The 53,640-nt window shown below is 36.3% G+C and overlaps 3 protein-coding genes across 3 annotated transcripts in view; all 3 read left to right on the forward strand.

Moving 5' to 3' along the window:
• The first annotated feature begins 2,843 nt into the window (after positions 1 to 2,843).
• On the forward strand, positions 2,844 to 18,388 carry LOC140165534 (uncharacterized). Its single transcript, XM_072188820.1, has 9 exons — positions 2,844 to 3,072; positions 4,504 to 4,646; positions 7,416 to 7,639; positions 8,430 to 8,603; positions 9,194 to 9,821; positions 10,644 to 10,951; positions 16,427 to 16,562; positions 17,161 to 17,300; positions 17,758 to 18,388. The coding sequence occupies exons 2-9, from the start codon at positions 4,568 to 4,570 to the stop codon at positions 17,947 to 17,949; spliced, it is 1,881 nt and encodes a 626-aa protein (XP_072044921.1). The 5' UTR covers positions 2,844 to 3,072; positions 4,504 to 4,567; the 3' UTR covers positions 17,950 to 18,388.
• A 5,311-nt stretch (positions 18,389 to 23,699) lies between these two features.
• Positions 23,700 to 41,127, forward strand: LOC140165535 (uncharacterized). The gene is given in 10 exon segments (XM_072188821.1): positions 23,700 to 24,128; positions 28,991 to 29,173; positions 29,842 to 30,059; positions 31,268 to 31,441; positions 32,985 to 33,021; positions 33,024 to 33,683; positions 33,778 to 34,085; positions 34,757 to 34,775; positions 38,982 to 39,121; positions 40,483 to 41,127. Coding segments are annotated over 9 exon segments (1,911 nt in total). The 5' UTR covers positions 23,700 to 24,128; positions 28,991 to 29,094; the 3' UTR covers positions 40,759 to 41,127.
• A 4,996-nt stretch (positions 41,128 to 46,123) lies between these two features.
• LOC140166378 (uncharacterized) overlaps positions 46,124 to 53,640 on the forward strand; it is a 12,622-nt gene continuing 5,105 nt past the window's right edge. Inside the window, exons 1-5 of the mRNA XM_072189829.1 lie at positions 46,124 to 46,338; positions 50,471 to 50,644; positions 51,188 to 51,887; positions 51,981 to 52,288; positions 53,275 to 53,410. Coding sequence (XP_072045930.1) covers positions 46,189 to 46,338; positions 50,471 to 50,644; positions 51,188 to 51,887; positions 51,981 to 52,288; positions 53,275 to 53,410 — 1,468 coding nt within the window. The 5' untranslated portion in view covers positions 46,124 to 46,188. The remainder of the gene's footprint in view (positions 46,339 to 50,470; positions 50,645 to 51,187; positions 51,888 to 51,980; positions 52,289 to 53,274; positions 53,411 to 53,640) is intronic.

Consider the following 53,640-nt stretch of genomic DNA (forward strand, 5'->3'; position numbering starts at 1 on the left):
GAACAGTTGAAGGGGTTTTCCGTCCGGGTTTTAACGCTCTTGAAGGTAACAGGGTAATGAACTATTTATTAATATTCACTAGTCGTGTTCTTGTTTGTTTTTTGTTTTTTTGAGTAAATGATGTTGTACATGTACAAAGGTCTGATAATTATTAAATTATTCCACATATCATGCAGTTTCTTTTTACTTTAGGATCAAAGCATATTATATCACTCGTACATAAATTCTAGATAGTTCATTGGTTGATAGCCATTTATCATTTTTACCATCAGCCTCTCCGTGTGATAGTTTTTACCATCATTTTTACCATCAGCCTCTCCGTGTGATAGTTTTTACCATCATAGTGCTACGCCGTAGTGCGCCTGCGCCAAGCCGTGCGCTGACTCTTAGCCTCGCCGATTTAGTTATGGGGTGGACACCAAAATGTGAAGTATATCACGGTAAAACATGGTGCTATGTTGATGAAAAAATGTATTTCCTACCTTAAATAGTATTTTAGTAAATAGAATTTATGTATGAGTGATATAAAACAAATATTAACTGTCTTAAATTCGTGTAATGGTCGAAATATAATCACTCGGTGAAAGATGTATTGTTCCATTCCACTCGCCGTTCCGGCTCGTCACGGCAAAACATGGTCGTTATGTTGATGAAAAAATGTATTCCCTATCTTAAATAGTATTTTTGAGCAACAGAATTTATGTATGAGTGATATAAAAACAAATATTAACTGTCTTCGTGTAATGATCGAAATATAATTACTCGGTGAAAAGTTCCGGCTCGTGGAATGGAACAATCCATCTTTCACCTCGTGATTATATTTCGACCATCACACTCATCGACAGTTAATATTTGTATCACTCATACATAAATTCTAGACAGTTCATTGGTTGATTACCATTTATCATTTTTACCATCAGCCTCTCCGTGTGATAGTCTTTACCGTCATAGTGCTGCACCGTAGTGCGCCTGCGCCAAGCTGTGCGCTTACTCTTAGACTCGCCGATTTAGTTATGGGGTGGACCCCAAAATGTGAAGTATATCACGGTAAAACATGGTGCTATGTTGATGAAAAAATGTATTTCCTACCTTAAATAGTATTTTAGTAAATAGAATTTATGTATGAGTGATATAAAACAAATATTAACTGTCTTAAATTCGTGTAATGGTCGAAATATAATCACTCGGTGAAAGATGTATTGTTCCATTCCACTCGCCGTTCCGGCTCGTGGAATGGAACAATCCATCTTTCACCTCGTGATTATATTTCGACCATCACACTCATAGACAGTTAATATTTGTATACTATACAACACCTTGGGCCGGTGCAATAATGATAAAAATCACTTTAAAAGGGAATGTCTATTAAGGTTATTAATTATTTTAAACTGTTGTGATTTGGTAGTTCACAGCATCTTACGAATGGTAGTGAGCTTTGGCAAAAACTGCATTGCTCAATTCATAGCGAGCGAGTAGAAGAATTAAAATATCACAGATATACTTTAATAGGTACTGCGGTTCTTGAGTTATGTTGTAAAGAGGGCTGAAACAACAACACTTTTGTAAAACGTACATAACTCATTAACAACAATAAATTAAGCAAGTTTGCAAAGTATACGATTTGTAGAATGAACTTTTGCAAAACATCAAGGTATTAATTTTCAATAATATATTGATCTAGATAATGAAAATTGATTTTTAGGTTGCTTCGACCAACAATACCTCGTCTACCCTTAAGGCAATTTCCGAAGCCTAAATTGCGTAAGATGTAGGTCATAACATGATGTTTATTCTTGGAGAATTTCACGAAGACGAATCTATGTATAAAGTATTAGATTTTTTACATGCTACTATTTATTTAAATAGCATTTATTTTATTTAAAGGGGTATTTTGTGATGTTAGCATTCCCTTAATTTCATGCTCAGTAGTATTTTGCAACTTAGCGAAATGTGGTTTGACCAGGAGTAACAACGTATATGATAATTTAATAAAGGTACTAAAATAGTTCATCGGTCTATAAAACTGTGTCAATAAAGACTAAAACGATATGTAAAATTGTCCAATTAAAGCCTTTACATAAATACCCATTCCAATAATCAGGTGACGTATTCTTGTTGTAGGACTAGTAGTATGTCTTGTATAAAACATTGTCATGTCTATATTCATATCATTTTCAGTAGTGAATAAAAAAACAATAACTAGATAAATTACATTTGTTCTAATTCTTTATTGCTGTCTTCTTTTACGACAATAAATCAATGGAAATAAATAATAAATTCTTCTATTTGAAAAACAATCCATAAGAATCAAACATTACATTACATCGACTATTCTACGTCCAATACTTGTCACCTTTATTGTGGCTTTTACACTAGACTGATTATGCATGCAGTGAACTCAAACTGCTCTTTTCCTGTACATGTAGACAGTGTTTTTAGTGCGAGATTTCACAATTGTGATGAACTCATACCATATTGTTATTTAAAAAAAAAAAACACCTTTTGGTGGTGCGCATGAACATGATGAATAAAAGGTGGGAAATCCTCAACTGAACTGAACTGAACTACAGGGTTGCCAAAAGATTTCAGCCCGAATCGCGGGTCAAATAATCGAAAAGTCGCCCAATTTGTCTCTTAACCATTGGCTTCTATGGGACAGGAAATTGTCAAAAGTCGCGGGGAAAATCTTCAAAAGTCGCCCAATTGGGCTACCAAATCGCGGGTTTGGCAACCCTGCAGTGAACTATGGCTCTTACTAGACCTCTTATTTATTGATTGAGATGTCATGATCCTGTCAAGTTCACTGATGAGCCGCTTTGAATATAAAAGGGCTTTGTCACAACTAGTAGTGAAGTTATGTCATCATATTGTCATGCATGAGATACAGAAATAAGTCGATGGGCTTGATTCCATAACCTCATTTGCTTGGTCGTGAGTACTTATGACAAACGCATGAAACGAAAGTCCTAAGTCAGAAAGTCTATGTATGTACTGATGTAAACCTGCAGCGACTGCAAAGATTTTGGTGAGAAAAAGAGCGGTACACCAGCGCCTAAAACGACATTCCAAAAAGTAAGTTTTACAACTAGCTTTGTCTTGAAGAACTATTTGATAAACTTGTTCAATAGTGCACGGTTTATCACCGTACAGAAATGGGCCTACGAGCAGAGTCTCTCAGCATTTGTAGTGGTTCGTGAATTTTCCAGGTTCGTCGTTGCATTTTCAACTTAAACTTGATGGCACTAGTTCAAAAGAATTTAACTGTAAGCTACACAATATAAAACCCCGAGAAGATGAGATATGCATACGTGATTAATTGTTTTATGTTTATTATTTTAAGACTATGTACTAAGATTTAAAATATTAATTAACAACTTGAATTAAATTCACCTTTCGGTCAGCGTCCGTTTCAGGTGACATAATTTACTAATAGGTATGTTATATGATATAACCAATTACATTTGAGTTCGATGAAACTATCATAATGTCTTTAAAGTTAATCTCTAATCTTTTCGATTGATTTCAATGAATATATTGATAATAATCCGTAGTTGGATCAGTTCAATGTAAAAAAGCTCAATAAAAACAATTCTGATATTATATATTCAGTGAAAAGAAAAGTTACACAAGGATATCCTAGCTCTTATCCTATCATGCATGAAGCAATATTATATAGGCTATTTCTTCATAAGACCTCGAATAAATTGCTTCAATGGCATCGTACTATAACTCAAATATCATTAAACCGAACCAGTTTAAGGTTAGACGAGGTATTGTTGGTCGAAGCAACCTAAAAATCGATTTTCATTATCTAGATCAATATATTATTGAAAATTAACACCTTGATGTTTTGCAAAAGTTCATTCTACAAATCGTATACTTTGCAAACTTGCTTAATTTATTGTTGTTAATGAGTTATGTACGTTTTACAAAAGTGTTGTTGTTTCAGCCCTCTTCATGCACAACGTAACTCAAGAACCGAAGCACCTATCAAAGTATATCTGTGATATTTTAATTCTTCTACTCGCTCGCTAATGCAGTTTTTGCTAAAGCTCACTGCCATTCGTAAGATGCTGTGAATTACAAAATCACAACAGTTTAAAAAAATTAATAACCTTAATCCAAAGCGGAACTTATCATTGAAAGGTAGGCCTATTATAGTGGGAGAAACAAGTAAAACACCGTCGGACAGTAGGCCTATGCAGTATGCACTATGCAGGGAGTCAAGAAACAACAAAATGTAGGCACAGAAGTAGGCAAAGTTTGATGGCCGCAAAAATGACCAATTTCAAAGCAGGTAAAAGTATCCGACGTTTTGAACACGGAGATTTTCATCGCTTCCAGTGCATTTGTGCTTTTGAATTCTGTTACCCTTCGCTAGTTAATAACAATTTGTACTATATTCACAATGCTAGTTAATGAAGTGGACATAATTTTGGTGATTGTCAAATCGAACTTTTCATGGTCAATATTTCAATTAAATATTTCGTGGAATGTTTACAGGTTTCAATCTTCTCTGGAAGAAAGAGCAAGCAGTAATCATCCATTTCTTCTGTCACTCGGCAACATGGCGAGACTTGTGTATTCTGCTGCTTTAGGCATAATGATGACATTGCTATTGGCTTCTATCTGCTATACGCAAACAGGTTAGTTGATTTCTTCTTTACAATTTTTGATGTTTTGAAGATTAGTAGGCCTACATTGTGTATTACAATATGGAACGAGGGTATGAGGCCTCCAACAATATGGAGGGCTTACCCAGTAAACTCAAAACGTTTTCGACATCATTCGCAAAAGGTTGACAGAAAACGTTTAAATGTCGGGTTATATAAAGGGTATAAAACGTTTTCATAACATTCAAAAACATTTTATGATAACTTACTGCAAATATTCTAACATATATAGTTAGTAATTTAAGTGCCGACAAAATATTTGGCAAAAAAGGTTTTTTTAAATATTTTACAATAAAATTTCTTAAACAATTTACAAATATGTTTGTAGTGTGTTTTCATACAAAACGTTTTAAAACGTTTTCATGACCTTTATATAACCCGACATTTAATGTTATAAAAGCGTTTTTACCAAAACCAAAAGGCCAAAATATAACTTGTATAAAACGTTTTAAAAACGTTTTGTGTTTGCTGGGTAATCACTGATTGTACGAACATCCTTCGTACTTATCATTCTGCTTTTAAGGGATCTGGAATAAGCGTTTTGAGCGTTTCGACAGTATTTTTTGTGGGACATGAGAGCATATCAGACATATCGAATTACATTCTGAATACGAAGAATATCTTTTTGATATCAAATAATTTTCAGTTTTTGAAATTCACGATATAATAAAATTTTATGACAAATTATTAAAATTTGATATTTTTCACATTTTTGATATATAACAGTCCTCGAAGTAAATTTTATAAATCTAATGATATATTCTTAAAGTGTATGAAGCTAGGAGGAAAAGCCGACGATCAATTGAAAATTTTGACCTTTCATATTGAAGATATTGAAGATTTTTTTCTCAAAAAGACCCATAGTTTTTTTGGTGTTTTGGGAAAAAATCCATAAAGTTTACTTCGAGTACTATTAAATACCAAAAATATCAATTTTTAATCATTTGCCATAAAATGTGTATTACATTGCGAATGTCAAAAAATCAAAATTATTTGATATCAGAAGGACATTCTTCGTATTCAGAATGTAATTCGATATGTCTGATGTGCTCTAATGTCCCACAATAAATACTGTCCAAACGTTCATACCCCATCCCTTAAAGTATTTTGATTTCAAAAAGGCAATTCTCGAGAACATCTAGCGCCAGATTATTTGCGTAATCAGCGCGATTTTTGGACTGTTTTCTCCTATATGATCAAACAAACACAGAATTGATGTTATTTTCGATCGTGGCCTGATGGTTCATTGAACTCCCGAACGAGCCTTCAATATTTAACCGATAAAGCTGATGATTGAAGAGGTATTCCATCCACTAACCGCTTTTCGCCTGCCAAAGGGCTGGCTATATGATTCGGAGGGTTTCTTTGTGGACACAAAAGATTATAGACTATTGGTATTGATGTGAATTATTTGATTGTATTTTTTTTAAGGTGCTGCTATTCGATTTGTAAGAGAAAGAAAGTATGTTTTGCTGTTTCAACGATTGAAAACGAGTGGGTATTGCCAAAGTTATGTTTGAATTAATTATGACTTTTTAAAGTCATAATTAATTCAAAAAAATTAAAATGCCATGTCCATAGCTTTGCAGGAGTTTCGGACTAACAATCAACACATTCAGAAAACTACAGTTTAAAAGTGAAGATTGTAGTGAGTAATTAATCAGTCCTTTTGATTACAATTTGAATACATTTATAATGTGCTTGTCACTATCTACTATAGTAAAAAAGCATGGGGAAAAGGCAAAAAAGACAAAGGCAAAACAATTTGGAGTTATGAATTAAGGAGTTGACATGCGATATAGGAGTAGTGTTTTTTGCTGTTTCAGTGTGCATGTTCTCATCATTGATGGTTCAGTGGATTGTCATAAAACATGATGGATGTAATGTAAGCAAGTGTGATCCTAAAAATGCCTTTCACGGTCTTTCCCTTTTAAAGGGAATATTATTCTCAAGTGAAATTCAGACTGATACCATACTGTTTTTTAGCATTAGTGGAATTCTATTTTCGTTGAATAGATTCATCAGGTTTGTTCAGTAAATAAACATTTTGGATTTTTGTTTGACAAAACCAAGTGAATACTCGCTACAAAATTTCGTCCTACTTGTTTCTGGTACTATTTGTTTTTACAAAGTTGTATTGGTTTTTAAACAGCTACACCTGCATTGATATATACAGTGTAAAATATTACAGTTATTTTACAGCACTTTCTCGTAAACTTTGCGGTAACTTACTGTAAATTTGAATTACTATTTCACTAAAAATAGGCATGTTAGTGCCGTTAGACTGTATTTGTTTTTTTGGTGTTTTTTTTGTGTGTGTTAAGTGTTAGATCGTCCATTTTTTAAAACAGTAAATGGCCGTATTCTCCTAACAGATTGTGTTTTTAATGCTATTTCGTAACAGTGTACATAGTTGCGCCAACAACTATGTTAACGGTAGTTGGCAACCTAGTTGCCAGGTATTTTACCGTAAAACATATACGTGCTTTCTACCGTATTCTATACAGGATTATGGACATTCTACCTTACCTACGGCAAAATACCGTATATTATGCTAATTATATTGTGAAATACCTGTAAAATAGTCGTTTTTACGGTAGAATGCTGGCAACTTAGTTGTCAGGTATTCTCCCGTAAAAATGACGGTCAAATGTTTACAGTAGTGAATTTGAAATTGCAAGGCTTTTAAAAACCATTTACCAATCACCAATTTCCCTTCATTTATTTACTCTGATGATATAGTACCAGCTGACCATGAATGTGTCCGTGAGTGTAAATGGCCACCAGAACCTAAGACCTGTCGTTATGTCTTCACCATGGAATGGCGTCTAGCAATGTGGCCAGCTGCCTGTTTTGATTGTCCCTTCAACATAACCGATTGTGATCGTCCGGGATGTATTCCAGTTAACGGAGTTGAACGTCCGATTTTTGTGGTAAACAGGCAACTTCCTGGTCCTCCGATTCAGGTAATGATTCCAACTTTAGAATCGTCCTTAATGGCATTGCAGATACAGGAAAGATAACATTAGTCTTATACTTGTAATATCATTTGCATACAATAATAATAATAAAGGTCCTAATTTGACCCTTGAGGTACACCACAAGAAAATTTATATATACAGATTTATATGCATCAGTTATAGACGAATCGATTTTCACGCATTCCTACACCTCAATGGCAGCCATAGCTGTTCTATCCTATCTGAAAACTGCAATCAATCACCAGTGTTACACGTAGCTAAAAGAATCATTGATAAAACTTTACAACACAATATAATATAACACCGATTTTTAAGCGGCTTTAATCCACCCTATCGGGCAGTCACAACACCAGTTTGGTGCGCCGGGGACCCGGCAATGGCCGAATGAATTTTGACCATCACATGTCTCGTTGGATTCATCTATAAAATACATTCTGTTTCCTGTCACCATGGTTACACGAATAATCCGTGAACCAATTAAAAACATTACCCTTGAAGCCGCAATATTTTAACTTATATAATAAAATATTATGATCAAAGCAATACTAAAGATGGTGAAATCAATGAAATGAACCATGTACCAAAGTGCAATTACGTGATTACTAGTTCAATGTCTCCTTGGCATTTAAATAATTTTTACATTTTAGAGCATAGTCAGTGCTAAAATCTTCCCAATAATTGCGACATGTGTAAAATCAGGCAATACACCTCCCGACCGTCCCCTTAACCTCACGCATACCCACGCACGTTAACCATTCTTTGACTTCTTTCACAGGTTTGCGAGGATGATACGGTCGAAGTAAAAGTTTGGAATCGTCTTGGTAATTCCGACGGTACTTCTGTCCATTGGCACGCCATACATCAACGGGGCACGCCATACATGGATGGGCCAGCTATGATCACTCAGTGTCCTATTTCACCGCAGTCAAGTTTTACCTACAATTTTAAGGTATTACTAGTAATAAAACTAAAGAATATATATTATATGCATTACCCAATTATTAATTTTACATTTTCATTATGTATACATTATTCTACATGATTATGTTTTGCTGGACCCAAGTGTGTGAAAATATTGGATCCAAAACACAATAATGATAAAATTGGATGCTTTACGCTCAAAATTTATTGGTCTCGCTATGAGTTTTAAAATTTTGGACGAGACGTCCAGTCCAATATTTTAAAACTTATAGCTTGACTAATAAATATGGGCTCAATCTGTCCAATTTTATATCAAAATCGCGTTAAAGCTATGTGTAAGCCTAGTGAACAACTGAATCTATGAACCTGGATTTTTTTCAAGACGAAATTTTTTAAGGGCGGGGTATTTGCATACATAACTATGGCGTATGATAAAGTGGCTTTTAGTCTTACCTTTAACCTTAGCCTAAAAAGGAAGACGCGTACAATATTTGGTCGAAATTTGATCGACTGTTCCAAATCGGTTCCTTACCAAAATCTTTTGAAAAAGTTTGACGCCAATCAAACACTTATTTTACTGTCACATGCATGTCATAATCCTCTTTTAACCCCTCTTAGGCGTATCCTGGTGGCACACATTACTGGCACTCACACTCCAATTTACAGCGAATTGATGGCGGTTTTGGTGCGTTCATCGTCAACCAAGCTCCAGATCGTGACCCCAACAGTGACCTTTACGACTTTGATCTTCCGGAGCATGTGGTCATAGTACAAGCTTGGCCAGATCTACCAGCGACTCCATTTGGAGAAACACCGGGACAAATACCTGCACCAACGATTAACGCTAAAGGACAGTTTAAACAATTTGTAAAGGGCAACGATACGGCGTATACTCCACGAGAAGTATTCCAGGTCAAACAGGGTCAGAGGTATCGCTTCCGGGTCATCGGAAATAACAACTGTCATATGTACGTCAGCGTGGATGGGCACAATCTGACTGCAATCGCTACTGACGGCGCTCCAATAAAACCAGTATCGGTAGATCGTATTGGGGTAGCGTCCGGAGAAAGATACGACTTTGTATTGACAGCCGATCAAGATGTCGGTAACTACTGGTTTCGTGTTCAAGTCCATGAGGGCGTTTTTACTGCCGAAATGGGCCTCAGGAAGAACTTGCAATTCTGCGCTATGAAGATGCACCGGAAGAAGATCCACAGGAAGTATCTGAAGATGGTGACAATGACCTTATCTTGAACCCTGCGACCCTTGACACACCCAATGGGATTAATCTGATAGACGTTGAGTCAGCTGGTAAATATGAATTTGATTGGTTAATTATTACTATTATAAATAATAAAGTTTCTTATCTTATCTCACACCAATTACAATAATTCAGTGAGAGCGAAGTTCAGGCATCAGATCAGACCAAGTGATTTGTATTTTGTTCATTTATTTTGTCGTAAACTGTTGTTTTCTGTTTTGTGCAAGAAAGGTTCAATATCAATTCATTACGTTAAATAATTTGAACGTATTGCAAGCATTTGTCTTAATTTGCTTGCTTGTTTGTTTGTATTATTTGATCCTTTACAATGTGAAACTCCGCAGGTTTAGCGTTTCCAAGCCTTACATTCGACAGACATAAGTGTATGTCTGATCGTACAACTCAATTATGTATCAACTGGTTGATTAGAAACATCGTTATACAGAATTCGCCCGTAATACTGTTCAACTAGAGCTGTTATTATATCACGGAACGTCTTGACTATGTCTAAGAGAGATCTTAATCGTTTGTAGAATTAGCAACCTAAGTGTGTACGTTTAATAGGTTTCAAACCAAAATTTGACAACTTCATTGGCTCCCTGTCAGTGAGCAGTGGCGAGAGGATTGTGTAAAAGATGTTGCTTTATGTGTTTTAAGGGAGCCATTGCCGAATAGGGTGCAAGTCTACTAGTCTTATTACAAGACTGCTCTACGCCAACCATTTACACGAACCCTAAACTCCGCAAACGAGGACTAGCAAGTTGCACCCTATTCGGTAATTGTACCCTTTCTTTTTTATCATTATAGTTCCTGATGATGAGAGATTACTGAATGAGCCAGACAAACGCTTCTATTTAGAGCTCGGGTGGACCGAAGCTTCGCCACAACATTTTAATTCTCAAGATTACCCACATCCACCTGAATCGGAACCAGGCCAGTATACCACCCACATGAACTATGTGAGTTTCAAAATCCCGCCATCTCCGCTGCTTTCACAATATGGCGACATCCCGAAGAAGGACTTTTGCTATATTGATGAATATCCTGCTGGAAGAGAGAAGTGTACCAGAGAATACTGCAGTTGCACACAGATATTGAAGCTGGAACTGGGACAGGTAAAATAGTCTCCTGATTGCAATTATGTCATAGCGATCGTCCTTGTAGTAGAAGTAGTATACCATGCGAGTGTGACTGTGGAATAGTCGAACTATGATAATCACGAAGTAAAAGATGAATTGTTTTATTCCACGAGCCTGAACAGCAAGTGGAATGGAACTCATTTTTCAATGAATGGTATGATTGCACGTCGAATTTAACGAATTGTTTTATTATACATCATACACAGTACTAGTACTCACATTTCATAAATATCTAATTTATTTAATTTACCACAAAAAATAAGACCTGTCGTATTTCATTCCACCCCACCTTACCTTATTAATGGGAATCTACCAAACCACTGTCTAGAATTACCTTACCTTATTAATGGGAATCTACCAAACAACTGTCTAGAATTACCTTACCTTATTAATGGGAATCTACCAAACAACTGTCTAGAATTACCTTACCTTATTAATGGGAATCTACCAATCAACTGTCTAGAATTACCTTACCTTATTAATGGGAATCTACCAAACAACTGTCTAGAATTACCTTACCTTATTAATGGGAATCTACCAAACAACTGTCTAGAATTACCTTACCTTATTAATGGGAATCTACCAATCAACTGTCTAGAATTACCTTACCTTATTAATGTGAATCTACCAATCAACTGTCTAGAATTACCTTACCTTATTAATGGGAATCTACCAAACCACTGTCTAGAATTACCTTACCTTATTAATGGGAATCTACCGAACAACTGTCTAGAATTACCTTACCTTATTAATGGGAATCTACCAATCAACTGTCTAGAATTACCTTACCTTATTAATGTGAATCTACCAATCAACTGTCTAGAATTACCTTACCTTATTAATGGGAATCTACCAAACCACTGTCTAGAATTACCTTACCTTATTAATGGGAATCTACCAAACAACTGTCTAGAATTACCTTACCTTATTAATGGGAATCTACCAAACAACTGTCTAGAATTACCTTACCTTATTAATGGGAATCTACCAATCAACTGTCTAGAATTACCTTACCTTATTAATGTGAATCTACCAATCAACTGTCTATAGAATTACCTTACCTTATTAATGGGAATCTACCAAACCACTGTCTAGAATTACCTTACCTTATTAATGGGAATCTACCAAACAACTGTCTAGAATTACCTTACCTTATTAATGGGAATCTACCAAACAACTGTCTAGAATTACCTTACCTTATTAATGGGAATCTACCAATCAACTGTCTAGAATTACCTTACCTTATTAATGGGCATCTACCAATCAAGTGTCTAGAATTACCTTACCTTATTAATGGGAATCTACCAAACAACTGTCTAGAATTACCTTTTCCTTATTAATGTGAATCTACCAATCATCTGTCTAGAATTACCTTACCTTATTAATGGGAATCTACCAAACAACTGTCTAGAATTACCTTACCTTATTAATGGGAATCTACCAAACAACTGTCTAGAATTACCTTACCTTATTAATGGGAATCTACCAATCAACTGTCTAGAATTACCTTACCTTATTAAAGGGAATCTACCAAACAACTGTCTAGAATTACCTTACCTTATTAATGGGAATCTACCAAACAACTGTCTAGAATTACCTTTTCCTTATTAATGTGAATCTACCAATCAACTGTCTAGAATTACCATACCTTATTAATGGGAATCTACCAATCAACTGTCTAGAATTACCTTACCTTATTAATGGGAATCTACCAAACAACTGTCTAGAATTACCTTACCTTATTAATGGGAATCTACCAAACAACTGTCTAGAATTACCTTACCTTATTAATGGGAATCTACCAAACAACTGTCTAGAATTACCTTACCTTATTAATGGGAATCTACCAATCAACTGTCTAGAATTACCTTACCTTATTAATGGGAATCTACCAATCAACTGTCTAGAATTACCTTACCTTATTAATGGGAATCTACCAAACAACTGTCTAGAATTACCTTACCTTATTAATGGGAATCTACCAATCAACTGTCTAGAATTACCTTACCTTATTAATGGGAATCCACCAAACAACTGTCTAGAATTACCTTACCTTATTAATGGGAATCTACCAAACTGTCTAGAATTACCTTACCTTATTAATGGGAATCCACCAAACAACTGTCTAGAATTACCATACCTTATTAATGGGAATCTACCAAACAACTGTCTAGAATTACCTTTTCCTTATTGGGAATCTACCAAACCACTGTCTAGAATTACCTTACCTTATTAATGGGAATCTACCAATCAACTGTCTAGAATTACCTTACCTTATTAATGGGAATCTACCAATCAACTGTCTAGAATTACCTTACCTTATTAATGGGAATCTACCAATCAACTGTCTAGAATTACCTTACCTTATTAATGTGAATCTACCAATCAACTGTCTAGAATTACCTTACCTTATTAATGGGAATCTACCAAACCACTGTCTAGAATTACCTTACCTTATTAATGGGAATCTACCAAACAACTGTCTAGAATTACCTTACCTTATTAATGGGAATCTACCAAACAACTGTCTAGAATTACCTTACCTTATTAATGGGAATCTACCAATCAACTGTCTAGAATTACCTTACCTTATTAATGGGCATCTACCAATCAACTGTCTAGAATTACCTTACCTTATTAATGGGAATCTACCAAACAACTGTCTAGAATTACCTTTTCCTTATTAATGTGAATCTACCAATCATCTGTCTAGAATTACCTTACCTTATTAATGGGAATCTACCAAACAACTGTCTAGAATTACCTTACCTTATTAATGGGAATCTACCAAACAACTGTCTAGAATTACCTTACCTTATTAATGGGAATCTACCAATCAACTGTCTAGAATTACCTTACCTTATTAAAGGGAATCTACCAAACAACTGTCTAGAATTACCTTACCTTATTAATGGGAATCTACCAAACAACTGTCTAGAATTACCTTTTCCTTATTAATGTGAATTTACCAATCAACTGTCTAGAATTACCATACCTTATTAATGGGAATCTACCAATCAACTGTCTAGAATTACCTTACCTTATTAAAGGGAATCTACCAAACAACTGTCTAGAATTACCTTACCTTATTAATGGGAATCTACCAAACAACTGTCTAGAATTACCTTACCTTATTAATGGGAATCTACCAAACAACTGTCTAGAATTACCTTACCTTATTAATGGGAATCTACCAATCAACTGTCTAGAATTACCTTACCTTATTAATGGGAATCTACCAATCAACTGTCTAGAATTACCTTACCTTATTAATGGGAATCTACCAAACAACTGTCTAGAATTACCTTACCTTATTAATGGGTCTAGAATTACCTTACCTTATTAATGGGAATCCACCAAACAACTGTCTAGAATTACCTTACCTTATTAATGGGAATCTACCAAACTGTCTAGAATTACCTTACCTTATTAATGGGAATCCACCAAACAACTGTCTAGAATTACCATACCTTATTAATGGGAATCTACCAAACAACTGTCTAGAATTACCTTACCTTATTAATGGGAATCTACCAAACCACTGTCTAGAATTACCTTACCTTATTAATGGGAATCTACCAATCAACTGTCTAGAATTACCTTACCTTATTAATGGGAATCTACCAATCAACTGTCTAGAATTACCTTACCTTATTAATGGGAATCTACCAATCAACTGTCTAGAATTACCTTACCTTAAGCGCTATTTACATGGAGACTTTACCCTTGCCTACATAATAACCATAAATTTTATTTTGATGGATGACTTGCCCTGGCGATGCAATTTACATGGGGACATAGACCCTCGTTTCATCTTTTCTGTTTCGGGAGCTCTATTGTTCAGAAACGAAAACGCAAGGGATTTATGTGAATTGATCTGCTCCTTGAATTCATTGAAGTACCAATCAGCTGATTTCAATAGGTAGATACCTGCATGCCTGTTGTTAATAAAGGCTGGATAAGACACGAATAGAACACACACAGTGTGTGGATGACCGGTGTTTTTAGTGGTCTAGCGCCCCTTTCGCTCGCTTTAATGTCCTCTAATACCGATAGGCCTTTGATGTTGGTAAACTGATTCACATGTAATGTGACAAAATGCCAATCCGAATGAAAAGGTCGAATTTTCTGGAAAAACGTTGAAATATAGGCCCAATTGTCAGATTAACAATTGATTGTCATACCATGTCATATTTATTCAACATCATCATCATCATCGTCATTGTCATCAACATCAGCACCATCACTATCATCATCATCATCATCATCATCATCATCATCATCATCCCCTCTCCTCTCCTCTCCTCTCCTCTCCTCGCTCTCCTCTCCTCTCCTCTCCTCTCCTCTCCCTCCCTCCCTCCCTCCCTCTCTCTCCTCTCCTCTACCAGATCATCTCCGCGTCTCATCATCCCACTCTCTCAAATAATATACATTTAAAATAGATTTGAGTCTGGCAAATTTGCCTGAAGCAAGTATCAGATTACCAATTTCAATGAAAGAAATCCTTTTAGTTTCACTTCAACGCACTTCTCTGGTGTTGCATATTACCAAGTTTTAAGGTGTATTTGGGACGAAAATAATTCCCCATTATCGCTACATAAGCATAATATGACCGATTTTTGCGCGATTGCACGTCGAACAAGTATACGTAATTCTTGGCAACACTGATTACTATTGATTAATTTATATTAATCATGTCAATGTATATTTCGACGCTGGGTTATTTTCAGGAGATACTCCCGCTTAGGCTGGAGTACCTATACACCCAACGCAAGTCAATTGAAGCCGTACACTATATCGCGAATTTACCACCGTAAAATTTAGACACTTCTTTTGTCTAGATTAGCATCAACCCTCTCATCTCACGTTTTTCATGTCAGAAATTAACATAACTCCCGAAACCGAAACAGAAGTTCTCTTCGTTCAACTTTTCTGTAGTCAACAAAAGACTAGAATAAAAGGATTGTTCACACGTACCATGCTAACACTTCAAAATAACAATGAGATCCGAAACCGAAACCGGAAACCGAAACCGAAACAGAAAAGATGAAAGGACCCAGAGTCCAGCAATTGTGACCTCAATCAACTATATCTGGGGCCCTCCTATGTGACCTATAAAACCATAACCAGGTAAATACATAACAAAAGTGTGTAAAAGCCATCAACATTCCAGAGAAACTCTCAGGAGAGTGTAGTACTGTCTTGAAAAAATAGCCCCGGTTCTATTTTGAGGAAACTATGAAAGGTCAGAGGTCCAGGGGTATTGCCTGGCAAAATTACCAATATACACGAGGACTTTCCCTTGCTGGAAATAAATTTCCAGCAATAGAGTCTCCATGTAAACTGTGCATTATTAATGGGAATCTACCAATCAACGGTCTAGAATTTGTGTATGAGCGCATCAGCTGGTAGTAAGAAATGTGTGCAGTTTGTTTTGTTTTTCATTTTCAGGTAGTGGAACTAGTGTTGGTGAGTGAGGGGTCCGAACATCCCATGCATATTCATGGCTATTCTTTCCGAGTGGTAGGTTCTGGTGGCCTTCCAGATAGAGTAACTGTTGAAGATGTCATAGAAATGGATAAACAAGGTAAAGCAAAGCAAAACACCTCATTCTGCCGGTGTGAAGTTAATGATGAGTTTTATGTGCAACACATCCCTTTCAAATGGTATCTTTCTTTGGACCATTATATACCTTTGATTGGTAACCATTATAAAGCCGTAATATAGGACCTTCGATTTCAGTCGAATATTATATCGGTTAGGCCTATTCTTTGACAACATTTATAAAATAATATTAGAAACAACTATCAGGAAGATTTTCTGTGCTTTTTGTGTTTGAGGTCTCTTATCCAGTAGGTAGAATAGTTATGAAATGTCCCCTCGCTTCCACTCAGTTTACAGGTGATATCCGTGTCACGTGGTTCAAAGTGGTACTTATAAATTGCGCGTAATCTCGTGTTTAAACTAAGACGAATGAATTCTGAGGACACAATCTTAGTTTATCGAAAAGAAGAACAATCTTGGGTCTGTTACCGCACTCAGCCTTACAGTCCGAGGCAACGTCGGTTATAAAGTGTGAAAAACGCACTTGCCCAGACTGTTAAATCAAAAACTTGAATTAACTAATTAGTAGTAATATGAATTAATTTTGTTTTGTTTTTGTATTCATGAAATGTTTTCATCAGGTGATATTACACGGAAGCTTGAGGGCGCTGTTCTAAAAGACAATGTTCCTATGGAGAACGGCGGGTACTACATCGTGCGATTTGTGGCTGACAATCCTGGAAAATGGCTGTTCCACTGCCATGATATCTTCCACCATGATGTAAGTTATTACTGGGTGTATTTCGGGATGTGGAGGGATTTTTCTAATTTTTTTAATGAACACTCCAACATGTTTATAGTATCAATATAAACATGTTGGTGTGTTATTATTTTGTTATGAAAAATACCCTTGTAGGCTGGTTGTAATGTTAATCGTAGGTAACGCCACCTACGTCTATAGTACGGAAATTAACGCGTTGAAGTATTCAAACAATCTTTAATGCAGAGAGTTTTACAGAGTTTTATTTGATAAATATTCATTTCATTTATTTGTTGTTCGTTCAATTATTCATTCGTGTTCATTCAATCATCGATTCATTCATTCATTAGTTCATTAATTAATTAGTTAATTAGTTAATTCATTCATTCATTCGTGTATGTGGTTATTTATTTATTTATTTATTTATTTATATATTTATTTATTTATTATTTTATTTATTTATTTATTTATCAATCAGTATGGCATGCAAATCGTCATTCAAGTTGGTGAGGAATCAGATCTTCCTCCAATACCAGCTGATTTCCCACGCTGTGGTTCCTGGTCTAAACCAGCTGACGAAAACAAGGAGGCAAGCAAAAAGGAGAGAAAGCCGAACGGCGAACACAACGAACCAGCTAAAAAAGGCAGGAAGCAACCAAGCGCCGAGTAATCGACAAAAAAAACCCAAAATAAACTAATAAACAATTTATTAAAATGATAGCTCTCCATCTGTTGGTGTTTTGAAAAGCCCGTCTCTTCCAAACGCACCTATCCGCCTGAAATGACTACACGTTATACTGAATCCAATCATGGGTTTTTGGAGGCAAGCATTTCAAAAACACCAAACACGGATGGAGAACAACAATACAGGTTGATTTCTTTCAATTGAAAAGTCTGTTTTAAATCGTTGTTGCGGATTCTAAAAGAACATCTTAAGAGTATTTGGAAAAAACAATGACAAATTACAAATTATAAATTACAAATATGGCGCCTGTTTCAAGTCAGAGTGTCAAAATTAAGTTTTGTCCGCACGTAAGCCTATATGGGATGTATCATCAGTGGTGCAATTTCATATTTCGATTTTGGGTGAAACAATTGACGTTCGACTTGCATACCACGGCCCTACACTTCTCATATCGCCTTGATAAGAGTTCGAAGCCCTGTCAACAACAGAGGGCAGTAATCCCGCGGTAAAGATGTCTGATGAACCGCGCTAATGAGCTGGTCAGAAACCATAGAAAAAGCTCGTTTCCGGTAAAAATATACAGGTAACTTTCACAAATTTCTAGATACAGTTACTAGAAGGACGTGCGATGCTAATCCAACCATTTGTTAACCATTTTTTTCTTGAGGAAGCAATAATTACTCCTCATGAATATTACTGACATGTTGATGACATCATAGTTACTCGCATTTTGTTCATTTTGACATTTTGAAACATTTAACGCTCAAATAGCACACAAAATCAATCAGAAATATATTTCTTTATTTCACCTGAATTTCCTTGCCGAAATTTTAGCATCAGAGCAATTTCCTTTTAAAGATACAGCTTTTATAAGTATTATATGTCACTTCTGTTTAATTGTTATAATTTGTATTATGAATACAAATAGTGATGTCCGTTTGTGCTGTATTTTGATAGTTTTCCATATCCGATTTTAATGATAAAACATATTCCCTGCAGAAAAAACAAAATAGCAAAACATGCAACAATTTGTAACATTCTCCATTAACTTGACCATCTATTGTTTGGATTGTGATGTAATTAACGTGTGTAATGAGATTCTCTCTTTCTGAATCTGACAAGTAAAATTTTATTTTTCATCACGATTTCGCATCAAATTCACACATTTCTGGATCAAATAGCATATAAAACATTTTGAAATATTAAAATGTGGTTTATAAATAACGCTAATAAAATCATTGGAGTTCATCAAGCAATCGCTTTTTATGATTTTCAAGGCAATATGCATAAATGATGATTCTGCATGTACAAATTTTTTCACTTCAGTAAGCTCGACTTTTGACCAACGTTCATTATTGATCCAGATTTCTATTGTTTGCAGCTGACATCAAAGAATCCCATGTGTATGAGATTGTGCATTGAATTGGATTACTCGTGTGTTATTTAGCTTATTGATCGCTAGATGGAAGCGAACATGATACATATTACGTAGGATTCCATGCATGTGCGGGGAGTTGAACCCAAGCGACCAGAACTATGAACACTTTGAAGTGTTAGCACCTTGCAGGGCCGTGATACATGTATAAATCATTTTCTTCCAGTGTTTGTGGCGTTTTATAAAATTGGTTAAGTACATTTATGAGTACTGTGTTAGTGGTTTTATTTTACTGTGAATTAATTTTTAAGTACAGAATCCACTGATATCCGATATCATGTCTTATGCCTGTATTTTGCCGCAAAACATGTATTAGTAGAATTGTTTTAGAAAGCAAAAAATAGCGTTATAACGTAACTTACGCCCAAAAGGTCTTGAGAATTATTAATAACTTGCAGTGATGCGACAAGTGAGATCAATGCAGTGTGAGCCAACATGAAATAGAGAGTTAGGAAACGTACAGGGACTATAATAGGAGAACAAAGTCACTGCTAGTTGCCGAATGTAAAGTCTTGGCGATCGACCAGCGGTACTCGCTTGTGTGGGTTGGGTGGGGGTACTGGAGGAGCGGTGTGTCCCCTCGAGCTTCTCCCCCTCCCCAAGCTCACGAGTTTTATGCTTTTGGGCGGGTGCGGCGTGCCGCGCCCGCCCTGTATTCTCTGACTATTGACCTACTTTCTCACATGCCGCAGTGTTGAGAAATATCCGTGCCGGTTATATCCCAAACACCCACAGAGGTGATAGTTTACGGCGAGTTTTGTAATTATTACTTGATTTTGATATGTAAGTAATACGATAAAGTCGTCATAGGCAGTAATGTGTTTGTATTAAAAGAAATAACATAATTATTTAAGTAATAGAAATACTATTTGGAAATTGCAGCAAGATTTGCAGATGTTTTTATTTGAACAGTACCAGTTCACCAGTTTTGCTAGTTTTCCTAATCTTTGGGCTAAATTAATAGCATCGTGAAGGTCATATCATTTTATACTGATAGCTTCGGCATGTACTTAAATACAGCTTGTATGTGCATTGTGTTCAGTGTGTACATAGGCTATTTACTTTTCAAATCTTGTGACAAATAGTGCTTGTATAAGGTATTATAGTATAAGGTATTATAGACAAATTATTAGAATGCATAGTGCACCTGTAGAAATGGCTCAGGTTGAATAAAATAAATAAACATATGAATGAATATTTTATTCCCTGGATTATTTTTGTTGGGACAAAATAATGATATAGTTTGACGCTTTGAAATACAGTTATGTTAATCATAATAAAGTTACAAAGTTAAAAAATAATATCGAAATATTGTAAAATCAAATTTTTCCCCTCATAAGTTGTATCAAAATAACATATTGAGGAAATTGATATGACAGATTCTTAAACTTTGATATGGAAAGATACCCCAGCCCTGTTGTCTCACCAGAGAAGATGAGCAGAAGTCTTTCTATCTGATGATAAAAAAACCCTCTAGGTATGATCTACAAGAGTTTTATAACAATGTTTTATATAAAATGTTAACATAAAATGTCTTCTGTTATGATGTGACGGGTTAATATAAAAACAGGGACAATCTGTTCCAACTGACCAGCAGAGAACAAAGGATAAGCAATAGATAAGATTAAAATCAAGGAAAATATGACACAACCTCCAATGGGGAAATAATAAACGTATAAAGTTAAAAACTCTTTTAACTTTGTTTATACGTTTTGTGTTATTCCCCCATTGGAAATCGATGTTGTGTCATATTTTCCCTGTTTTTAATTGTGAACTTGACTTACTCATTCTTTCATTTCTCTTGACAATTTTTCATTTGCCCGCCCTATTCCTTTTAAAGGAATTTTTATTCAAGGTATTGAGAGAGCTTCCTCAGCACTCACATTTATGATTTACAATCTCTCATTTTCAAGATAAAAGGGGTCACAATTGCAACACGACTGGTGTTTATAGTGATGAGTTTCCAGAAAAGTTGTGACCGCACATAATTATTACCCCAAAGTGCGTACATCTTCTCCTACTGTAAACACAGGACGCTTATTGGACACTCGTCCTGTAGGCCCACTTTCGTGAAAGATTAAAATTTTGTTGATTTATACACACATTGTATTGTTGCGTATCCTTATAATATTAAGTGAACTTGGGTGAGAGGTGTATTTGGCCTAATAGTTTAAATGGAGAAAATAGTGGGGCTACTTAATAATGCAAATCTTTAGCAATAAAACAGAACAAATCGATTCATTACTTACCTTGTTTACATCACTCAAAAATCACTGAAATCACTACGTTTAGTTCAAATAATTACATAACTATGTTGCATAACTTTTAAAATTTACTTTTTGTATTAGTATTAAATTATGTTTTATTATGTGATTAATTGGTGCTTATTATGGTATTTACTCGCTGTAGTGGTTACAATACAATACAATACAATAAACGGAATTTAAATAGCACCTTAGCATAAGTATGAACAAAGCGCTTTACAATGATCTTAAAAGTACAACTGACACTACATCTTAGGCTACAGTAAAATGTACAACTTAATTAAAAATAAAAAACAAATAGGTTTTCAGATTAGATTTAAAAGTGGCCAGACTATGTGAAGTACGAAGTTTTACAGGTAATTTGTTCCAGAGAGCTGGCACAGAATTGCAGAAGGCTAATCCCATATGTTGTGTGAGTTCTTTTACATTCAAGCAGACTGCCATCAGCATGTGATCGTAGGAACATACCATCAGAAAATGTGTGAGAATTTAGGAGATTTTGTATGTACAGTGGTGTTGTTTCATGTCTACTTTTATAAGCGAATGTGAGTAGTTTGTAGGTAATACGCTCATTTACTGGAAGCCAGTGAAGCTCTTTCAGCAGAGGAGTGGTGTGTTCCATACGGTTTGCCTTGAAAACAAGTCTGGCAGCTCTGTTTTCATAATTCCATGTTTCATAACAAAAAAAGAGGATACAGATCACTAGGTTCATTTTAACCTTTGCACTAAAAATTAAACGTAACGAAATCTTTTGTACTGTAGTTCATGGGTATGTGGTCATTGGTGCAGAAAATCTAATCAAGTGGGTACTACACCCCTGGCCAATTTTGTGCTTATTTTTGCATTTTTCTCACAAATTATAGCACATTGGTGACAGGTAAGATATGTATATTATATGGGCAAGGACTACAACTACTGCACTGACAATTCAGCACCTCAAAGCAAGACAGTATTTATTGATTTATTGATCAAATATGGGTTTTCCCTCATTTTTGACTGTAACTCCACAACTGTTGTCTCTGCTAAAATAAAATTTCCAATGCAGTAGTTGTAGTCCTTGCCCTTGTAATATGCATATCTTACTTGTCCCCAATGCGCTATAATTTTTGAGAAAAATGCAAAAATAGGCACAAAATTGCACAGGGGTGTAGTACCCTTAATCACATTGCGCATTAATACGTGCTAGTATGTATTTCGTATAGTGTGTATGACGGCCAAACGAGGATAAAAAAGGAACATTAACTGCTACAAGTTTTACTGTCGTACAGCAGGTAAAATTTTCATAAATTCATATTTGATGATCTCCAAATGAATGCTATTTTAGTCATTTATGAGGCCAATATGAGGCAAATTGTTGTTCTCCGCAACAGTTCAAATGATCTGAGCAATCGCACATTAATAATTATATAAATTAAGATTCAGTGCCATTGTGAAATCCCGTGACTTATGTATTCTGCTATTTTAGGTGTAGTGGTGATATTGCTATTGGCTTCAGACTGCCATACACAACTAGGTAGGTTTGATTCCTCTTTACTATTTTCTTCCCGGAATTTCCTCTTGATATCCATGTGAATGCTCAAAAATTAAAATGATTAAAATTGTTTCCAGTTGAGTGGGTTTCGCTCTTCTTCTTCGAAAATATGAACATCATTAACTATAGATTTGTATTTGAAATGTAGAGTAAAAAGATAGGAAACTGGGAGAAGTCTTTTGAAATTTACATTTATGAATATAAAACTTCAAGCAAAATACAAGAAAGTTGATTACAATTCTGTGCTCAGAGTCATAGACATTAATCCCAAACATTTCAAATAATTTAGTTACTGTGTCGCCTAACTTTTGAAATCTGCTTTTTCATTAGTATTAAATTAAGTTTTATTGTGTGATTAATTGGTGCTTATTATGGTATATACTCGTTATAGTGTCTATTTCATAATTCCATGTTTAATAAAAAAAATAGAAAAAACAACCAAACAAAAAACAACCCTATAAAAATGTTCCAGAGGATACAGGTCAACAGCTTCACTTTGAACTTTGTTATGACTGTCTTTTGTACTGTGGTTCATGTGTATGTGGTCTTTGGTGCAGAAAATCCAATTAACATGATTAATCACATTGCGCTTTAACACGTACGTACGTATGTTCGTATAGTGTGTATGACGGCCAAACGAGGATAAAAAAGGAACATTAACTGCTACAAGTTTTACTGTCGCACAGCAGGTAAAGTTTTCATAAATTCATCTTTGATCTCCAAATGAATGCTATTTCAGTCATTTTATGAGGCCATTATGAGGCAAAATTGATTAGATTTGTTCTCCGCAACAGTTCAAATGATCTGAGCAATCGCACATTAATTATATAAATTAAGATTCAGTGCCATTGTGAAATCCCGTGACTTATGTATTCTGCTATTTTAGGTTTAGTGTTGATATTGCTATTGGCTTCAGACTGCCATACACAACTAGGTAGGTTTGATTCCTCTTTACTATTTTCTTCCCGGAATTTCTTCCTGATTTCTACAGGGGGAGTCAAAAATGCATTATTGAAAGTTTCTATAAATGCCCCTCTCAATAGTCACATTTTGTGAAAAATGAAGTGACTCACTACTACCGTTTAATTTTTATGAGTCCTTTTGCTGCGATACCCAATTTCTTTATTATGTCCACGATGTACCATGTATTTTGAATGAGAGCACACGATGCACGATAAAGGCACCAGCTCTGAAACTGACTTTAACTTAAAGAGGAACAAGCACATCTGGAATAATGAACTACATAATTGAGTTATGTGGCCCAGGGCATGTCAGTCCAGACACCACCTTAGTCCAGCATTGTATACAAGTATACAGGAGTGTGATCTATAAGGACAAGGTCGCCTACCAACTGGCCAGTTGACCAGGCCAACGTTTGTTCCTCTTTAAATAAATTATGGTTGATTTTTGCGTTATTTCAATCTCTTTTTTTTTCTGTTCAAACAAACTTTCTAACATTATTTTAAGTCCTTCATAGCTCACTCGACTCCAACTCCAGTTTTTTTTAATCCCAATATGTCCAACTTACTGGATATTAATTCACTCCACTTGCGCGCATTTCATTTCGACATTTGATAATATATTTCTACTAGATGTTATATGCATGTAACATATTATCGATTTTTCGTCATCAAACATTCGTTAGAACTTAAACATTATTGGAAATAGGATGGCAATAGATTAAATAACGTAGATATGTTACAATATTGTACGTCTAATACTCGGAGTCTGTGGAGCACTATAGCACATAAATTTTAGCACGATTGGGTATCATGTATAGTTTTGTATGATGTGCAGTTAATATTCATTATTCTTTTATACATAGGATGCTTCAAATATTTGAACAAGTTCGTTAGGAATGTAGATTTCAACTGTAAATTTGTTCATTTTGAACAATTCCAGAGTAAAAACGAAGTTTTTGACTCACGTTTTAGTGACGTTTCACCAATACACTAGTGGCTTCATCAGACTGGCAACTCGTCACATCTGACTGTTTCCTTTTATGGGTAACAGTATGCACCGTTGAGAGCATGATGAGTTGGTCAAAGATGTTGTTGAATCCGTAAGGATGCTTCAGTTTTAACACAACAAATATTTCATTGAAAACCCTCCCACTCGGCGATTTCAAAAAGGTAACCACGCTTCCCTTGAATGTGCAATAAATTAGCATTAAAAATGTTCTTATTTTAGCAGCATTCTAGAAACTCTGGCGTACGGCAGGGACTGCTGCAGGTCTAATGATATGACCAATCGCATATTACTTATTACGATTCAGTACCATTGAGAAATCCAAACCAAGAATTCATCAAACATTCTTCTGTCACCCGGCAGTAGGGCAATACGTGTGTATTCTGCTATTTTAGGTGTAGTGGTGACATTGCTATTAGCTTCAGACTGTCAACACAACCATGGTTTGCTTCGTATTTACTATATTCTTTTCGGTTTTTCGTTTTGATTTCTATGTAAATTAACAATAATTCTTGTGAAGAAGAATCTTTAAAGTTGGACTGTATGGGCTTGTCTCTTCTTCTTCGAACAAATGTACATCATGATGTAGAATCAATCTAATTGAGTGGCTTAAGGTGGTTCTACACCCCTTGATAAATTTGTGACTATTTTTGCATTTTTCTCAAAAACTAATAACACACTGTAGAACAATTTTAACCTTATTCACACGAGCAATAGTAAAATTTCACTTACGAGTGGATTTTCGTGTCTCATCCGAGATCACTTCTTCAGCACTGAGTTGGCGTAGTACTGGGACACGTACCGCACTGGTAACAAAAGTTATGTATACTGCGGCAATAAAGTATCCTTACACTTGGAAAAATAATCTAATTCTGCACATTATGACACCATATTGAATCCAATGTGACCTCAAGTAATAAAGTTACAAGCAATTGAATAGACGAAGGTTCAGTTTTAAAAGTGACAAACTGGCCTATACAAGGCGCAAAAAGATTCCAACAAGCGCAACAAAGAGACAACACAGTTTCTTCAATGAAGCGTTATTTAAGGCAGCTGTGTACTCTCAGACACGCATGTAGTAAAAGTGCCATAACTTTGTAATTATTCACGCAAGACATATAAAAGTATACATTTTTATAAAGGCAATACATCAATGAATCTTAATATAAATACAGATTTGGTGTAAAAACAACAATTATGAAGAAAATCATTGGCAATTTTTGTTCGGTACATCACAAAAACACTCTTTCAAAAAATTTTTTGTTTTGTTTTTTTCTTAATCTTGAGACACCATTCCAAAAGCGGTTTTTTTAGTTTTTTGATATTGGCCTTATTTTTGAGATATTGACCATATAAGGCATCAAAATGAACTTTTTAAAACTCACAAACGCCTATTTGCACAAAATGATGCCTAAAATCGGAAATAGACCAAAATATAAAAAAATGAGAAAACCCGTTTCTTAAGTCGATCATGCTTTTTATGATGAGCATAATTGCTTACCTATAGATGCTATATTTATTGAGTTATCGTGTACCTAAATCGTCATTTTACCGAGAAAATGAACATTGAAATAAAGGCCGTTGAAGTTTAAAGTGGTCACATTTTGCACTTTGATCGAAGCTCACAGGAGAATGCGGCAGTTCTCGTTTTTCTACCTTACATTACGTGAACATCGGTAAATCCACAGCCCCTTGAGAAGTTTGGGCGAAATATATTCATATCTTGATGTTTAAATCGGGGGAAAGAACTTGAAAAAAATTCACATTTTATCAGCTAAAACGGAGCCATTTGACCGCTAGGTTTTTATGAAATCAGTGCTTCCGTGGTGCTTCCATAAGATGCGCCGCGCATGTAGATAAGCGTTGCGTATGCGTAGCGTATCTGTGCGTTAACAAATTCCGCGTCTACAAAACGCGATGCGTTGTTGCGCGCGTATATCCCGATGGTACAACAAAGATTTTCTTTCCTTTAAATTGCGGAAACGAGTGAAATAGTGAAATAAAATCCATAAAATAGAGCAGTTGGAGTTAACAAATCCGGATTTTCTTTCCTTGTATTTATAAAAAACATAACAAAGTAAATACATTTCAAAAAAGCTCAATTTCGCGAAAGAAACAATGTCTAGAGTACACAGCCGCGTTAAAGCAGTTTTTATTTCAGTTTTTACTTCTCAGTACTTTTCATGACTTTCATTTTATTTGTCAGTTCTTTTGTTTCAGATTTCTTTTGTTCCTTTTGTTTTAAATTAAAGCCAAACGCATAAATTAACCATTCACCACTCTCAAACCAGATGTCTAGTCTGTGGAGTTTTTAATAGGCCAGTTTGTCACTTTTAAAACGGGACCTTCGTCTAATCAAATGCTTGTAGTTTTGCTCTTGAAGTCACATTGGATTCAATGTGGTGTCATAATGTGCAGGATTAGATAGTGCATCTATTAAATTTACCCCAATATTGTTCAGTTTGTAAATTGTGATTATTTTTCCAAGTGTAAGGATACTTTATTGGCGCAGTATATATTATAGGGCCAAAGAAATCAGTTACCACACTGGAATTCAGTGACTCGAGACAAGCGGTACGTTATTTATGATATAAAAAAAAGAGGTACCGCTAGAATGTACCTCATTTCTTAACATATAGGCCTATAATAAACCACTTGTCTTGAATCACTGAAATTTTAGTGAAGTAATTGGATTCCTTGCTCATTTAATATACATAACTTTTGTTACCAGTGTGTAGTTATTTTTTGAGAAAAATGCTAAATTAGTCACAAAATTGATCAAGGGTGTGTAGTACCACCTTAACCACCCATTTTACCATTGTTGTCAAAATGGTCAAGGAAATGATCATTTAATTTTCGTATCAGTTAATTAATTGAATTTAAAGTTATAATTACCGCCGTATTAAGTGGTGACTTTCTTAGGTGTTTATTTGCCCTCCATATTATTAACCGTTTTACCATTTTAGTTTAAGAAGTAATTTTGTGTACAAGAGTTCAAATGCAAAAAGTGATCACGACTCATTCGACATAAGTGGAATTTTAGGCACAACCTAAACAAGTGCCCTCCTGTAAAATAAGAGCCCTTAGTTCTCGTTGGGATTTCAGAGGAGGGAACTCTCTATTTGCACATGGAATTTACCCCAAGGCAAAGGAGCCCTAGTGCGCCATTAGGCGAATCTTAACCATGTTAACGGTAGGCAAATATAACTTGTCGAATATAAAAAACATCATAAGAAAATATGCCCTGTGTGAAATTCAAAAATATTCGTTGGATTTTTGAAGTAGGGTGTCAATTGTGGTTTGAAAATGGCGTGTTTTGCGTTTTGCATATGAACTCTTTTTTTGATAAAAAAATGATATCCAGGTCAACAATATCAGGACCAAGAACCAGTTGAGTACAATTGGCCAGTGTCAGTCCGTCTCTGTAGCATATTGTGAGGGCTTATGACAAGAAGGACCTATTTGTAAAAGCTGCCAAGTGTCACATTTTTAGATTCTATACAATGTAGACGACTTTACCTCTGACGTCATTGCCTTGCAGTATGCGCACGCATCACCACAATTTCCATTGTTGGTGCCTGGCAGTATGCACGCGCATCATATTTTGTTCAGGGCCGGCGTTTTTAAAACACCCGCCATATCACAATAAGGCTATTGAACAGTGTAGTGGTTGTATGCAGTTCGCTCTAGCATATCGATATACCAGTCCCTTTCTTTTATTTATAAACATTTTGGTCAACTCATATGTAGAATGTACAAATTGTCGAGTGCTAACAGGGCAGCTATTGCAGATAGAGCCTTCTGGTAATAATCTCTCTGTTTTATTAGTATTTTCAACAGATATAAAGGTTTTGCCAAAGGTTTCAAATCGTCATTGGAAGAAACAGTGAGCAATATTACCAGCCATTACCTTTCTTCTGTCACCCGGCAATATGGCCAAACTTGTGTATTCTGCTATTTTAGGTGTAGTGGTGACATTGCTATTGGCTTCAGACTGCCGTGCACAACCAGGTAGGTTTGTTTCCCCCTTTACAATGCAAACTATAATCTATTATAAATTAGACAGTTTGGCGAAATTTTTATGATGTACATTATTACTGGAAACAAATCGTCGCTCGGATGACATAGTGGTACGGTGTATCACGAAAATGGCCATTTTGAGATAATTGCATCTGATTGTCATAACTGTTTGTCATACATTGCCTCGATTAAAATGTCCTCTTTTCTTGAATGGATGTAAAAATGTAAATATTTAAGTTACATTTAATGTATAAAATACATTGTTATCATTCACCAATTAATTGTAATTAGTCATTAAACGTATACGTCAGTCTTAGGCTTATATTAAATTCAGATTGAACTAGTACCCTGTTCTGCTATCCAATTATTACACTATTTTAGCACTAGAGGTACATCAGAAAGCCACAATACAATATACATTTAATATTTTGTAAGTGTTGACAGTTAATATTATATATTAGGTACTTCCATTTATTCACACGTGAAGAAGACTTGGTGACAATTTCTGTTTTTTAAGGTTTTTTGAATTCAGGCCTATCTATTTTCTTGTCAACTAGCCTTTAACATAAACATTAATTTTCTTAATTTTGATAAAAGTGGAATCGTGTTCACACAAATAGTTGACACGTTTACTAACGTCCCTTCCTTTTATATATTAGCCGACCATGAATGTGTCCGTGAGTGTAAGTGGCCACCAGAACCTAAGACCTGTCGATATGTCTTCACCATGGAATGGCGTCTGGCAATGTCGTCAGCTGCCTGTTTTAACTGTCCCTTCAATGTAACAGACTGTGATCGTCCTGGATGTATTCCGGTTAATGGAGTTGAACGCCCCATTTTTGTGGTGAATAGGCAGCTTCCTGGTCCCTCGATTCAGGTAATGATTGCTAAAAAAAACCTTCAGAATAATTATGGCTTTACAGATACACGAAATCTCCTCATTCAGTAATTATATTTTGTTTTTCATAAACGTTACATTTACATACAGCTATAAAAGGCCGCTAACACATGCTCCCAACCTCCTACACTACCACACATCACTCACTACTGCACTCCTCCCATTCCATCTTGGACGGAACACCATACAATGCGCCAGGAAGGTGATATAACATTAACACATACCTAGTGAGGGAGAAACATTACACACAAAGTGAGATATACCAACAATCCGCCTGTGGACATAAACCAACCCAATCTTTGATGGGACTTCTTAGAGAAAAGAAAGAACTGAAATACAGACTGAACATATTGCACAAAATGCTAAATAACGTAGAAAACTCAAGGCCGAATACACCTTTTCTCAGTTCTCACAAGATTGCACCACAAAAACACACTGTTTGATTTAGTTAACAATATCTGAATCTTTAATGAAAAGTAAAGTGATCATGCTTATCCAGCAGTCCTCTTGTTGATTACAAATTCTGCACGACTGATGTATGTCCTGATTCAAACTTGTCTTGCGAAGACTACTTTTCAGTGAAGTCCACCGTTGACTTGAACTTATATATCCTTTGCGTATAGACTCCTCGCACAGGTGATAATTTCCAAAATGGCGCTGCTTTCACCAATCATTCACTTTATCCAGGAAACAGGTTTTTTTCCGCACTGTTCCACTTAATTGAAGTGTGTGTTGTTTCATCAACCCATCCGCATGAAATAGCTTTAAAGTGTAAACAAAGATAAATAATCAAATTTAATTATTCTGAGCACATCACACTATTAGCAAAGACACATACACTTAGCAATCTCCAAATATGCAATAACTGGGACCAAAAATCCAAAAGTAGAGGTTCCATTTGCAATGAACGATGTTTACAAATACTGATATTTCCCAAGAACAATCAAAAGTTGGAATACCATAGCACTGCAGATTCAGCCAGCAACTTAAAAGACACACTGTAAAGTGTAAGCACGCAACCATAATCATACTTTGAGGCCTGCGGTGCTCTGTTCTGATTCAGTACTTCAGAAGGTTCGTGCTTGAACTTTGAAATCAGGCAATGACACCCATACTCCGGCGCGACACCACTTACTTGCCTTCCCCATACACATTAATCGGACTATGTTCTTTGACTTCTTACGCAGGTTTGCGAGGGTGACAATGTTGAAGTAAAAGTTTGGAATCGTCTCGGCAAGTCAGAAGGTACATCTATCCATTGGCATGCCATACATCAACGTGGCACGCCATACATGGATGGCCCGGCTATGATCACTCAGTGTCCTATTACACCGCAGTCCAGTTTTACCTACAAGTTTAAGGTATGAAATAAACAAAAGGTCTAGGCCTAGTTTTTTTACACATACCCAATTATTTTAATTTCGTTATTCACAAATTAAAGCAATTCGCATTAGGATATGAACGTTTAGACAGTATTTGTTGTGGGAAGAATACGAAGAATGTCCTTCTGATGTCTGATATCAAATAATTTTGATTTTTGAAATTTGCAATGTAACACACATTTTATGGCAAATGATTAAAAATTAATATTTTTGATATTTAAGGGATGGGGTATGAACGTTTGGACAGTATTTATTGTGGGACATTAGATTACTTCAGACATATCGAATTGCATTTTGAATACGAAGAATGTCCTTCTGATATCAAATAATTTTGATTTTTTGAAATTTACAATGTAATACACGTTTTATGGCAAATGATTAAAAATTGATATTTTTGATATTTAACAGTACTCGAAGTAAATAAATCTGATGATTTATACTGTATGTAGGTGGGATGAAAAGCCGACGATCAATTGAATTTTGACCTTTCGTATTGAAGATATGGATTTTTTTCCCAAAACACCAAAACAAAAAACTTCAAATGAAAGGTCAAAATTTTCAATTGATCGTCGGCTTTTCCTCCCAGCTACATACACTTTAAGAATATATCATTAGATTTATAAAATTTACTTCGATGACTGTTATATATCAAAAATGTGAAAAATATCAAATTTCAATAATTTGTCATAAAATTTGTATAATATCGTGAATTTCAAACAATTAAAACTATTTGATATCAGAAAGACATTCTTCGTATTCAGAATGTAATTCGATATGTCTGATGTGCTCTCATGTCCCACTACAAATACTGTCGAAACGCTCAAAATGTTCATCGTGTAATGTACAATTAAAATTAAAAGTCAATCAACCTGCAATCTTGTGCGAAAATCGTTGAGACAGTTGATGTTTAAAAGATCAAATTCCTCTGAACTGAACATAAGGCTGAAAGCAAATGATGCGTTTCATAGCTCATGTTATGTACTTGCTTACCCCCTAAATAATGTTGGAGCACACATTGAGAGCAACCACTTTTACTATTTTTCCGCATTCAACATTGAATCAGGTGAGATGGGATGCGTGAAATAAACAAACTGTCCCAACCTTTTGGCGCAGGATTGCGGATCTTTCAAGGCGATCAAGTTTATCAATGGGATATTAATGCTCTGCTTGCTAGTTTTAAGATTTCTCAAATCAAGATCGAGCTATCTCAAGAACCACTGAACCAATACTATGCTTGTTTGTACTCGGTTTAATGTATTTTTCATGCTGATTCCAAATATGGTCATGAAAATGTACAATTCTGAAATTTTTGAATTAACAAAAAAAAAACTGAAATTTGTCGCCTGCAGTCGACACTAGCGCGGAAAGAATTGGTAAGATTTGTATTTTACCTAGACAATGACGCCCCAATAAAGAGACATATATCAAGCATCTTGGTCCAAATCTGCAAGTTGCAAAAATCTTTTCAAAGAGGTTTAACCGCCAATCAAACATCATATTGTGCTGCTACTTTTCCCTTTAGGCGTCTCCTGCTGGCACACATTGGTGGCATTCACACTCCATTACCAGCGAATCGATGGCGGGTTTGGTGCTTTTATCATCAACCAAGCTCCAGGTCGTGACCCCAACAGTGACCTTTACGACTTTGACCTTCCAGAGCATGTGGTCATACTACAAATTTGGCCAGATTTACCAGCTACTCCATATGGCGAAACTCCAGGACAAATACCAGTACCAACGATTAACGCGAAAGGACAATTTAAACAATTCATAAACGGCAACGATACGGTGTATACCCCGCGAGAAGTATTCAAAGTCAAACAGGGTCAACGGTATCGCTTCCGGGTCATTGGAAATAACAACTGCCATATGTACGTCAGCGTGGATGGGCACAATCTGACTGCAATCGCTACTGATGGCGCTCCAATAAAACCAATATCGGTAGATCGTATTGGAGTGGCTACCGGAGAAAGATATGATTTTGTGCTGTCAGCCAATCAAGATGTCGGTAACTACTGGTTTCGTGCTCAAGTTGCAAGTAATCGCATTTTTTACTGTCGAAACGGGCCTCAGGAAGAACTTGCAATTCTACGCTACGAAGGTGCACCGGAAGAGGATCCCGAGGAAGCATCTCTTAACGATGGTGACAATGACGTCATATTGAATCCTAAACGTCTTGACACACCCAATGGGATTAATCTGCTAGACGTTGTGTCAGCTGGTAAATATGAATCTAATGATTGGATTAATTCATGTAATACACCAAAATGCGTCCAAATAATACATAATCTTTCTTTATTTTCTTTTTATTACAGTTCCTGACGATGAAAGATTACTCGCTGAGCCGGACCAACGATTTTATTTAGAGCTTGGTTGGACCAATGCTTCGCCACAAATGTTTGATTACCAGGATTATCCTAATCCACCTGAGATGGAACCAGGCCAGTATACCACACACCTCAACTTTGTGAGTTTCAAAATGCCACCATCTCCGCTGCTTACACAATATGACGACATCCCGAAGAAGGAATTTTGCTACTTTGAGGAAAATCTTGGTAAAAGAGAGCAGTGTGCCAGTGAATACTGCAGTTGCACACAGATATTGAAGGTTGAACTGGGCCAGGTAAACAGTCTCTTGATTGCAATACACATTTTGTGCAAACAGTCAGTCACAATAGAAAGAGAACATTATCTCAGGCTAACTTATTTGCATCTATTTAGAATTCTTAGTTTACACTACATGCCGACATGGGATAACAGGGTTAATCGCCACGTCCTGGTCTAGCCATGGTCTAGCTAAGGGTATCCGAGAGTACACTGAGAGCCCAAATATATAAACGTATTTCCACCAAATGGTTATTCTGGAAATGATTGACAACCCTCAAATGCTGTTGAAATTCCCAACAAAGGCCATCATTTAGCAGTGGGAATGCCTTCGTTAATATGGCGACATCCCGTCTTCTTTCAAGGGGTGGTGCTATTAATATACCCAGAGTTACTTTGATTTCATATCCTTTTCGCGCGCCTCGGTATTTAGTTAAAGAAAGTATAATTTGATATGTGTCTATACGGTATCCTATCAAACCGGACTATTGTATAAAAATGCGTTTTCTTCAACAATAATAATTTAATTTATTTCATTGTGAATTGGCCTTAAAGCTGCAGTCTGTACCCCTCATATAATTGGCGAGCGCGGAGCGTAAATCCCGAAGGGCTGGACCGAGCGCAAAGCGCCTTCTCTGAGACCGAACGTATAGTGCTAAATCTAAGTTTTGTTTTGATTTTCACTTTCAGGTAGTGGAACTAGTTTTTGGTTAGTGAGGCGGACGAACATGCCATGCATATTCATGGCTACTCTTTCCGAGTAGTGGGTTCTGGTGATCTTCCAAGAGGGGCCACTGTTGAAGATGTCATAGAAATGGATAAACAAGGTAAAGCAAATCATAAAGAATTTCATCAGATCAAGACCAGTCTAAACTTACGTTTATGGACGCTTCATCAACCATCGGTTTACTTCATCAGCAGTGTTATTGTTTTGAAGTGCTGTGTGATATTGAACCGGCAACTCCAAAGAAGTTGGAGCAGCAGAAACCCCTGTGTCAATGTTCTGATGCAAAACAGGATCGTAAAGATGTGAGAGTTGGTAGGCCCCTCATCTCTGTTTAGGGGCTTGCCGTTGTTCCACCGGATCCAGATTGCTTCTTTGATCCATCTTATCTTACTGTTTGTTTCCTTGGCCCTCCTCTCAGTTTACATATTACATGATTGCCCCTAGCAACGTGATCAGAAATAGCTGATCTGGTTTGTTAAATTTCAGATTGTTTTCTGTTAGATCTGGTGACTTTTTTTAGATGACTTCTTTATTGCTCCCATGTGTTCAGATAACCTGGTCTTTAATTGTCTACTTTTGTCTTTGGGATAGACTAAGAGTGTGCATAGAGTACAATGGGGTTTTATGGCAGTGATAATATTGTGTTTTCGTTGAACTTGCTCTGAATACACCAGCTACATATGGTATAACTACCATACCCTTGATCTTGCTGGGGTCGTCTTTCTTTTTCGTTTCTTTTTTTGGTTTGTGACCAGTTTGTTGGCGAACTTTGTCTATAGACCACTTAGGATACCCGCAGAGTTACATATTGAAAGGTTTCTATACAAATACGATTCTCTTATAAACCAGCATGCGCACAGTTTCAACCACGATACACCTGAGCACACATTTTCGTCCAAGAGCTCTCAAGCAAGCAGTGAATTGTCTCCACACAGTCTTTGATTACACTAAACGGTTGAGTACATAGCAATGTAAGAGCTGTAGAGCTTCTAGCTGAAAAATGGGCCTCTTTGATTGGTTTTTGTCGATCGAAACCTTAAGTGTTCCCTTCATCCAATCAGATTTTTTTAATATCAAACGAAAGCTATCACTTCCCCCTAAAAATGTTTTTCGTCACTAGGTCAACAGATAACGCATTTCAATGATATAGCAAGGCGAATGTGGAAAATCTGTCTAAACTATCCAAGCACATTTTTTGACCAAAATGTAGGGTTTAAAATTCAAAACCTCAAGTGTTCCTTACAATATGTTTCAAATTTTATGTCATTAAATGAAAACGCACACTTATATTGTCCATATACTAGCGTCACTTGAATGAGCAATGGACAATTCTCTTTAAATTGCATATCTTGTGCAAAAAGTTACTATTTTCGCCTTTTTTGTCATACGGTTGTCAATGAACTATGACTTTGCTAAAGAGCGCTTACAAATTGATATGTAGTGCTTGCCTGATCTTGTCCTCTTCGATCTTTTTGTTCTAATCATCAGTTGCAATAATTTTCCCATGCGGTCAACAAGGATACGTATGACTCCCTTTTTGGTTTGTTTGAAGGGGTGGTGTGAGTTGAATGACATGTATTGATCTGTATGAGTTTTCTTAGGATAAACCAATAACTTTATGGAGCCGTCGGATGTCTTATGATCAACGTGTCCAGGAATGCGACATGACCATCTGATTCCTCATGGGTAAATTTGATATTCTTAGTGGTGTCGATGGTGTTGAGAAGTCAGTTGCTGCTGTGTGGTTCCTTGACCTATAACCTACAAAACGTCATCCGCATAACGCTTTCAAAGTTTGGGTTTGTAAGCAAAAACTTCTGTTGCATAAGAACTTTGACACGGGGGTTGATGCTGCTCTAACTCCTAGAGTAACCAGTTCAATATCACACAGCACTTCAAAACCGCAACACTACTAATGAAGTCAACTGATAGTTGATGAAACGTCGAGAAACGTAAGTTTTGACTGGTCTTGATCAGATGAAATTCTTTACGTTATAGCTAATCTACAGACCTCATGAATTTATTCAAGGTAAAGCAAAGCAGACCACCTCATCCTGCCGGTTAGTGATGCTTTTGGTGTGGCAACACATTGGTCAACTATGCTATTCAAATGGTAGTCTTATAGACCATTCGTATAATTGGCACTTTCCTGTCGTTGATGGGGTAAACTGTGAACATCGATATCACATAACGAAAGCGAGGACATCAAGGGTAACACGTAATAATAAAATAATAAAGGTGAGGACTAGAAGGCCGTGATATCAATGTTCACTCCATTAAGTACAGGAAAGTGTTAAATCTAGGGATAGTCTACTCTAGGTTATATCAACTATAATGCTTGCCAAGAGCAGAAGAAATCTCGGATTACTTTGAACCATAATACAATACGTACGGTTTCCAACCAAATCATTTTGACATATTATGACATGAGATTGGAAACGTAAGCGGAAACTGATGAGTCAACATCACTACTGTCTGTCCAATTAACTTAGACACCCGGTTTTGGTTATTCCTTCATGTAATTTTACACGAAATTAGGGTTAGGGTTAGGGTTAAGGTTAGGGTTAGTTTAGGGTTAGGATTAGGGTTAGGATTAGGGTTAGGGTTAGGATTAGGGTTATGATTAGGATTAGGCTTAGGGTTAGGGTTAGGATTAGGGTTAGAGTTAGGATTCGATTACACGAAATAATTACATGAAGGATCGACCCCGGTTTTTATGATTCATTTCGAAAAGTTTTCACTTTGGCAAAAAGTCATGAAAGAAAAGTTGCTAAACACTGTCAGACCTAACCGAAATTTTTAATAAAGCGATGAAAAAATATTTTTTTTTTTTTTTTTTATTCAATTTTGACCGATTTACAGCAAGATATCTGGGTCCAGGCGAATATTCCTAATGACTTGAAACTTTTGATGGGATAATCTATTTACAGTAAGGGGTGTTTGAACATTGTAATCATGCATATTGATCAGCGATACCACCCTTTTGTTCCTTATCGTCGATGTAATATAATAATAGATGCTTTTACTAATTCACAATAACTCAAAAGATGTCGCAGTTGGTGCATTTTAACAAATGATAGGGCAAGTTACTATGCTTCTGGAGTTTATTGTGGATTATACTCCTCACCAATAACATCAGAGCATTCATAGGGCATACAATTTGTATTTATTATAGAATTGGGCCAAGCCACAAGCATGCACAGAAGAGGATTCAAATACCGCGCCGAATTGTTGTAATTGGCTGAGGGGCAGCTGAGTTAATACACTAAGAATAAATATGCCAATAAGAAACACTGTCTGCATTTTATGACCTGAATATTATTATATTGAACAAATGTTTTTGGTGAGGAGTATAATTAATTTACTATTCATCCATTCACTATCCAAAGTCCCCATGGATACCTACAAATCCGTATAATGAGACCTTCCAAAATAATGGTACCCAACTTCTACCGGATTATTTCTAAAGTGTTGAGAAAACCTTCCAATTTCAATATAATTTCAGGTAAACTCTCACTCAATGCTTTGGAAAACAAAAAAATCCCGTTAGGTCTCAGCAAAATGTTAACACCTTTCTTTCATGACTTTCTTTGAAAGTGGATATTTTTTCAAATAAGTAACAAAAACTGGGTATCTAAGTTAATTGGACAGACAGTATACGTTTATTGATAGTGTTACGATCCGTAATGATTCAAGACCAAATACTTTTCCCAGTTCAACACAGTTAAAGTTAAATTATCTGAATGTTTTATGAAAAGTATAAGGTGATTGACAATGATTCTGCACATAACATAAATGTACATCATACTAGTAATTACTACTTGTCCGGCAATCGTCTGCTTGTTGATTACAATGTTCTGTTGCACTGTTCCGGACGACTGATGTATATCCTGATCCATACTTGTCCTGGGAAGATCAATATTCAGTGCAGTCCACTGAAGACTTGAATTTATAATATCCTTTGTGTATACAATTCTCGCACAGATGACAATTTCCAAAATGGTGCTGCTTTCACCAATCACTCGTTTTCTCCAGGAAACATCCTTTTTTCTGCACTGATCCACTTTATTGATAGATGTTTTGTTTCATAAACCAAACCATGTAAATAGGAATCTATTCTTTGTGTAAATCACACATTATGGCTTTAATTATTAGCTTGTTTTTGTATTTTGTAAATATTTTCATCAGGAGATATAACTCGGAAGCTCGAGGGCGCTGTTTTAAAAGACACAGTTCCAGTAGATACTTTGGCATACTACATCGTACGGTTTGTGGCTGACAACCCTGGAAAATGGTTCTTCCACTGCCATGATATCTTCCACCAGGATGTAAGTTCTTACTGTGTTTAGGGTTGTATGTGGGAGGGGCTGTGGCGGGAGTGTTTTTTATCATTATTTTATGTATTAGATGTAATTTTGTGGAGGGCACGGTGATGCAGCGGTACGGGCTCTACCTCGCAATTGGAGAGTTGAGAGTTCGAGCCCCGGCGCTATATCTCACTTGTCTCTCTCTCTCAAGGCTGAAATTGGGAGCTGTTATGAATATTGACCATTGAGGGCCACCAAAATGTATGAGCATGTCTTAGGCATTGTATGGCAGCTGACATATTCTAACGACAGCGGAATAAATGTAAAGCGCTATGATACACGTGAAAGGCGCAGGCGTTGTACAAATACCGCATTATTTTATTTTATTTATTTATTTATTTATTTTATTTTAAATGTTTTGTTTTGTTACCATTGGTTCACTTGTTAATGCATTTCATAATCACTTTAAGAGACACTGAAAATCTCGCAGAGCTACAGGAACCTGCATTTACACAGCGTTCTAAAATTCTTCCTTGTAGGTCTAATAATATCCAATTGTGATAACAAACAAATGCAAGAGTAAACAAACAAGTTTTTTTCGGGAAAATAAGAAATAAAGAACTTTGCAGGGCAGCGGTGGGTTTTTATACCAATATACAAATCCTGATTTAAATTAAATTTGCACAGTCTACCCTAGTCTACAATCTCCGACAAAATACTTCCAGGGCTTAATTGGAAAATGGTCCTTCCTGTACTCCCCTCCAATTTAGGAATTCACAAAAAGCTCATCATTACCGTTAATGTTAGCTTATGTTCTCAAAAAATTGATTAGTTGGGAAAGGGAAGGGAGTGTGGAGGAGAAACATTGAGGCAGCATTATTAGTCTTTGTTTTAAGGGTCGATCCTTCATGTAATTATTTCGTGTAAGCTAATCCTAACTCTAACCCTAATCCTAACCCTAAGCCTAATCATAATCATAACCCTAATCCTAACCCTAACCCTAATCCTAACCCGAAACTAACCCTAACCCTAATTTCGTGTAAAATTACATGAAGGAATAACCGTGACTCAAATCGCACGCGCAATTTGGTAAAAAGAACATGCGAATTACGAGTGAGGTTTGCTTATCTAACACTGTAGAAATCATCGCTTTGTAATCCTCGTTTTGTCATTTTTGCTCGGTTTGTATGCGTATTTCTTCGCTTTGAATGGGAAATTTTAATTGTATTTAAATGTATTTATTTATTTATCTATTTATTTATTTATTTAATTATTTATTTAATTATTTATTTATTTATTTATTTATTTATTTATTTATTTATTTATTTATTTATTTATTTATTTATTTATTTATTTATTTATTTATTTATTTATTTATTCAGTATGGTATGGCAATCGTTTTTCAAGTTGGTGAGGAATCAGATCTTCCTCCAATACCAGCTGATTTCCCAAGATGTGGTTCCTGGTCTCAACCAGCTGAAGAAAATGAGAAGGGCAGAAAGAATGGCGAATCGACCGATCCTATCGAGCCAGCTGAAAACGGAGGAAACAACCGAGTGCCGAGTAATCAGCATAAGCATGATCCATTCTCGCTGTATGGTAGCAAACGTTATGGTGTTCTATTTAACCTTAGTAATGTTCAAAAACTTCCATGTTAACTTTTATATAGCTAATATTAGGTGGAGAGTAAAATAAAAATGAAATATGTACACATTAAAAAAGTTTGTTAAAATGGGATTACTATAATACCAAGTATCTCTATACGCTTGTCACGTCCGTGACTAAAGATACAACTTAACACTGCTTGATTAGCGTGATATATGCAAGGAATCTGTAGATATTTTATATTAATGGCTAGACATTTCATAATCATGTATATAGATAATATCGTCAGCCTGCTACGCTAATTGCCTAAGTCATTTTTACATGTTTCTCATTTGCAATTTTGATTTTCTGAGTAATAAACCCATAATTAATCCAATTTCCAGCCGCATTCTTCATTAACTTGTAGAATACATCTCTTTTGATGTATTCCACAAGTTAATGAAGAAAGCGGCTGGGAATTACTTATGGGTTTATTATGGGTTTAAATTGCAAATGAGAAACATGTAAAAATGACTTAGGCAATTAGCGTAGCAGGCTGACGATATAGAGTCAATAATATTTTGTCGAGTATATCTTATGGGCGCAGCCATTAGCACACAATTGTCAGATGTCTGAATGATTTTCAGCTACACACACAAATGAATAGGAAATGACTTTTTGATAAACAGCTTTCTGCAACAATTATGAGCATTGGTACGTATTGGCGACATGTGCGCTGGTAGTAAATTCCAATTTTCTTTGCTTTGCCGTAGTTGTTCGGCTCAAAAATAAAAGCGGATATATCTGACAGTAAAGCTAACATTTTATGGCAAAGAAATGCTAATCTATTTTGTTTGAAAATGTTATAATATTGCTTTAAAGAACAAGATGACTTTGCCAATGAATTTGCATCTTAGTCCGGCAGAGAAATTCATTATTTAGGGGATTACTGGTAGTTCCATGCATAGTTATAGTATGTTTCTTTGCTGATTACTGCTCTTTGAGTGGTATACATAATAAAATGAATATTAAATATGTTCATCTGGACTTACTATTTTTGATAGCAACAGTATCGCGTCTCTTCCAAGACGCATGATCAGCCTGACTGATCAGGTTGTTGACTATTGACCTGATGGTATGACGTCACAGGAGAAATTCATTATTTGATGGTATTTGATAAAATTCCACGCTTCCTCTACATTAAGAATGTAGTGTTGCAATTTATAAGCTGAAATGACTAATATTTTCGATCTGCGCATGCTCATTATCCTCTTTAACGTTACCAACTCAAGAAAATTCGATTTTTCGTCAATGTTTGTTTTTAAGACGCAGGTTGGGCCGGGAGGTTGGGTTTTCAATACGCACAGTAACGCTTATCATTTTCTTTCAACACATACATTCAACTGCAAGTCTTACAAAAGTTTTGTACAAATAGCAAAAATAACGGTATATATTCAAGGATTTGAGAATATAATCATAAATTATCCAAATAATCTACACCATTAGCCACATGTAGTCCATTTCCATTATAACTAAGTAATAAATACAATTCATCTCAATATGCAACGGAGGAATGTGATCTTATTGTCCCTGAATTTACTATTCTATACAGACCATTGACAGACTTAACCTTCAACAATGCAGTGAAAATAGGTTTAGCCTGTTTATTTTGAAAGAAAACTTATATCTGAATTAATTACACAGCTGAGCTATTAGCAATTTGTTTTTCTTTACCTGGCGTGAACGATGTGAATCAGGCCCGTATTCATGGGGAAGACCCCCCAAAAAAAAATCGCCAAAGGTCCCAAAAGTCACTTTTTTGGACCCAAAAGTCCATTTGCGAGCCTAGCGAGCGAAAAAATACAGGGTTTTCTATGCTTTTTGTCAAAAAAAAGTGCAAATTTTGAAAAAGAATTCCACTTTTTCGAAATCCACCCCCTCCCCGTCCAAAAAGGTCCAAATTTGGAAGAACGAGTCCACTTTTTCAAAATCACCCCCCCCATAAATCCTGGTTACGGGCCTGCACACAGTGTTGTTGCGTACCCTTATGCTGAGTGAACTTAGTTTTTTTACCATTATCTGTCTTCTGTCACCCGGCAAGATGGCGAAACTTGTGTATTCTGCTATTTCAGGTATAGTGGTGACATTGCTATTGGCTTCGGACTGTCATACACAACCAGGTAGGTTTGTTTCGTCTTTAAATACATAAAATTAACATCTTCGAAATTAGATTGGCGGATGGAATGACTTGATTTTGTTGTGTCGACATTTAATATGTATCTTGCAATATATTATCATGATTATAGCTGATATATTTAAATCTGTATTTGATATGTTGAGTAATCAGTCCGATTGAATGCACTCTTATTTTCTCGTTATAAAAATAACAAATCTTAAACACGTAAATGGTTTATACATGGCCCTCTCTTCCGATTTAATAATTGGTTAATAAAAGCCTTATAATTTTATACAATGGTTGGTTTAAGGGATCTGAAATGAGCGTTTAGAGCGTTTCGACAGTATTTTTTTATGGGACATGAGAGCACCACAGACGTATCGAATTACATTCTGAATACGAATGTCTTTCTGATATCAAATAATTTTCATTTTTTGAAAATCACGATATAATAAAAATTTTATGACAAATTAGAAACATTTGATATTTTTCAAATTTTTGATATATAACAGTCCTCGAAGTAAATTTTATAAATCTAATGATATATTCTTAAAGTGTATGTAGCTGGGAGGAAAAGCCGACGATCAATTGAAAATTTTAACCTTTCATATTGAAGATATGGATTTTTTTCCCAAAAAGACCTAATTGTTTTTGTATAAATCATCAGATTTATAAAGTTTACTCCGAGTACTGTTAAATATCAAAAATATCAATTTTTAATGATTTGCCATAAAATGTGTATTACATTGCGAATTTCAAAAAATCAAAATTATTTGATATCAGAAGGACATTCTTCGTATTCAGAATGCGATTCGATATGTCTGATGTGCTCTAATGTCCCACAATATACTGTCCAAACGTTCATACCCCTTCCCTTAACCTACAACCATGACAACCAATGAAGACGAATTGTGATTTAAACAACTATTCACCAGTTGTTGTAGAGGGTTCATGCGTTTGCTGTTTAGAATAGGAAAGAGTTGGCTTTTTTTTCTTTTTTAATTTATGCTGAAACAAGAATCATGATAGGTTTGAAGTCATCAAATCGTGGTCAATACATGGATTTCTTACCACCATTTATATTATAGGGGCCTATAATAGTACAGGGTGTCTCTGAAATAACTGTATCGTCTGAAACTTAATATTTGGGGTATTTTAATGCCCAAACCAAACAGAACTTAATAACTAATATGGTTGAGGAACAAATCGCATACTCTGTAATTGTTTACAATTGAGCACACCGGTCTTGAAATATACAAATTTTACAAAACACCTTCATTTTCAAACCTTTCCACATTCATATCAGGGACACTGATCAGTCAAACCTGACCCACACTTGCAGCAAACACGACAAAAGATAATAGTCGACCTTGATTTTGAAATACCATTTATAGAGACAATAATTGCTAGATGACCCGTATTATTCGACTTTTATTTGTTGCTGCAGTTGTGTGTGGGTTGAAATGCAAAAGTATAAAGTGACAACGCGCGCCGATACACTCTAAATTACAGGGATTTAAATTCAAATCCAAAAGACTTACTTTCAAAACTTTCAGAGACTGTAGTTAGGGACCAATCAATATAGGACAGGTGTGCGTGTCTACAAAGTCGGCACAATGTGTGCGTCCGCGTCGGTACTTTGTACTTCAGAGTAGACTGACTATACATGTATATGCTTTCCTGAATCCTCATGAATAGAAGGATACATTTGTATTGTTGTTAAAACAATTTGAGCAATTTAACCCTGTATAAAATGAACTTTAATGACCTTTTCCTGCTAAATGCTACTCTGGTCCAATTAGTGTATCCATGGTTTCAACAATCTCTGGTAGAAGTGAAGCTTTGCCTTTCCTCAGATGGTACTAAAAACCCTAATTTGAGTTTTAATTATTGAGAAGAAAACTTTTTACTACTAAATTGAATATAGCAGGATTCAGTTTTACCCCAAAACAAATAGAAAAACGATTGTAGATGTACGTATTTTCTGTGATAATATATATTGCGTACAACAAAAACTTTTCACTTGCAATATACAGAGCGTGACCTACTGGTGGCTGCTGGTTGACTGGACACCTGATATGTATAATATATTTTCACTATTTCTAAAATTTAGATTATAAATTCAGATTGAACTAATACCTTAGCACACTAGCGGTACGTCAGAAATCCTTAATACAATGTCCAATGGGGGCAGAGGGAGCACGTATCCTGGGCCCTATCCTTAGGCTCCGAGTTGACAAATTCAGCATCGATTCTGCCCCCTCCTAGCGATTAAAGTCAAAATTTTCGCACGTTTCGAATCATTTGAAATATCAATTTAAGACCAATATTCAACTTCATTATAACCAAAATTAACGAGTGATAGGCCCTAATTGTGCAAATTTCCACGCGCTCCTCGTGCACTTGTTTCAAGAATTGAGGAGGAGCGCCAGTATGTATCCTTAGCACTGGGCGCAACAAACGTTATAGCTACTCCTCTGCATGTGATATATAAGGTACTTTAATTTATTCACACGTGAAGGAGACTTGGTGACAATTTCTGTTTTTAAGGGTTTATTGAAAGCAGGTCTGTCTATTTTCTTGTCAACTAGCCTTTAACGTAAACAATTCTAAATTTTGATAAAAGTGGAATTGTGTTCACACAAATGTGATCGTACGCCAAGAATGAGCCGTAAATTAGGCCCGGTCAATTTAGTTTTATTTCGTGTTTAGAAAATATATATTATAAGCTTAAAAATGCTATATCATTTGACATCAAACGATATCCAGATGCGAGGTTGTGGTACCTTTTTCGGTTCTACACGTGTGTCTTTTTCCACATTGCTAAATAAATATCAAACAGTCATAATTGGCGGTCATTTCAATTCACCCCAAGTCAACGAGGTTCAGGAATGTCCTCTCATTGTGAATGTTGGTTATACATACCTAGACAAAATACAATGCTTTGTAACCCACCACTTGAACAGGATTTAGCCAAAGCAAACAAAGACCAGAGTTATTTAAGAATTCTGTAGAAATAGGTAGAAGCCTATTATCCTCTTTAACAATCGGATTATTGATTGGTTCAAAAGGTGTTTGACTACCACTATCAACATGATCAAAATGAGTTACACGTCGCACCAACTTGAGGTACCTATGAATACGACCTTCATGCACATTTTACACTCTAACTCAGAATACACTTTAGGACATTTACGGCTCATTCGTCGTGTATGGTCACAAATAGATGACATGTTTTTTTTTTGCTTTTTATATATTAGCCGACCATGAATGTGTCCGTGAGTGTAAGTGGCCACCAGAACCTAAGACCTGTCGATATGTCCTCACCATGGAATGGCGTCTATCAATGCGGTCAGCTGCCTGCTTTGACTGTCCCTTCAATATAACCGATTGTGATCGTCCTGGATGTATTCCAGTTAATGGAGTTGAGCGTCCAATAATCGTAGTGAACAGACAGTTGCCTGGTCCTCAGATTCAGGTAATGATTGCTATAAATCCTTCACAATAATATTGTTGTTAATGGCATTGCAGATACATGAAATCTCCTCATTTAGTAGTTATTTTTTTTGTTTTTAAACGTTACATTTACATACAGCTAATGCCGCTAACACATGCTCCCACCCTCCTACACCACCACACACCACTCACCACATTTCTATCTTGAATGGAGCAGTGACACCATACAAAGCGCCAGGAAGGTGATATAACACATACTGTACCTAGTGAGGGACAAACATTACACACAAAGTGAGGCACACCAACAATCTACCTGTGGACATGGGACTTCTTTATCAGTAGACTTCGGGTATATATATAAATGCGCTTTTATAAATGTGCACGTGACATCTACAAGTCGCCATACCGTGTTCAACGATGTAAGGTACCCGGATGTACAAAAATTCCACACACAAAAGTATAGCCGAAAATGACAGGTTACAAGGAAAATCGTTTTTGCAAAATAGTGGCACTGATTGCAAAGTGCAAAATAATTTGACCCGAAACATAAACTCTTTATTTGGATTTTCCATTACGGACAAAAAAAATTAATGACGGAAAAGCTAGATATAGCTGATTTAAAAATTTATATTTCATTATTTCCGTGCTAAATGGGCGTGGCAATTGACCATATTGATGACGAAATGTGAGTCTTACTGGCATTAAGGTCAGAACTGAGTAGCTGCTGATGATGTTATTTGATAATTTTTGCGCGTGATGATAGGAAACTTAGGGGGCTGTCATTTTCTTCGGAAGGAATGGGTCATGGATTTATTTATTTGGGAGTCAAGATAAGTTTTTCCCCCCCCCCCCCGTAGTGCCGCCACTGAACATACCCTGACCCTAATTTTAACTCTAATTTTAACGTAAATTGACGAAACTGTAACTTTAGCCCTTTTCGGAATAATGACCCTCTCGAACTAATAGGCTAGATGTTCCCGACTGAGCTCCTCAACCCTAACTTACTCATTCGCTCGCTCACAATAAGTATCAAAATGGACAAAAAACAAATTCAAAATGTATTTTTAAGCACCTTTTTGTGTCCCCCATGCTAAATCGGTAATCTGTACAATTTAGAGTATTACTGACGTACAATTTAGAGTATAAACACGTAGATGACTGTACATGATCTAGTCATCCCGGCTGGAAGATGTTGAGGAAGACTCGTATACTATACAAGTTGACGTACAATCACGTATGTAAATCATGGTATAATCGGCTAGTATCGTACGGTGAGTTAGATCGTCATACACATTATTGTCGTGGTATATTATAAATGTATACGTCAATTTTGTTCAGTTTGGTTCAAACGGCTTATAAAGTTTTACTTTACACGGAAGGGGAAACTTAGCAAAAAACAACTAATTTATGAGTGTAAAAGGGGGAGGGTGGGGTTTTGTCTAGCCGAAAGGGGAACAAATATATTAAAAAATTATAAGTAAGGCGAAGAAAAAAAGAAACCCTGTTCTACGGGCGGACGGACCTTTCAAGTAGGGTCGGTCGGTCGGTCGGTTTTTTTTTAAATAACCCAAAAAATCACCAAAATCTGTAAATAATTTGCAATTTGAGAAAATACCAACAAAAAAAAATATATATATATAGAAAATAAATAAAAATTAGTTATGTTTGTACATGAGGGGGATGGTGCTGTGCAATAATCATGATGCTTCGATATCCATGAGTTGCAAATTAATAGCATCGAACCTCCAGCCAATGTTCCTTGCCAGTGCTAGCCACGAAACAAGGTGTAGCCACTCCCTCAATGGTCGCCATTTCAGTGATTGACAGTGATGTAATGCAAATATGGCGATGGCCATCTGGTCACGTGCGCATTTATAAAAGCTCATTTATATATAAACACCTCAAAAGTAATAAGTCCCCCTCTGAACATGTCGTCATAACATCGTAAGGTTTCATTTTGTACCAACAAAACTAACTTTGAAATAATTATATGACTGTTTACTAAGTGCTGTGTGAAAATGAGAGATTTCCATGAGTTCAGGGCTGAATGAGCCTAAATTGAAGGCAAAAACTGCCCTTTTCAAAAGTCACAAAGTAGGCCTATGCTTGTCACAAAAGTTGACTCATGGCGTGTTACTAATGGAAAACCCCTTGTGTTTGAGTGCAGTTTAAAATCCTCACCAAGTGAACATTTACTGTAATATGTATCGATTCTTGATCATTCAGCCATGCAAATCCCCTTGGTGCAGAGTTCAGCACAGTGAGTTTTAAGATGGTCAGTTCCATTCCTTGTCCCAATACGCCTTGCAGTTAACAAGCATATGCCTACTTTGTGACTTTTGGAAAGGGCACTTTTTGCCTTCAATTTAGGCTCATTCAGCCCTGAAGTCATGGAAATCTCTCATTTTCACAAAGCACTTAGTAAACTGTCATATAATTATTTCAAAGTTAGTTTTGTTGGTACAAAACGAAACCTTACGATGTTATGACGACATGTTCAGAGGGGGCTTATTTCTTTTGAGGTGTTTATAACCGAAGTCTACTGTTTATAGTGAAAAGTAAAGTGATCATGCTCATCCAACAGTCTTCTTGTTGATTACAAATTCTGGACGACTGATTCAAACTTGTCTCGCGCAGGGGCGTAGCAAGCGGGGGCAGGGTGGACGAAGTCCGTGGGCCCCGAGGGTTCAGGGGCCCGAGCATAAAAGCGAAAATTAAATAAGGGCTGATAATGGAGAGCAGGGCCGGATTTACCATTGGGCCAGAGTCCATGGCATATGCATCTTTCTTTTAACGCCAATAACAGCATGTTTTTTGGCCAAAATATTGTAAAATTGCCCGGTAAAATTGTAAAATTTTCTGTGCTTCGCACGCATTTAAATAGCAAAATCCATGTTGATCTGAGGCTAAAATAGTCTGAAATTGATTTTTTTCGCGTGCTTTACAACGCGCAAATGTCCTAGTAACATCGGAACAAACTATGTTAGGCCCCCTCTATATTATACGTAAACTCAGGCGTAAACCTGCGTAAACTGACTTGAGTGCACGTATTTTCCTCGGCACGTGAGTTCAGGGCCTCCAAATTTGGCCTGGCCCAGGCCCGCCCCCCCCCCAGGTAAATCGCGCCCTGGTTAAAAAGGCCCGTACTGCTCCCTGTCCATGGGCCCCTGATCATGCTGATGCTCTTGCTACGCCCCTAGTCCCGCGAAGACCACTTTTCAGCAGAGTCCACTCTTGAAATGAATTTATATATCCTTTTCGTGTAAAATCGTCAGACAGACGATAATTTCAAAAATGGCGCTGCTTTCACCAATCATTCACTTTTTCAGTAAAGAGGTTTTTTCCGCACTCTTCCACTTAATTGAAGGATGTGTTGTTTCATAAACCCATCTTTCATGAAATAGCTTTGACAAAAATAGTTAAATACTTAAATAATCAAATTCAATTATTCAGAGCACATCACACTATTAACAAACACACATACACTTGGTATAATCTCAAAATATGCCATAACTGGACCAAAAATTCAAAAGCAGAGGTTCCATTTACAAGGAACGATGCAAATACTCATATTTCCCAAGAACAATCAAAAGTTGGAATATCACACACCGACATCGCCTGGTTAATAATTATATACATTGTACAGCAGAGACAGTAATATCAATACCCGGGATCATGAATGTTCTATGCACGATTTGATATTCAGACATTAAATCGGATGTCTCTCGGCCCATTATGCGTCTCAAAACTATTAAACAGGTCGGAACAAAATGACCATGCATGGCTGTGGATTCAACCTACCATGGCGATTTCTGCCATGAAGATATCGGGGCGATGACACTGTGTACCATGGCACTGCAGATTCAGCCAGCAACTTAAAAGACACACTGCAAAGTGTAAGCATGCAACCATAATCATAATTTGCGACCTGCGGTGTTTTGCCTTGCTGATACAGGACTTAAAAAGGTTGAAATCAGCCAATGACACATACACTGACCGACATGGTTTTTTGTTCACATTCGAGTAGCTGTAACATGTGTCATGTGTGTGAAATCAGACAATGACACCCTCACCTCGGCGTGACACCCCTTACTTGACTTCCTCCATATACCTACACACATTAATCGCACTATGTTCTTTGACTTTTTCCACAGGTTTGCGAGGGTGATAATGTTGAAGTAAAAGTTTGGAATCGACTCGGCAAGTCTGAAAGTACATCTATACATTGGCACGCCATACATCAACGTGGCACGCCATACATGGATGGCCCGGCTATGATCACTCAGTGTCCTATTACACCGCAGTCCAGTTTTGCCTACAAGTTTAAGGTATGAAATAAATATAAAAGGTTTAGGACTAGTTTTTACACGTTTTACCCGATTATCTTAATTCTAAATATCTAAATTAAAGCAATTCACATTAAAGCTAGATCCTGTAATGAACAATTAAAATTAACGATCAACCTGGTAATCGTCAAGTTTATCAAAGGATGGGATGTTAATGCTCAGCGTACTAGCCATAAGCTCCAACATAAAAAGTCTTAAGTTTTGAGATAATTTCTCAAAATATCAAGAGCTATCTCAAGAACCCTGAACCAATACTAGGCTTGTTTGTACTCGATTTAATGTATTTTTCATGCTGATTCCAAATATGGTCATGAAAATGTACTATTCTGACATTTTTTATTTATCAAAAAATGAAATTTGTCGTCTATAGTCAACACTAGCGCGGAGAGAAATGTGGTTTTGTATTCTACCCACACAGTGACGCATATCAAGCATTTTGGTCGAAATCTACAAGTTACAAAAATCTTTTTGAAGAGGTTTAAACGCCAATCAAGCGTTCATTTTGCTGTTAATTTTCCCTTTTAGGCGTCTCCTGCTGGCACACATTGGTGGCATTCACACTCCCATTACCAGCGAATCGATGGCGGATTTGGTGCTTTTATCATCAACCAAGCTCCAGGTCGTGACCCCAACAGTGACCTTTACGACTTTGACATTCCAGAGCACGTCGTCATACTACAAATCTGGCCAGATTTACCAGCGACTCCATATGGCGAAACTCCAGGACAAATACCAGTACCAACGATTAACGCCAAAGGGCAATTTAAACAATTCGTAAACGGCAACGATACGGTGTATACCCCACGAGAAGTATTCAAGGTCAAACAGGGTCAACGGTATCGTTTCCGGGTCATCGGAAATAACAACTGTCATATGTACGTCAGCGTGGATGGGCACAATCTGACTGCAATCGCTACTGATGGCGCTCCAATAAAACCAATATCGGTAGATCGTATTGGGGTGGCTACAGGAGAGAGATATGATTTTGTGCTGACTGCCGATCAAGATATCGGTAACTACTGGTTTCGTGCTCAAGTCGCAAGTAATCGCATTTTTTACTGTCGAAATGGGCCTCAGGAAGAACTTGCAATTCTACGCTACGAAGGTGCACCGGAAGAGGATCCCGAGGAAGCATCTCTTGACGATGGTGACAATGACATCATCTTGAATCCTAAACGTCTTGACACACCCAATGGGATTAATCTGCTAGACGTTGAGTCAGCTGGTAAATATGAATCTAATGATTGTATTAATTCATGTAATACACCAAAATGTGTCTAAATAATACATAATCTTTTTTATTTCGTTTTCATTACAGTTCCTGACGATGAAAGATTACTCGCTGAGCCGGACCAACGATTCTATTTAGAGCTTGGATGGACCAACGCTTCGCCACAAATGTTTTATTACCAGGATTATCCTAATCCACCTGAGATGGAACCAGGCCAGTATACCACGCACCTCAATTTTGTGAGTTTCAAAATGCCGCCATCTCCGCTGCTTACACAATATGACGATATCCCGAAGAAGGAATTTTGCTACTTTGAGGAAAATCTTGGTAAAAGAGAGCAGTGTGCCAGTGAATACTGCAGTTGCACACAGATATTGAAGGTTGAACTGGGCCAGGTAAACAGTCTCTTGATTGAAATACAGATTCATTAGGAAACGAATTTGGAGAAAACCTTCTGTTAATAAAATACTATGCTGAGCCACCAGCCTGGGTGGCTCATGCTCCAGTAATTTCAGATGATTGAGCTCAGTAATACATCAAAGAATGTCTTCCAATTCATGAAAACAAATAGATAATCAGCTTATTGGATTAAAAGCTTAGAGGGAAGGTCTTGCTGCTCAGCGAATGTTTGTAATTATCAGAAGGTTTTCTTCAAATGTATTCTCTAATGTTTGTGCAAACAATCAGTCACAATAGAAAGAGACCATCATCTCTGACTAATATACTATTTTATTTAACCCCTTCAAGTGTTCTTAAGGGATCGGTCACCCACCTTGCCACAGTATTATGTGTGGGGCCTGAGAAGACACCAGACACACTCTTTTCCGCTGGGGTCAGTTTAGAATTTTTAGTTTACAGACCTGCCGACAAGGGGATGTAACGGGGCTATTCGTATAGGTATAAAAATATTTCCAACAAATGGTTTATTCTTAAATTATTGACAACTCCCACATGCTGTTGGAATTCCAACAAAAGTCACCATATAACAGCAGTGGGAATGCCTTAGTTCAAAATTTTGTTGTCTTATTTACAGGGGTGGTGCTATTACATGTAATTTACCCAATAATCCCTTTTAAGGGTTACTTTGGTGTCATTTTCTTTTCTCACGCCTCGGCATTTCGCTAAAAATAAAACAGGTTCCTATGAAACCGGGCTACTGATATCAAAATGCGGTGTGTGTGGTTTTTTTCAACAATCTTTAATACGGTAATTTCATTTATTCATTTCATTGTGAAAAAAAAAAATTACTTTTGGAACTTTGGAAGGGCTCTGAGACAAACTATTAAATTTAGATAGCCTAATCTAAAATAACAAAGAAACCTCTCGTGACCCTACTGGTATAAAAAGCGTGTGCAAGTTTTGTTTTGATTTTCTCTTTTAGGTAGTGGAACTGGTGTTGGTTAGTGAGGCGGACGAACATGCCATGCATATTCATGGCTACTCTTTCCGAGTGGTGGGTTCTGGTGATCTTCCAAGAGGAGCAACTGTTGAAGATGTCATAGAAATGGATAAACAAGGTAAATCATAAAGAATTTCATCAGATCAAGATCAGTCAAAACTTACGTTTCTGGACGTTTCATCAACCATCGGTTGACTTCATCAGCAGTGCTGCTGTTTTGAAGTGCTGTGTGATATTGAACCGGCAACTCTAGAAGTTGGAGCAGCATCAACCTCTGTGTCAAAGTTCGTATGCAACACAGGATCGTACATAATTTATGTGAATGTTGGTAGGCCCCTTCATCTCATG

The sequence above is a fragment of the Amphiura filiformis genome, chromosome 12, assembly GCF_039555335.1.
Source record: "Amphiura filiformis chromosome 12, Afil_fr2py, whole genome shotgun sequence".
Lineage (NCBI taxonomy): Eukaryota > Metazoa > Echinodermata > Ophiuroidea > Amphilepidida > Amphiuridae > Amphiura > Amphiura filiformis.

Coding starts and splice junctions, on each gene's coding strand:
- LOC140165534 (XM_072188820.1), top strand. CDS start 4,568: ATGGCGAGACTTGTGTATTCTGCTGCTTTAGGCATAATGATGACATTG. Junction 4,647..7,415: donor TATCTGCTATACGCAAACAG/GTTAGTTGATTT, acceptor CTGATGATATAG/TACCAGCTGACCATGAATGT. Junction 16,563..17,160: donor CATAGAAATGGATAAACAAG/GTAAAGCAAAGC, acceptor TGTTTTCATCAG/GTGATATTACACGGAAGCTT.